This window comes from Carcharhinus amblyrhynchos, chromosome 27, assembly GCF_965287045.1.
Source record: "Carcharhinus amblyrhynchos chromosome 27, sCarAmb.v2.hapA, whole genome shotgun sequence".
Taxonomy (NCBI): Eukaryota; Metazoa; Chordata; class Chondrichthyes; order Carcharhiniformes; family Carcharhinidae; genus Carcharhinus; species Carcharhinus amblyrhynchos.
In genome coordinates, this window is record NC_137350.1 from 14,285,879 (window position 1) to 14,357,967 (window position 72,089).

The window sequence follows — 72,089 nt, forward strand, 5'->3', positions numbered from 1 at the left end:
GTCAGTCCACGCTTCCATTGCCATTCACTGGGAAAAGTTTGTTGTCACTTGGTTCAAACAGAATGCCCTCAGGCTCTATATTCTTTCCGTTTCCGTAAACATTTAATAAAGGCACACGTGTTTAAAATTCAAAGAGCATAAATCACATATATGTGGCTTGATAAATAATTTAGCAGAAATCTTTCAACTATTCCATCAAAAATAAATCCTCCTATAAGAACTGCCCTGAACACAATTCCATGAATGTAAGTGCACCACTGGCGCTGCCAATTTTATATGAGAACTGCATTGAGGCCATTCTAGTACAAAGCAGATTGCATTAAATCTCCTCATGTAAAAGTAAAATCTCCCCATATAAAACTGGAGAGGGCGTATGCAGTGTCCGAGGGTACTGTTAAGGCCCTCCATGGCCACTGAGCACCGCAGGGACTAGGGTACATTCTTGACCCTTTTAATCACATTTTGATTTGATCTTTTAAGTTCCCTTTCCACTTTATCCTTTGTTTCAGGCTCCTTTTGGGAGCTGCCCGTTTTAATTTGTCCCCCAGTTAATTTGAGTTAGTTTATGTGATTGGCCAAAAAGACTGATAATGATCACCTGCCCAATCAGGGAATCTTATCTGGATATATATTGAGGAGTGCTGGGGCTACTTTTAAAAAAAGTGGTGCCGTTAGCTAGCACAAAGGTTTATTGTGTTGGTGCCTGGATCTCATCAAAGCGCCACACCAATACAAACAGTGAGGTGGCATTAAATGTCATTGGCATCCAGCCCCAGCTTCTGTTGCCTGGATATAAATGATGGGCGGATTCCAATGTATTAAAGTTAAGTTCCAAAACTAAGATTGATATTGCTTCAGTGAGAAAGACCATTTCACTCTCATTCAGAAATACCAAATATCATATTCTCAAACTCATCTTACAATCCAGCACCCCCCACCACTCCACCCAAAGCCCATTTTACAGCTCAGCCTTCAACACCATCGGCACGGTAGCACAGTGGTTAGCACTGCTGCTTCACAGCTCCAGGGACCTGGGTTCGATACCTGGCTGTGGGTCACTGTCTGTGTGGAGTTTGCACATTCTCCTCATGTCTGTGTGGGTCCCCTCTGGGTGCTCTGGTTTCCTCCCACAGTCCAAAGACGTATGGGTTAGGTTGATTGGCTATGCTAAAATTGCCCCTTAGTGTCCTGAGATGTGCAGGTTAGAGGGATTAGTGGGTAAAATATGTAGGGATATAGGGGTAGGTCCTGGATGGGATTGTGGTTGGTGCAGACTCGATGGGCCGAATGGCCCCTTTCTGTACTGTGGGGTTTCTATGATGATTCCTATGAGACTCAGTTCCAAACTTTGTGGCCTGGGGCTCAGCTCTTCCCTCTGCAACTGGTTCCTAGACTTCCTAACCCATTGACCGCAGTCGGTAAAGATAAGCAACAATACCTCCTCCACGATCATCTTCAACACTGGTGCATGCAAGACTGTGTCCTCAGCCCCTTCCAATGCTCCTTATACACCTTTGACTCTATGGCCCAATTCCCCTCCAACTCAATTTTCAAGATTGCTGATGACATCATTAGAGTGGGTCGGATCTTAAACAATGATGAGGCACAGTCCAGGAAGCACACAGAGAATCTGTTGAACTGTTGCAGCGACAATAATCTCTCCTTCAATGTCAACAAATCAAAGGACATAGTCATCGACTTCAGGAAGCCTAGTGGGGGGCATGCCTCTGTCTACATCAATATGGACTAAGTAGAAATGGCCATGTGCTTCAAGGTTTTAGGTGTCCAGGTCAACAACAATATAGGACCCTTTACAGGACCCTTACCCTTGTCAGACCCCACTTGAAGTACTGTGCGCAGTTCTGATCACCTCACTTCAGGAAGGATGTGGAAGCTATTGAGAGGGTGCAGAGGAGATTTACAAGGATGTTGCCTAGATTGGGAGGCATGCCTTATAAGATAGGTTGAGGGAGCTAGGTCTCTTCTTCCTGGAGAGACGAAGGTTGAGAGGCGACCTGATAGAGGTTTATAAAATGTTGAGAGGAATAGATAGGGTGGATTCTCGGAGGCTATTTCCCAGGGCTGAAATGGTCGCTACGAGAGGACACAGGTTTAAGGTGCTGGGAAGCAAGTACAGAGGATATGTTAGGGGAAAGTTTTTCACTCAGAGGGTGGTGAGTGAGTGGAATCGGCTGCCGTCGGTGGTGGTAGATGCGAACTCGCTGGGGTTTTTTAAAAGACTTCTGGATGAGTATATGGGATCTAATGGTATTGGCAGTTACAGATAGTTCTATGGCCTGGTAGGTATAGATGTGATCGACGCAACTTGTGGGCCAAAGGGCCTGTTTGTGCTGTAGTGTTCTATGTTCTATGTTCTAACAACCTATCCTGGTCCCTCCATGTGGAAGCTATTGTTAAGATAGCCCATTAATGCTTTACTTTCTCAGGAGACAAAGGAAATTCAGCATATCTGCTACAATTCTCATCAACTTTTACAAATCCACTTGACAAAGCACTCTTTCTGGTTGTATCACAGCTTGGTATGGCTCCTGCTCTGTTCAAGACCATAAGGAATGACAAGAGTCGTGAATGAAGCCCAATCCATCACTCAAACCAACCTCCCAGCCACTGACGTTGTCTACACTTCTCACTACCTCGACAGAGCAGCCAGCATAATCAAGGAACCCATGCACCCCGGACATACTCTCTTCCACTTCTTCCAGCAGGATAAGGATATAAAAGTCTGAGATCACAAACCAATCAACTCAAGAACACTTTCTTCCCTGCTGCTGTCAGACTTTTGAATGGTCCTACCTTGCATTAAGTTGATCTTTCTCCACACCCTAGCTATGACTGTAACACTACATTCTGCACTCTTTCCTTTGTCTGTACAGCGTTCAAGAAGCAATATTTTTCATTGTATACGAATACATGTTACAATAATAAATCAAATCAAATCAAATCTGTCTTTGGATGGATCCTTGTGTGAAGAAGAATCTCAGTTTTGAAGTTGCCTTTCCCTTGTTATGGTGTCAGCCATAGCCCAGATTGTAGCACTATTGGAAGGTTATGAATTCAAGTCCCACGCCAGGGCTTGAGCACAAAAATCTTGATTGGCATTCCAACGCAGTGCTGAGAAAGTGCTGCATTATTGGAGGTGCTGCCTTTCAGATGAAATGTAAAACCAAGGCCCTGGCAGGTGGATGTAAAGTTCCTGTTGTGAGCAGGGCTGTTATGTCCAGTGTCCCCATTCATTTTTATCCCTCAAACAACATCACACTATCTGGTCAATGTACATAGCTGTTCGTGGGATCTAACTGTGTGCAGCGTGACTCCCATGTTCCTAGATTAACACAATCACTTCACTTTAGAAATACTCCATTGTTTGTAATCATCTGGGATGTACGGTGATTGTGAGATGCAAGCCTATCTTTGGAATTATATCCTGTGGTCCTATTCTTGGTGGTTAGCTTGAAGCAGTGTTTTGGGTCCACTTTTTCTGTTTACGTTCTTATACACCTCTATTAAATCTCCTCATAGGTGTTTCTCTCATGGAGGATGAAGCTCAAGTTCTTCAGTTTTTACTGAATATTGTAGCCTTGTTACGAGAGATCAGCCCTATGACACTTCTCTGAAACGTCTCTCCTGTGCACCAGTGATCAGAATGGGACACTGTATTCAACTGTGAGAACTTCAATCTTTGTTATGACTTTTGCAATAAAGCAGCTCATGTTGTTTCATATCTGAGAGGGAAGGACTAAGCAGTAGTGGGTTTAGCTCATATAGATTCTAATTCCAAGTTCTTTTATTTGTTTTTGGGATGTGGGTGCTGCTGGCTAGACCAGCATTTACTGTTCATCCTTCATTGCCATAAAGAAGGTGGCGGTGAGTTGCATTCTTGAACTTTGCAGTCCTTGTGGTGTAAGTACACCCACTGTGTTGTTAGGAAGGGAGTTCCATCATTTTGACCCAGCAACAGTGAAGGAATAGCAATATATCTCCAAGTCAGGTGGTTTGAGGCTTGGAGGGGAACTTGATGTTTCCTTGTATCTGCTGGCCTTGTCCTTCTAGGTTGTACAGGTCACAGGTTTGGAAGGTGTTTTCACAGGAACGTTGGTGAGTTGATGCAGTGCATCTTGTAGATGGTGCAAACTGCTGCCACTATATGTCGGTGGTGGAGGGAATGAATGTTTATTGTGGTGGATGGGGTGCCAGTCAAGTGGATGCTTTGTCCTGGATGGTGTTAAACTTCTTGAGTGTTGTTGGAGCTACACTCATCCAGGGAAGTGGAAAATGTTCCATCACATTCCTGACTAGTGCCTTGTAGATGGTAGATTGGCTTTGGAGAGTCAGGAGGTAAGTTAGTCTCAGCGGTTTTCCCAGGCAATGACCTGCTGTAGTCACAATTTTTATATAGCTAGCCCAATTCAGTTTTTGGTTAACAGTAACTTCCATAGAATCATAGAAGCCTACAGTGCAGAAAGAGGCCCTTTGGCCCATCGAGTCTGCACTGAACACAATCCCACACAGGCCCTACACCCATATCCCTACATATTATACCCACTAATCCCTCTAACCTACGCATCCCTGGACACTAAGGGGCAATTTCTTAGCATGGCCAATCAACCTAACCCGTACATCTTTGGACTGTGGGAGGAAACTGAAGCACCTGGAGGAAACCCACACAGACACGAGGAGAATGTGCAAACTCCACGCAGACAGTGACCCAGGCCAAGAATCGAACCCAGGACCCTGGAGCTGTGAAGGAACAGTGCTAAATGCTGTGCTACCGTGCCACCCCTACCGTGCCGTTCCAGGGTGTTAATAGTGAGGAATTCAGCAATGGTGATGCCATTGAATGTCAAGGGGGTATATTTAGATTTGCTCTTGTTGGAGTCGGTTATTGCCTGGCACTTCTGTGGTGTGATTGTTACTTGCAACTTATCATCCCAAGCCGAATGTTGTCCTGATCTTCCTGCACATGTGCACGCACTACTTCAGTATTTGAAGAGTTGCGGATAGTGTTGAACATTGTTCAATCATCCACGAATATCCTCAGTCTGACCTTATGATGGAGGGAGGATCATCGATGTAGCAGCTGTATGTTTGGGCCTAGGACACTACCCCAAGGGACTCCTGCAGCAATCTCCAGGACCGAGATGATTAACATTAAAAAAAAATTATCTTTTATTTGTGCTAGGCATGACTAACCCATGGAGAGTTCTTCCCCTGACTTCAGCTTTGCTGGGGCTGCTTGATGCCACACTCAATCACATTAGTGTCAAGGGCAGTCACTCTTGCCTCACGTCTGGAGCTCTGCACTTGTGTCACGTTTGGACCAAGGTTGTAATGAGGTTAGGAGCTGAATGGCCCCAGCAGAACCCAACTGAGCATCAGCGGGTAGGTTATTGCTGAGTAATTGCCGTTTGATAGCATTATTAACATTTTCCAACGGGTTGCTGATAATTGAGAGTAGGCTGATAAGTTAATAATTGGTCGGGTTTTTGTGGGTAGGACGTAGTTGAACAATTTTCCACGGTGCCAGGTATATGCCAACATTTAAAAACTTTAGACTGAATTTTACACACTCCCTTGCTGCTGCAAGTGAGGATGGAGAATTTGGTGCTCAGCCAAATCTTCATTCACAACAGTGGAAGCCAAGGATCCCACTGGCATGAATGGCTGGAAGATTCTGCCCTTAATCAATCAGTCAACCTAGGAGTAGCAGGGATCCCAAATTTTGCTCAGTATTTTACCCCCCCCACTCTTGGTATCACAGAACTTGCCAACAGAGCGCTAACTTTCCTGTAAATAGAAGAGATAAAAAACATAGCCTGCTCTGCTATTCATTAAGATCATGGCTGATCATCCAACTCTATAGCCTAATCCTGCTTTCTCCCCATAATCTTTGATCCCGTTTATACCAAGCTGTCGCTTGAATACATTCAATGTTTTGACATCAACTACTTCCTGTGGTAATGAATTCCACAGGCTCACCACTCTTTGGGTGAAAAAATGTCTCCTCACCTCCCTCCTAAATGGTCTCTCTGGATCCTCAGACTGTGACCCCTGGTTCTGGAATCTCCCACCATTGGGGACATCCTCCCTGCATCTACCCTGCCTAGTCCTGTTAGAATTTTATAAGTCTCTATGAGATTCCCCCCCCCTCATTCATCTGAACTTCAGCAAAAATAATCCTAACCTGTTCAATCTTTCCTCATACATCAGTCCCGCCATCCCCAGAATCAGCCTGGTAAACCTTCACTGCACTCCCTCCAGAGCAAGAACATCCTTCCTGGGAAAAGGAGACCAAAACTGTACACAATACTCTAGGTGTGGCCTCACCAAGGCCCTGTATAATCGCAACAACACATCCCTGCTTCTGTTCTCAGAACCTCTCCCAATGAAGGCCAACATGCCATTTACCTTCTTCACCGCCTGCTGCATCTGCATGCTTACCTTCAGTGACTGGTGCACAAGGACACCCAGGTCTTGCTGCACACTCCCCTCTCCCAATTTATAGCCTTTCAGGTAGTAATCTGCCTTCTTGTTTTTGCTTCCAAAGAGAATAATCTCACACTTATCCAAATTATATTCCATTTGCCATTGATTAGCCCACTCACCTGTCCAGATCATTCTGAAGGATTTCTGCATCCTCGTCACAGTTCACCCTCCCACCCAACTTGGTATCATCTTAGCATCATGAACAGTTCTAATTAGTCAGCAAAGGCACTTTGTATTAAGTATACTCCTGTCTTCCATTTCACGTAGGAAAGCTCCAGCACAGCACATTGTAGTCATTCTGCTATTTTTAATAATTTCTTGCTCTGCAACTTACAAGTGGATAATATGTTCCATGGTATGGACTTATTTGTTTAGATTTTTACCTCAGCTTTTCCCCTTCGATGTAGTCCACCCCCTCACATCAGTCTTACACCTCTGCTACTAAAGCAAGAAGAGTGGGTGAGCGGAATTACAAACTCCTCCACGGCCTTGTTGCTCTGTGAAGCAGTCAGCTTTATGCTTATCTTAAGCACCTGATCTCAGGTACATGCCAGTTAAAACTGCTATCATTGTTTCTCACTGTGTGACTGGGAAGTCCCCACCAGTGTAACTTGCAGCCACTTGGCTGCAACTGGCAAGAGAAGGGAAATCTCACCTTGAGCCCACAATCCAAATTGTGGAGGACATGGAAAAGATGTTGTGATATGGTCGTGGAAACTCTTCCAATGTAACAATTTAAACCCATTAAGTTAATGTCAGAGTTGCACTATAATACCGCCTAGGTTCATCATGACTGATACCCAACAGAAATGTACATATGTTTAATAAATGTGACACATGAGTGGATAATCAAGAACGCAAAATATTTACAGATAAGGAAGGTCTCTTCACTAATCTTAAGTCACTGATGAGAAGCACACTTCAGTGCTCCATTGCAAGATCAAGTTGTTCCTTAAATGATTTCAAGGCACTTTTGTTGCAGAAAGAAAAGCTAAAATTACTCCAATATTTCCTCACACTCAGCTGCCTTATGGCAAAAATCAATAAAAGTAAAGTTAATTCATTAGTCACAAGTAGGCGTACATTAACACTGCAATGAAGTTACTGTGAAAATTCCCTAGTCATCACACTCTGGCACCTGTTCGGGTACACTGAGGGAGAATTTAGCATGGCCAATGCACATAACCAGCGCACCTTTTGGATTGTGGGAGGAAACCAGAGCACCCAGACGAAACCTACGCTGACACAGGGAGAATGTGTAAACTCCACACAAACAGCGACCCAAGCTGGGAACCAAACCTGGGTTCCTAGCATTGTAAAACAGTAGTGCTAACCGCTGTACCACTGTTCCACCCCATATTGTGGCTCTTCTAGTACTGGTTCCAGTGTTTGAAACTCTTCCTTAAGTCTCTGTGACCATAACGAACACGGTAGCGAAGGTGTGGTCTGACCAGAGTACTGTACCATTTGATTACCACTTCCTCTCTACTGTTTCGTTGGCATTGTTGATTGCTGTGCTGTACTACAGAATTTAGTCAGGTCTAACAATGAATCTACTAAAACTCATGTGTCCCATTCAACCTTAGCTTCACCCTTCAGGGAGTGGTGCGCTGTTTATTTTCTCTTCCTATTTGCAGTTACGCTGTTGCACTCATATAAATTTTCACCTGCCTTAGTTCTGCCCATATTTATTCAGTGCATTCTGTGATTTCTGAGTTGCCTCCTTTGGTTTGACTATCTTTCTACGTTGGTGTCATGAGCAAAACCTCCCTTTTTTTCAGATTTCTGAGTCCAGATCATTTAGTAAATGAGAATCAATCGGGTTCCCAACACTGAGACCCGGGCGTTGGACAGAATGATGGTGGGGGTAGTAGCACATTTCTTATTGACAGAATCAATAATGAATGCACGCTGGCACAATGGTTAGCACTGCTGTCTCACAGCACCAGGGTCCTGGGTTCAATTCCCAGCTTAGGTCACTGTCTAGTGGAGTTTGCTCGTTCTCCCTGTGTCTACATGGGTTTCCGCTGGGTGCTTCAGTTTCCTCCTGCAGTCCAAAGATGTGCAGGTTAGGGTGATTGGCCATGGTCAGGGGGATTAGCAGGGTATATATGAGGGTTTATGGGAATAGGACCTGGGTGGGATTGTGGTCGGCACAGACTTGATGGGCCGAATGGCCCCTTTCTGCACTGTAGATTCTATGATTATTTTCTATCTTTCAGTCAATTTCTTTGCCATTACAAGATGGACATGAAATCCAAAATTCAAATTGATTGCTTCAATTCACTTGTGAACACAGATCTTGGTCCACCTTAGGTGGGTGCGTCAAGTTCTTGTGCATCCCTCAGCATGAAGTCTTAGACTTCAGAACGAGCCAGTCTATAAAAAATGTATCGATAAATATCATCTTTTTGGATCTGGTATTCTTGTGAATATGTCTTGTTGAATGCACGATGAAAAACTTTGACAGCATGTTCCTTTTTTCAATAATATTCTTTTTGCAGTGGAAGTTATTGTTGTCACAAGTGTGGGGAGTTACCATTGGACTGGAGCTCTTCACACATTTTACACACAGCTTCCATGTCACGTTCTCCCAAGTACGGTGGAACAGTGATTTGGTGCAATGTGGAATTCCCACTAATGAAATTGTCTCTCCCCATTTTACCAGAACATTATTCCAGACCAAACCAGACATTCTCATGAAGTTTTAGAGCAGTGATGGGCAATCTAGGCTGGTGAATGGGCCGCATGAGTGGCTCTCCTTTATCTCAGGGGCCGCAAGATTGAAATCAGGCTTGTTCACTAACCATGACCTCACAAATATCATTAACTATATTTAATACAAATCAAATATTTCAAAGAACAAAGAACAACACAGCACGGGAAACAGGCCCTTCGGCCCAACGAGCCCGCGCCACCATTTTGACATTGTGAGTCTCCTCTTCCATTTATGACCCTTGTCTACGCTTATGGCACTCCACATTGGAAACCAGATTGAGGGGAGGCTAATTTAGGGACACCAGTCAGCCTGATTGGTGTTACACCAATCAGCCTAAGAGCACATCTTTGGGGTGTGGGAGGAAACCGGAGCACCCGGAGAAAACCCACGCAAGCATGGGGAGAATGCGCAAACTCCCACAGACACTGGCCCAAATCCATGTATCTGCACAGCAAACAGTGATAGTCACTGAGCTGTCGTGTTGCCCAGCAGCTGGTCCAGTTTAAGCATACACTAACGATGTGAAGCACTAGGCTACTCTCGAAACATCCAAGATCTCATCTAGTATTGTAGAAAATGCTAAGTCAGTTACATCTTAATAGAACTGTCATCAACTTAAAGTGGTAAAAACAAAAGAAATATTTGAACAGAGCTCATACTCAATGTTATGAACAATCAACATGCACCTCATTGCACGTTGCCCTTGTTTTATGTGTGTATCATTTCAGTTCCCGTCACCATTTTAGAATAACTCTGTAGCACAGATAGTTCTTCAAGTGTAACTTCGCAACAATTGGTAAAAAGGCTAAAATAAACTTGCAATTGCATTCTGATCCGCTCACTCGACTTACTTTGCCCTAGCAATTCCAACCCCCCTCCCCCATCTCCTCCCTCTCACAGCCCATACACTGGAAACCACCTTGAGATTATGATTGGGGTTAATACATTGGTGAGTCACACACAGAGGAAGCAATGTCCAATCTGTCCTGATCTCAGCTGGAGCAGCAAAGCCAGCACGACAGCCGTAGTTATGGGGGATTTCAATCTACGTATAGATTGGTCGACCCATGTTGGACGCGGTGGGCTCGAGGAGGAGTTCTTGGAATGCTGCCGGGATAGTTTCCTCGAACGGTGTGTGTTGGAGCCGACGAGGGAGCGAGCTATCTTGGATCTGGTGCTATGTAATGAGGCGGGTAGAATTAGGGACCTTGCGGTGAAGGATCCTCTTGGAGAGAGTGATCATTGTATGGTGGAGTTTCTGGTGCAGGTGGAGGAGGAGAAAGTGGGTTCCCGGACGCGCGTCCTTTGTTTGAACAGAGGGGAGTACGGTAGGATGAGAGAAGAATTGGCGAATGTGGACTGGGGGAGCGCATTGGAAGGTAGGTCTGCTGAGGAGCAGTGGAGGATCTTTAAGGAGATCTTTCTTGGTGCTCAGCAGAAATTTATTCCGATGGTCAAAAAGGACAGTAGGAGGAGAGGTAATAAACCGTGGATAACGAAGGAGGTGAAGGAAAGTGTTAAATTAAAAGCGGAGGCGTTTAGAGTAGCAAAGAGTAGTGGGCGAGAAGAGGATTGGGAGAGGTTTAAATGTCAACAAAGATTGACAAAGAAGATGATAAAGAAGGGTAGGAGAAACTATGAAGCTGGGCTTGCGCTTAAAATAAAAAAGGATAGCAAGAGTTTTTATAGATATATAAAAAGGAAGAGGCTGGCTAGGGTGAACGTTGGTCCCTTAGACGATGAGAAGGGGGACTTAGTGGTAGGGGATGGAGATATGGCTGAGGTCCTGAATAACTTTTTTGTTTCTGTCTTCACGGAGGAGGACGTGAATAATTTGCCGGGTGTTAGAGATGGAAAGGTGGTAGGACTGGAGGGTCTTAATGACATTACTGTTACTAGAGAGGAGGTGCTCGACAGACTGGAGGGACTGATTGTGGATAAGTCGCCAGGACCGGATGGAATGCATCCGAGGGTTCTGAAAGAAATGGCGGAGGTGATAGTGGATGCCTTGGTGGTTATTTTCCAGACATCGCTGGATTCCGGGGAAGTGCCGGAAGATTGGAAAGCGGCTAATGTTACGCCGTTGTTTAAGAAGGGTGCCAGGCAAAAGGCAGGGAATTATAGGCCGGTTAGTTTAACATCTGTTGTAGGTAAAATGTTAGAATCCGTCATCAAGGAGGAAATAGCGAGGCACCTTGAGAGGAATTGCTTGATAGAGCAGACGCAGCATGGTTTCGTTAAAGGGAAGTCGTGTCTGACAAATTTACTGGAGTTCTATGAGGATGTGTCTAGGGCGGTGGATAGAGGAGAGCCGGTGGATGTGGTCTTTCTGGATTTTCAGAAGGCGTTTGACAAGGTACCTCACAGGAGGTTATTGCAGAAGGTCAGGGGACAGGGAGTTGGGGGTAGGGTGTTAGCGTGGATAGAGGATTGGTTGTCAAATAGGAGGCAGAGAGTGGGGGTCAATGGGTGCTATTCGGATTGGCGGATGGTGACTAGTGGAGTGCCTCAGGGGTCGGTGCTGGGGCCTCAGCTATTTACCATTTATATAGATGATCTGGAGGAGGGAACCGAGTGTAGGGTGTCGAAATTTGCTGATGACACCAAGATTGGAGGAAAGGCAAATTGTGCGGAGGGTGTGGAGAGTCTACAGAAGGATCTAGATAGGCTGGGCGAATGGGCCAGGAAATGGCAAATGGAATTTAATGTTGGCAAGTGCGAGGTGGTCCACTTTGGTAGGAATAATGGTAGGAAGGATTATCACTTACGTGGCGAAAAACTGCAGCAGGCGACGGTGCAGAGGGACCTCGGGGTCCTTGTGCATGAGTCGCAAAAACCCAGCTTGCAGGTGCAGCAGGTGGTCAGGAAGGCAAATGGGATGCTGGCCTTCATAGCGAGGGGGATTGAATATAAAAGTAGGGAGGTCTTGCTGCGGCTGTATAGGGCATTGGTGAGGCCGCAGCTGGAGTACTGTGTGCAGTTTTGGGCGCCCTACTTACGCAAGGATATTTTGGCCTTGGAGGGAGTGCAGAGGAGGTTTACTAGGTTGATGCCGGAGTTGAGGGGGTTGAGCTATGAGGAGAGGCTGAATAAACTAGGCTTGTACTCGTTAGAGTTTAGAAGAATGAGGGGAGATCTCATTGAGATGTATAAGATGATGAATGGGATGGATAGGATAGAGGTGGAGAGACTCTTCCCGCTCAGAAAGGATAATAGGACTAGGGGGCACAGCCTCAAGATAAAGGGGGGGTGGTTTAGAATGGAGTTGAGGAGGAACTTCTTCACTCAAAGGGTGGTGAATCTCTGGAATTCTCTGCCCGTTGAAGTGGTGGAGGCTGCCTCGCTAAATATTTTTAAGACGCGGGTTGATGGGTTTTTGATAAGAGAGGGGATTAAGGGTTATGGGGAGAGGGCGGGAATGTGGAACTGAGCCACGACAGATCAGCCATGATCTTATTGAATGGCGGGGCAGGCTCGAAGGGTTAGATGGCCTACTCCTGCTCCTATTTCTTATGTTCTTATGAGTAACACTGACCGAGGGTACCATTTCTTATCACTATCCAGTGACCTGTGCAGGAAGTGAACACACGTGGGAGTGAAATTAAGGACAGAATTTGGTCTTGGCGGTGGAAAGAAAGATTTGCATTTAGTCAGAGTGTTTCCTGGCCTCGTACAATCTTCAGGCCATCTCATGAGGAACAAAGACTAGTCACTTGCATGAGGGATACAGGAAGGGGTCTAACCAAATCAGTGGAACCCACGGGACTGGAGTCATTTTTGTTAGTTGAAGGAAGGGGAAGAAACTGGAGGAGGCAGGAAGAGGAAAGTAACTGTATATTGACTAGTTTTTCAGTTGTTTTGCCATCTGTGAGGAAGGGCGGGTAACACCAGCTGCGGCTGGTTGAATGACTGATACACTATCAGGGCAGCATGGTGCTTCCCAGACAGCTGATCCAATTGTTCTTTGGCTAAGCACAGATGGAGTAGGAACAGAGAGAGGAAGAGCAACAGGGGAGAGAAGAAACACAAGGAGGTAATTAGGGGTCTAAGTGGCACGGGTTAGAACGAGCAAAGCAAATTTAAGCAGCAACATCAAAGCTAATGTCTGCAGGACTTAGCAAAAAGGAAACAATGGAACAAGCAGGAAAAGGTGCTGTTCACTGCTCACCATGTCCGAATGGACCATTGATAAAAAGGCTGAAAAATCATATTGTGTGATAAATTATATTTTACTGCAGGGTGAGAAAATACATTTGCTCAAATTCAAAATATCTAATTTATCTTAGAATGGTTTTTACAAATAGGGTCGGTGGTGGTGAAATGATTTGGGGCTGCGGGCATCACATCAGAGTTGCAAGGCCAATTGTGAAAATGTCTGTCTTTCTGCTTAGTTTAGTCACAGAGGTTTATCAGTTTATAACCATTTTATTTCTTTCTCCCTAATCATTTCAATCCTTTTGCCTTGTCCTCTACCCTCCCCCCCCCCCCCCCCCCACCCCCTTGGAATGTGCCAGTCTGCAAACATTAAGATGCCTGCGTTGATCTTTTTGGAGCTGGGTTTGTTGCAGTCATCAGTGTGAGTGAGGAGTTACTGCTGGACTGGAGCTCTTTGCACATTTGACACACAGCTTCCACGTCATATTCCTCCAAGAAAGGAAGAACAGTGACTTGATGCAGTGTGGAATTCTCACTGCAGGTTTGTGAATGGGGTTTACGCACTCACAAACTTACCCCTCACCGTTTCACAAGAACCATTTCTCACACCAGACATTCTTGTGTGCTTTTGGAGTAAGTTTATAAATTCCGTAGCCCAGGTTAATGTTCCAGTGTGGCTTCACAACAATTGGAGCAGAGCTAAAATAACCTAATATCCTTTTTATTCCTGTACAGGCTGAGAGAGAACGTTCACACCATTTAGTCCAGGTTGATTTTAAATCTAGTATTTCATTATTTCCTTATGCCTCCAATTTTATACTGAAACTGAAGCACTTTTTCCCCCAAAATATACACTATTTATAAAGGCCTTTATGTCTCCAATTTTACACCAATAACTCTGTCTTGCAAATCAGATTCCATCACATCACTTCTCACACCCACTCAGTTATCGGTGACTCTCATAGAGTCATAGAATCCTTACAGTGCAAATGGAGGCCATTCTGCCCATTGAGTCTGTACCGACTCTCCAACAGATCATCCCACCCAGGCCCTATCCCTATAACCCCACATATTTACCCCATTAATCTCCCTAATCTACACATCTTGAGACAGTAAGGGGCATTGTAGCATGGCCAATGCACCTTACCTGCACATCTTTGGAGTGTGAAATACAGATTAAATAGCTGAGGGGGTGAGCAGTGGGACTATTGTGCCTTACTTCTGGATACAGAGCAGAAAACGATTTACTAACCTAACCAGGTCAGGAAAAGTGAGCAGGTTTGCTGAATAAACTACACCCTGCGGTTTATGACACCACCCCCACCCTTTAACTCTGCTTTGCAAATCAGACTCCATCACATCGCTCCTCACACCTACTCAGTTATCAGTGACTCCAGACCTTCAATATCATTTTATCATCTTCCCCGTTTATCCATTTACTCACCCAATCCTCAGGCACGTATACACCCCCACAACTAATGCACTGCATCCACCAATCACTCACTAATGTGTTTCTTTTTTTCAAGCCTTGCCTCAGCTTGAAGAGCGTGCAAAAGGTGATGGAGGGAAAAGGGACTGGAGGTGGCTGCCACAAATAGCTCACTAATGCAGAGGAGGAGATTTTGGAGATAAGAAACACATCTATATCTCTCTCAATAAGAAACAAAGACATGGGAACTGGTGACAGTGTTACAAATACCTCTGATACACACATGCTGACTGTATTTCACCAATGACTGCACTACGAGAAGCCTGAGTATGAAGATTGGCCATGCCTAATTGCCCCTTAGTGCTGGGGGGGGCGCTTAGCAGGGTAAATATGTGGGGATAGGGCCTGGATGGGATTGTTGTGGGTACAGATTCAATGGATCAAATGGCCTCCTTCTGCATTATAGGATTCTTTGATTCTATGAAACAGTAGCAAGTGAAGGTTCAAGCAATTAGAATTCACGGTGGGGAAGCAAGTGTGTGTGTGTCAAGACAGTATGTTGTTAAGTTCCCATTTTTTCTGACACCACATAAAATATATTGATTAGAACCACTTTCATGCCTTGGTCATTATTGTATGATGAGTACCAATTTAGCCTTTCATTTGTTTCACAGTGATTGTCAGTACAGGGGAAGATGGTGGTGTAGTGATAATATCACTAGGCTAGTAATCTAAAGGCCCAGGTTATTCTCTGGGGACATGGTTTCAAATCTCACCACAGCAGCTGAACATAGAACAATACAGCGCAGTACAGGCCCTTCGTTCCTTGATGTTGTGCCGACCTGTGAAACCAATCTAAAGCCCATATCATTATCATCCATATGTTTATCCAATGACCATCTTAATGTTGGCGAGTCCACAACTGTTGCAGGCAGGGCATTCCACACCCTTACTACTCTCTGAGTAAAGAACCTATCTCTGACATCTGTCCTATATCTATCACCCTGCAATTTAAAGCTATGTCCCCGCGTGCTAGCCATCACCATCTGAGGAAAAAGGCTCTCACTGTCCATCCTATCTAATCCTCTGATCATCTTGTATGCTTCTATTAAGTCACCTCTTAACCTTCTTCTCTCTAACAAAAACAGCCTCAAGTTCCTCATAAGACCTTCCCACCATACCATGCAACATCCTGGTAAATCTCCTCTGTACCCTTTCCAATGCTTCCACATCATTCCTATAATGCGGCGACCAGAACTCCAAGCAATACTCCAAGTGCGGCTGCACCAGAGTTTTGTACAGCTGCAACATGAGCTCATGGGTCCAAAACTCAATCCCTCTACCAATAAAAGCTAACACACTGTACACCTTCTTAGCAACCCTATCATCCTGGGTGCCAACTTTCAGGGATATATGCACATGGACACTAAGATCTCTCTGCTCATCCACACTATGAAGTATCTTACTATTTGCCCAGTACTCTGTATTCATGTTACTCCTTCCAAAGTGAATCACCTCACACTTTTCCGCATTAAACTCCATTTGCTACCTCTCAGCCCAGCTCTGCACCTTATCTATGCCCCTCTGTCACCTGCAACATCCTTCCACACTTCCCACAACTCCGCTGACTTTACTGTCATCCGCAAATTTACTAACCCATCCTTCTACGCCCTCATCCAGGTCAATTATAAAAATGACAAACCGCAGTGGCCCTAAAACAGATCCTTGCAGTACACCACTAGTAACTAAACTCCAGGATGGACATTTCCCATCAATCACCACCCTCTGTCTTCTTACAGCTAGGCAATTTCTGATCCAAACAGTTAAATCATGCTCAATCCCATGCCGCCATATTTTCTGCAATAGCCTACCGTGGGGAACCTTATCAAATGCTTTACTGAAGTCCACATACACCACATCAACTGCTTTACCCTCACCTACCTCTTTAGTCACCTCCTGAAATAAGGTTTGTGAGGCACAACCTACCTTTCACAAAACCATGTTTACTATCCCTAATCAAATTATTCCTTTCTAGATGATTATAAATCCAAAACTTTGCCCACAACAGAAGTAAGGCTCACTGGTCTATAATTACCAGGGTTGTCTCCACTCCCGTTCTTGAACAAGGGGACAACATTTGCTATCCTCCAGTCTTCTGACACTATTCCTGTAGACAAGACGACGTAAAGATCAAAGCCAAAGGCTCTGCAATCTCCTCCCTATCTTCCCAGAGAATCCTAGGATAAATCCCATCCGGCCCAGGGGATGTATCTATTTTCAGACTTTCAAGAATTGCTAACACCTCCTCCTTATGAACCTCAATCCTGTCTAGTCTAATAGCCTGTATCTCAGTATTCTCCTCAACAACATTGTCTTTTTCCTGTGTGAATGCTGATGAAAAACATTCATTTAGCGTCTGTCCTATCTCTTCGGACTCCACGCACAACCTCCCACTACTGTCCTTGACTGGCCCTAATTTTACCCTAGTTGTTCTTTTATTCCTGACATACCTATAGAAAGCTTCAGGGTTTTCCTTGATCCTACCTGCCAAAGACTTCTCATGTCCCCTCCTGGCTCTTCTTGGCTCTCTTTTTAGGTCCTTCCTGGCTAACGTGCAACTCTCAAGTGCCCTGACTGAGCCTTCATGTCTCATCTTTACATAAGTCTCTTTCTTCCTCTTCACAAGAGATTCAGCTTCTTTAGTAAACCATGGTTCCCTCACTCGACCACTTCCTCCCTGCCTGACGGGTACATACTTATCAAGGACACACAATAGCTGTTCCTTGAACAAGCTCCATATTTCAATTGAGCCCATCCCCTGCAGTTTCCTTCCACATCCTATGAATCCTAAATCTCACCTAATCACATCATAATTTCCTTTCCCCCAGCTATAGCTCTCGCCCTGTAGTATATACCTATCCCTTCCTGTCGCTAAAGTAAACGTAACCAAATTATGATCACTATCACCAAAGTGCTCACCTACCTCCAAATCTAACACCTGGCCTGGTTCATTACCCAGTACCAAATCCAATATGGCCTCGCCTCTTGTTGGCCTATCTACATACTGTGTCAAGAAACGCTCCTACACACATTGGACAAAAACTGACCCATCTAAAGTACTCAAACTAAAGCGTTTCCAGTCAATATTTGTAAAGTTAAAGTCCCCCATAACAACTACCCTGTTACTTTCGCTGTTATCCAGAATCATCTTTGCAATCCTTTCCTCTACATCTCTGTAACTTTTCAGAGGCCTATAGAAATCTTCCAACAAGGGACTCTCCTTTCCTGTTTCTAACCTCAGCCCATACTACCTCAGTAGACGAGTCCACATCAAATGTTTTTTCTGCCACCATAATATTGTCCTTTACTAACAATGCCACATCTCCCCCTCTTTTACCATTTCCCTGATTTTACTGAAACATCTAAACCCTGGAACCTGCAACAACCATTCCTGTCCCTGCTCTATTCATGTCTCCGAAATGGCCACAACATTGAAGTCCCAGGCACCAACCCATGCTGCAAGTTCACCCACCTTATTCCGGATGCTCCTGGCATCGAAGTAGACACACTTCAAACCACCTTCCTGCCTGCCGGTACACTCCTGCGACCTTGAAACCTTATTCATGATCTCACTACTCTCAACCTCCTGTGTACTGGAACTACAATTCAGGTTCTCATCCCCCTGCTGAATTAGTTTAAACCCTCCCGAAGAGCATTAGCAATTTTCCCCTCAGGATATTGGTACCCCTCTGGTTCAGGTATAGACCATCCCGTTTGTAGAGGTCCCAACTATCCCAGAATGATCCCCAGTTATCCAGGTATCTGAATTCCTCCCTCCTGCACCATCCCTGTAGCCACGTGTTCATCTGCTCTCTCTCCCTATTCCTCGCCTTGCTAGCACGTGGCACGGGTGACAAACCAGAGATAACAATTCTGTTTGTTCTAGCTCTAAGCTTCCAACCTAATTTCCTGAATTTCTGCTTTACATCCCCATCCCTTTTCCTACCTATGTCTTTGGTGCCTATGTGGACCACGACTTGGAGCTGGTCCCTCTCCCCCTTAAGACACAATCCGAGACATCTTAGACCCTGGCACCTGGGAGGTAACACTCAACGGTATGGAATTCAAATTCATAAATAAACCTGGAAATGAAAATTTACTTTCATGAATAGGTGGCGGCCATGAAGCCATCATTAACTGTCAGAAAAACCCATCTGGTTCACTAATGTCCTTTAGGGCAGGAAATCTGCCCATCCTTACCTGGTCTGGCCTACACTCCAGACCCATCGCAATGTGGTTGACTCTTAAATGCTTCATCTGAAATGACTGAACAAGCCAATCATTTCAAGGGCAATTAAGAATGGGCAACAAATGTTGGCCTTGCCAGTAATGCCCACATCCCATGAAAGAAATTAAAAATACATGAATGGGGAATGAGTAATTGAAAGAATGTTGAGTGTGAAGGCGGATGTGCGATGGGGATTATTGCTGCTGAGGGGAGTGATCGATGGATTTAATTTGCAATGTTTCCCTGTGTGAATTACTGTGAGCTGAACGTTTGCACTACTGGGCCATCCAGAAATTCTTCTGGGCAGCAAGTATACAGCTGCTCTGGTGAAGGGTGTCCCATCTTTATCCACTGTGTACTCCTCATCCCAAAACCAGCGATGTCCCTCTCTATGCTGTGCAATGGTAGGCAGGACACAGAGCACCACAACACCACCAGCCCTACCTTGGCATCGGAAATGTATAGTCAACATTTTGAGTGGCTGCACTTCAAAATGTACCTCATTGGTTGGAAAACAATTTGGGCTATTCTTTGGTCGTGAACGGTGCTATGTAAGCGCAAGTCTTTCTTTCATTTTTAATCTTCTGAACTGCACCTCGAATTCCCCTTCCATTTCATTGGTCACTTTCCTGTGTTGGAGATGTTACACTGAAAGGCAAATCAAATTCATTTGTAAAATACCTTATCCGTTCTCCTAACGGGACACTAATTGCTGGATAACCCTCTGACCACCTGCACTAAGTAAGGTGTCAACTTTGGCAAGTAGGTTACTTGAAAGCATCTAAATGTGCCCCTGCCAAACCCCCTGGAAGATGTTGGTAAAATATTGCTCTGACAAAAGGTCATCCTGACTTGAAATGTTGGCTCTATTCTCTCTCCACAGATGCTATCAGACTTGCTGAGATTCTGGAAGGTATTGAGCTGGAGCTGAATCTAAAATGAAATTATTTTAAATCGGCACCCGTCCCCAATCTGCTTGTTACTTGCGGTTAAAACTCCCCCCACTGGCTTAAACTGGGAATATTAGTTCTCAGTGGAGTTTCCATGCAACTCCACAACATGTAGTCATAGAAACAGAGGCAGATTTGGAATGAAGCACATCATGCCTAGGCACTGACCAATGTAGGGACCCCGTACTGACGGGTGCACCGGGCATCCAATCAGAGCCTGATCACTCTGCATTTGCTGGTAGGCTCAAAAAATACTAATGAGCCTATCAGCAGGTAATGTGGAGCGAAATCAGATTCTGATTGGTGAGTCCAAAAGGGCACTGCTCCAAACTGTACAAATGGTTAACTTGAAGTGCGAAGAACAAAGAGGCGACTGGGTGGGAAGAGTGAGACAGAGGCTGCTCAGGTTTTATTGTTGTTGTGAAAGGCACGCAGGTTTACGACTTGACCCAGGGCTTGGGGCGGCCAGCAACAACGAGGCGCCCAAAGTCACCATGAGGTGAGGTCAGCTGCGAAAGGGGAACAGGTTCGCGATTCATTGCAAGACAGGCCGGCGACAGTGAGGCATGAGGTGTGACACCCTGAATCAAACCCCAGTCATGAGGGGACAAAAAGTCTTCAAGGTAAGAGGCTGCCTTGAAGACCCCAAGCAAGTGAGATTGTGAAAATAGAATCATAGGATCCCTACAGTACAGAAGGAAGCCATTCAGCCCATCAAGTCTGCATCTACCCTCTGATAGAGCATCTTACCCAGACTCTATTCCTGTAACTCCATGTATTTACCCCACTAATCCCCATTCACGTCTTGGGACAATAAGGGGCAAGTTAGCATGGCCAATCAACCTACACTGCACATTTTTAGAGTGCGGGAGGAAACCGGAGCACCCGGAGGAAGCCTGGGCAGACAGGGGGCAAACATACAAACTCTACGCAGTCACCCAAGGCCAAACTTGAACCCAGGTCCCTGGTGCTGTGAGGCAGTAGCGCTAACCACTGTGCCACCCCAATGAGTGTGAGGGATGAGGAGATGGGGGTGGGGGTGGTGGACAGTGAAGAGCTGCTTGGCCCCAGAAATGAAGGTGAGAACGGGGCCCTATGAACTGTAAATCCACCTCTGCTTAGCAGAAACAACTCCCAAATAATTGGAAGAGGAAAACACATTTTTGAAGAACATTCAGCCAATCAAAATTTTAACCATTAATTCCTTCTCTCTCCTGCATTCTACCTTCAGCCATTTCCTGGTTATTTTTTACATAGGTTAAATATCGATTGGGTGTGAATTCTTCTCATGACTTCCCATCTTAATCCTAGTTTCCTATTTTGTATTTGAATTTGCATTCATATTTGAATATCAGCTCATCTTTAAAAGTTCTGTCGGAATCGACTTTGCAGTTGGTCTCAGAGATGATGACTAGCAAAGGACTGCAGGACTTTGATCCGATACATGACTGCCTGGTGACATGCTGCTCCTACAGGTTAACATGCCATTAGTCATGTGTGTTAGAATGTAACCGGTGACAACTTTGTAATGGATGTAATGTGACCAATGAGAACAAGATGTAAGGGTCAGCTGACCCTGTAAACCATGGAACCAATGACAGAGTGATGTGATAGTCAGCTGACTGGCTGATTCACTATAAATAAGGAACTATGTAGAATTGTGTGTAGCTTGGAGTGGCCTAGGGTGAGGCCTCAAGTTTGGAGTAATGATGTTTCTTTATCAAGCCCTTTCTTTGATTTATAAGTTGGAGTAAGCTTTGTTGTATTTTCATTTTGAAGAGTTCCTTCTGAAGAAACGATATGTTGTAGGCAGATTTTGAACAGATCCAACAACTGGATTTCCATGCGGTTCTGTGGGCCAATAGCAGCAGCAGAATTGAATTCAACCACAATCTGTAATCTCATGGGCCAGCCTACCCCTCCACTCTATCATTACTGCCTAGCCAAGGAATCAACCCTGGTTGAATGAAGAGTAAGAAGTCTCACAACGCCAGGTTAAAGTCCAAAGGTTTATTTGGTAGCACAAGCTTTCAGAGTGCGCTCCTTCTTCAGGCGAGTGAAGAGTTGTGTTCACAAACAAGGCATACATAGACACAAACTCAATTCACAAGATAATGGTTTGAATGCGAGTCTTTCAGGTAATCAAGATTTAAAGGTAGAGACAATGTGAGTGGAGAGACGGTTCAGCAGGTTAACATGTATCCAGCCAGGACGCAATGACAGTGGACGAATGAACACCACTCGACAATCACCAGGCAGGAGTGTTCTCTTCCTGTTAGGGAACGCTCCAGCAGTCACGGACATTCAGCCTCTGATCTTTGGGTAAGCCTTCTCTAACGTGGCCTTTACAAGACACGACAACGCAGAATCGCTGAGCAGAAACTGATAGCCAAGTTTCGTATGCATGAGAACGGCCTCAACTGGGATCTTGGGTTCATGTCACACTATCTGTAACCCCATGACTTGCCTGGGCTTGCAAAATCTTACTAACTGTCCTGGCTGGAGACAACACACATCTCTTTAATCTGTGCTTAATCCTCTTGCCACTCACATTGTCTGTACCTTTAAGATTTGATTACCTGTAAAGACTCGCATTCCAACCATTATCTTGTAAATTGAGTTTGTGTGTGTATATGACCTGTTTGTGAACACAAGTCCTCACTCACCTGATGAAGGAGCCTGAGACTCCGAAAGCTCGTGCTACCAAATAAACCTGTTGGACTTTAACGTGGTGTTGTGAGACTTCTTGCTGTGTTCACCCCAGTCCAACACCGGCATCTCCACATCATGAATGCAGAGTGCAGGACAACATGCCAGGAATAGCATCAAGCATATCTAAAACAGAGATGTTAACCTGATGAAGCTGCAGCACAGGACTGCTTGAATACAAAACAGCAGAAGCAGTGTGCAATAGAGAGCAAAGCAATCCCACAACCAAAGGATCAGAACTGAGCTCTGCAGTCTTGCCACATCCAGTCTTAAATGCTGGTGGACGATTAAACTAACTGGAGGAGGAGGCTTCACAAATGTCTCCATCCTCAATGATGGAGGAGCCCAGCACATCAGTGCAAAAAAGGCTAAAACATTTGCATTTGAATGTAGCACAATCCATCATGCAAATCAGCCTGCCATCTAGTGTCTACACTTCCTGTTGTCTCGGCAAAGCAGCCAGCATGATTAAAGACCCATGCATCCCGGACATTCTCTCTTCCACCTTCTGTTGGGAAAAAGATACAAAAGTCTGAGGTCATGTACCAACCAACTCAAGAACAACTTCTTCCCTGCTGCTGTCAGACTTTTTTGAATGGACCTACCTTGCTTTAAGCTAATCTTTCTCTGCATCCTAGCTATGTCTGTAACACTACATTCTCCACTCTCTTGTTTCCTTCTCTATGAACGGTATGCTTTGTCTGTATAGCACGCAAGAAACAATACTTCTCACTGTATACATGTAACAATAATAAATCAAATCAAACATTCTTCAGCCAGACCTACGAAATGGATGATCCATCTTAGCCTATTCCTGTTGTCCCCAGCACATTAATTCCCTCCATGTGATAGCAAAAAACAATTGAACACACTGGACACTGCAAAGGCTATTTACTCTAACAATATTCTGGCAATCGTCATTTGTGCCCCGGAACTAGCTGGGACCCTAATCAAGCTCTTCCAGTACAGTTACAACAGTGGCCTTTCCCTGACAATGTAGAAAATTGCCCAGGTATGTGTCATGCACAAAAAAAACAAAGCAAATCTAACCTGGCCAACTCCCATCCCATCAGTTTCCTCTCAATCATCAACGAAGTGTGTAAGGTGTTGTTGACTGCTATTAAGTAGCACTTACTCAGCAATACATTGCTCACTCTCACACAGTTCGGGTTCTGCCAGAGCCACTCAGCTCCTGATCTCATTACAGACTTTGTCTAAATATGGACAAAAGAGCTGAACTCCAGAGGTGAGATGAGAGTTACTGCCCTTGACAGCAAGGCAGCATTTGATCAAATGTGACGTCAAGGGGACTGAGCAAATTTAGAATCAATGGAAATCGGGAGGAAAACTTGCCATGGGTTGGAGCCAAAGTTGGCACAAAGGAAGGTGGTTGTGGTTGTTGGAAGTCAATCATTTCAGTCCCAGGACGCAACTGCAGGCATTCCTCAGGGTAGTGTCCTCAGCCCAAACATCTTCAGCTGCTTTATCAATGGCTCTCCCCCACCATAATGTCAGATTTGTGGGTGTTTGCTGATGATTGCATAATGTTCAGCACCCTTTACAACTCCTCAGAAACTGAAGCATGTCCATATGAAACAAAACCTGGGCAACATTCAGGCTTTGGCTGATAGGTAACAAAGTTATATTCAAGCCACACAAGGTCCAGGCAATTATCTTCAATGAGTGAGAACTCAACCATCTCCCAGTGACAATCAACAGCGTTGCCATCACTGAGACTCGACTATCAACATCCTAGGGCTTACTGTTAACAAGAAACTTAACAGGGCTACCTACATAAATAATTTGGCTACAAGAGCAGTTCAGAGGCTGGGAATTCTGGCGTGAATAATTCATCTCTTGACTCCCCAAAGCCTGTCCACTATCTAAAAATGCACAAGGCATGACCATGATGGAATACTCTCCACTTGCCTGGATGGGAGCAGCTCCAACAATACAAGAAGCTTGAAAACATCCAGAACAAAACAGCTTGGTAGTTGGACACGCCATCCACTACTTTCAGCATTCACTCCACCAATTCACAGTAATGACAGTGTACCAGCTACAAGATGTATTGCAGCAGATCGCCAAGCCTCCTTTAACAGCACCTTCCAAATATGTTACTTCTGCCACCTAGAGATACAGAGTAAAGTTTCTTTATTAGTCATAAGTGGGCTTACATTAACACTGCAGTGAAGTTACTGTGAAAATCCCCTAGTCACCACACTTTGGCATCTGTTCAGATACACTGAAGGAGAACTTATCATTCCAAACCAGCACATCTTTCGGACTGTGGGAGGAAACTGGAGGAAACCCACACAGACATGGGGAGAATGTGCAGACTCCAAGCTGGGAATCAAACCCGGGTCCCTGGCGCTATAAGGCAGCAATGCTAACCACTGGGCCACTAAGGGCAGCAGATGCATGGAAACACCACCACCTGCAAGTTCCCCTCCGAACTATACATCATTCTGACTTGAAAATATATTGCTGTTCCTTCGCTGTCGTTGAATCAAAATCCTGGAGCTCCCTCCCCAACAGCACTAGGGTGTAGCTACACCTCAGGGAGTGCAGCAGTTCAAGAATGTAGTTCACCACCACCTTCTCAAGGGTAATGAGGTTTGGGGCATAAAGTTTTGGTCGAGCCAGTGAAGCCCACATCCCATGGGAGATTAGAATAAAGCTTCACTGGATTGAAACATCCTTTTTAGATGTGTCTGATGTTGCTTCTGGCATGTTTCCTTGCTGTCCTCATTGAAGCAGAGTTGATCCCCTGCCTTCATGACAATGGTAGAATGAGAGATATGCCAAACCACCAGGTTCCAGTTTGTTGTTGCATACAGTGCTGTTGCTACTGATGGCCCACAGTGTTAACATTGCAAATGCTGATTATTGAGTGCATGCTCCAGTTGTGGTTAAGAGCAGCTGATGCTAACTGGGGAATGGTTAGGGCACGTTTACATATATATATATACATGATGCGTTCTTTTTATGGGTGGCGCAGTGGCACAATGATTAGCATTGCTGCCTCACAGCACCAGGGACCTGGGTTCAATTTCAGCCTCAGGTAGCTATCTGTGTGGAGTTTGCACATTTTCTCCATGTCTGCATGGGTTTCCCCAGGTGCTCCGCTTTCCTCTCACAGTCCAAAGATGTGCAGGTTAGGTTGATTGGCTGTAAGTGTTCCAAGATGTGAAAATTAGAGGGATTAGCAGAGTAAACATGTGAGCTTGTGGGGAATGGGACATGGCGGTGGGCCTGGATGGGACGCTCTGTCGGAGAGTTAGTGCAGACTTGATGGGCTGAATAGCCTCCTTCTGCACAGTAGGGATTCTATGGTTATAAAAGAACCGGCACCCAGTGTGGTGGAAGGCAAGAGTGGAGGAGGACCTCCCCATAGGACTGCTGCTGGACCTGATTAAGGTGACCACTAACAAGTCCAGGCAACAGGCGGTCAAAGGCGTCACCTGCTCTGACTGTCTGCCCCCCTATCACGGCTACATTCACAGCTGGGTGGCCTTGGAGAGGGAGCAAGGGTGTCCACGGTCATGCTTCAGGCCCTCCGTGACCAGTGGGCACTGCGGAGTTTGGGCAATGTCGGGAATGATATTTTGGTTGAATTAGTTAAATTTCCATTTGGTGTTCTATTTTAGTTACATTGCCCCACCAGAGCCTGTCACCTCTGTCATTTTTGTTTGATTTATTCATTTTATTTAAAGAGTATTCAAGAACCAGTTTCCACCTCAAGAGGAGGGAACTGTGTGGAAAGGAAGAGGAGTCTATACCTATGCTTCTTTGAGTTTTGTGAATAAGCCAATGTTGAAGACAGACGGGTTCCAACTTCTTCCTTCGCCAGACTGACGTTCACCGAATTTACACACAATGAAAGAGATAGTCATCAACTTCAGGAAGCATAATGGAGGGCATGCTCCTGTCTACATCAATGGGGACGAAGTAGAAGTGGTTGAGGGTTTCAAGTTTTCAGGTGTCCAGAACGCCAACAACCTGTCCTGGTCCCTCAGCGATATTGTCATTAGGCTAGAATCCAGAGAGCCAGGGTAATGCTCTGGGGACCCGGGTTCAAATCCCACCATGGCAGATGGTGAAATCTGAATTCAATAAAAACCTGTAATTAATGCTCTCTGAAGTGGAGGGCAATTAGGGATGGGCAGTAAATGCTGGGCTGAGCCAGCAATGCCCACATCCCGTAAAATGAATTAAAAAGCCTCTAATTTCCCATGCAGACAAAGCATCACTCCTCACCTTGCCCTCGCCCTCCCCTCACTAGTGCCCCTGCTTCAGGCCTGCTGTTACTTAAAGTGATTCTTGATGTGACCTACTGGAGGCAGGAACTCTCCTGAAAACTAGAATTTCCACCTCCAGTACGCAGCAGCAAAAATAGTTTCTAATCAAGCTGCGCTGGGATAGGTGAGTCCGTCCTCTGTGAAAGTGGGCATGTGGACCAGGCCTCAGCTGTTGGCATGAAGGTTAACATCCCAGTTCCCAACGACAAAGTTGATTCAGACAGAACTTTTCACGGTGATGTACTATTCAAATATAAATGCAAATTCAAATACAAATTAGGACTCTGGGAATAAAGTGGGAAGTCACATGAAAAATTCTCACCCACTGGATAGTCAGACTGTGCAAAAAGTAACCAGGAAACATCTGGAGGGGATCAAGATAGAATGCTGGAGAGAGCAGGCACTGAGGTTAAAAAGCTGGTTGGATGTGGTCATGTTCTGTCAAAAGAGGGCAGGCTTTTGGATTTAGTGTGTTTTCCATTTCCATGAATGGCGGTGGATAATTAAACAACTAACTGGAGGAGGAGGCTCCACAAATATCCCCATTCTCAATGATCATCAATACAAAAGACAAGCAACTGTTGTCACCAGAGGTACTGGGTGAATCATGCACCTTGACCTCCCCCTGTCCCCAGCGTCAGAGATGTCAGCCTTCAGCCAATTCTGTTCACATCACAGGATATCAGGAAACAGCTGAAGGCACTACACCCTGCAAAGGTTACGGGCCCTGACAACAGCCTGGCTATGGTACTAAGACTTGTGCTCCAGAATTAGCTGCACTCCTAGCCAAGCTATTCCAGTACAGCTAAAACACTGGCAGCTACCTGGAAAAATGGAAAATTACCCAATAATATGCAGCAGCAGTTGATGCTTGTCTTGGTGTACGTCCCTGGGAACAGCCTGTACATTCAGAGTCCTGCGTCACAGAGCTGCTCGGAATGAACCATGACAAACACCACTGCATCTCTCTCTGGACCTTCTTTGCAAAGGCACATTCCCCAAGGAGGTGTGTGACCATCTCTTCCCGTCCCCTCAGCCACTTTGAGGGGAGCATGCAGTGGTGCAGAGATATCAGATGCATGTGAAGGATCTGATGGGGAGTGCCCCTCTCACCACCAGCCAAGCTAGGTCTTGGTGCCTGTTTGAAAGGTCAGGTGTTCTGCCAAATATCTCTGACAGTCGGCTCAGGGAACCATCCGACAGGATCCACCATCTGCTTTTCCATCAGGGCCTCAAGGACATTTCAGGCCATTGCTTGATTGCCTTTCCAGTTGAGAGGATATTGAGTGTCCATACTCTGTAGCAATGTGGTAGATTGAAAATCTATAGACTACCACATGGTTAAGGTCACAAAATGTCAGTCTGTTGATGAGTTAGATGAATGCATTTTAACACCAGATCAAAAAGAAACATTTTAAAAGAATGTTTGGCTTTGGTATCATGTTAATGAAGTGATTTGCAACTTTGAGAGATGAGTCCTTAAGATTTGCGAAATATGCACATGTCTATCTTCTGTCTTGTGGCCAGGTGCTGCCCTCTTTACCCTGATGAAAAAACTTAAACTTCCTTTCACTAGCTTTCAGCGTTTGCTTGTGCAGGAAGTGGCTACACAGAATTGGAAAATTCTGCGTAGGTACTAAGCTTGAGTTACGATAAGAGCTCTTTATTGGTTTCAACACTTACAAACCGCAGCATTTGAGTGGAAAAGCAAAGTGATACCCAAATACAAACCATATTATAGATCACAAAGCAAAATTAAAAGCATCAGAATATCACCCAGACTTTCACAGACCCAGCATTTTACTGTTAGTGGTTGTCAATATGGGATAGACAAACCTTGAAGGGACCGATGGAAAACAAAGTTTATGAGGGGGCAATGATAACACGCAAGTAACAACCTACGCAATATGGGCTGGCAAAGAGATTCACTAGTCTTCCCTTCACAAGCGGGTTTTGGAACTGCTTCAGAATATCTGATTAAACAAAGAGCGAAATCAGATGACTTTGTGGAAAAATGCATCCTGCTCAGTTGGAGAGCAAATAGCCACAGTCTGATCCTTAGTCCATGTTGAGTTAGTGATTCTGGTAAGGGGACATCTCTGTAGGGAGCTATCAGTACCCCTGGGCTAGGGAAAGATACTAACTCTCCTCTTGATTGCAGGAATAATGGTATGTTATGTGCGTGAATTGATAGTAATTACAAATCGAGCTCAGCTTTATCTGTCTCTTGACACTTGAGCCTTCATTTTCCAGTTGGCATTATTTTAATGCCAGCATTAACACTATCGAGGGAGAAGAGTGGATGAGGAAATAGATTTGCTCCAACATCATCAATCTATAATAACATAAAGCGCACAGAAACTCAAACTCTGGGAGTCATATTGCATTGGCAGATCTTTAGTGAAGCTGTGTAAATTCAGACCCCATTGCAAATTGCACTTACAATGCAAACATAATGGCAGGGATGAGCTATTGGTCCCTGCAAAGACATTTCAATTTGTCATGCCACCCAATCGCCCAGCACCTCACCTTCCGATTGGGCACTTTACAACCTTCTGGACTTAACGTTGAGTTCAACAACATCAAAGCGTGAACTTGCCCCTCCACCTTCACCCCATCTTCATTTCTTTTATTTCATTTCAACTCATTCATCCATTTTATCATCCTTTTTTCTCAATCCCACCCCACCCCGTCCCCCCCAGTTAAAAGTTATGGGCTTTAAAAAGAGTCATTCTGTCTCTCCAGGATAAGGTTGAATGCTATGCTGGAACTCAAGGTTTCTCGGTGACTGTCAATAATGTCCAATGAGAATTTCTGAGCTAACTTGGGGTCAATCTGATTTAAAGGGTTAAGTGGACGATTTGCAGGTATCTGACCCCCATCAAAGAACAAAGAAATTACAGCACAGGAACAGGCCCTTCGGCCCTCCAAGTCTGCATGGAACTGCCCAACTGAACTAAAACCCTTTACCCTTATGGAGACCGTATCCCTCTATTCCCATCCTATTCCTGTATTTGTCAAGACATCCCTTAAAGATCACATTGTACCTGCACTTCATACACGAGGTGGCACAATAGTTAGCACTGCTGCCTCACAGTGCTAGGGACTCGGGTTCGATTCCTGGGTAGGGTCACTGTCTATGTAGAGTTTGCACATTCTTCCCATGTCTGCGTGGGTTTCCTTCAGGTGCTCCGGTTTCCTCCCACAGTTCAAAGGTGTGCAGGTTGGGTGGATTGGCCTATGCTAAATTGCCTATTAGTGTCCAAAGTTGTGTAAGTTAGATGGATTAGCCATAGTAAATGTGTGAGATTATAGGGATAGGGTGGAAGTGATGCTCTTTTGGAGAGTTGGTGTGGACTGAACAGGCCGGATGGTCCCTTTCTGCACTCAAGATTCTATGGCTCTATGATCATGTTGCATCTCATTTTCCAGTCCCCTTACAGATCTGTGTCACTGACATCTTCATCCAGTTAGAGTTTTTGGGCCCATTGTAGTCTGTTCATGTCAGATATAATGCCCTAGATTTTGTGGTCTGCTGCGAAGCAATGGCATTTGCCATTGATCTTGAAGAATGCCACTCACAAAGATCTAGTGATCATTGCAGCACAGATTTATTGTTCCCGATGTGAGTTTAAACGTGTGAAGTTAAGGAAATCAGGTTGCAAATTCCAGCGACATTGATGTGATCTAGCTGGGTAAGCACCTAATCACACTGAAGAATTCTCACAGACAACAAACCAGAAAATAAAATACATTGATTACCCTTTATGTTTCATAAATTTTACTGAGCGCAAAACGAATATTGGGATTGTATGTATAGGAGCAAGGGAGAAACTTGATATTTCATAAACAACCTTTAAAAAGCAATTGTTACATTGCAGAAGTAACACTCATGCCACACAAGTGTCAGGCAATGATCATCTCCAACAAGAGAAAATCTAACCATCTCCCCATTGCATTCAAAGGTGTTACCATCACTGAATCCCCCACTGTCAACATCCTGGAAGCTACCATTGACCAGAAACTGAACTAGACCACCTATAAACATTCTGTGGCTAAAAGTGCAGATGTTAGTAATCCTGCGGTGAGTAACTCATCTCTTGACTCCCCAAAGCACGAGATACAAGTCAGCAATATGATGGAATACTCTCCAATTGCCTGGATGAGTGCAGTTCTAAGAACACTCAAGAAGCTCAAAACCACTCAGGACAAAGCAGCTCACTTGATTGGAACTCATTCCACAAATACTCACTCCCTCCATCAAAGCACAGTGGCAGCGGTATGTACCATCTACAAGATGCACTGCAAGACAACACCTTCCAAACCCATGGCTGCTAGACAAGAAGGACAAGAGCAGCAGATACGAGGGAACACCACCTGGATGTTCCCCTCCAAGTCACTCACTACCTTGACTTGGAAATATATCGCTATTCTTTCACTGTCACTGGGACAAAATCCTGAAGCTCCCTCCCTAACAGCACTGTGGATGCACCCACTCCACAGGAACTGCAGCAGTTGAAGAAAGTAGCTCATCACCACCATCTCAAGGGCAATTAGGGATGGGTAATAAATGCTGGCCAGCCAGTGATGCCCTTGAATTAACTTTTAAAAATTGAACAATCATTAATGGAAAAAATTGGCAACACACAAGTACAAAACTAGTTTTCTAGGGCCAGAAAGATTATTCAGCAGTAGTTATAATTTTGCACAGCGCTAAAGCCCAGATAATATGCACACAATTCCCACAAACAGCAATGAAACAACTGACTCGATAGTCAGTTGATGTTTTATAATAGAATATAAATTCCAAAAATAGAATGAACTAACACTGAGCAATTAATTAGAGTTCACTTAGTACAAAATTATATAAATAGCATTCAAAATGACAACAAAGCGAGGTCAGTTTACACTATCCAATAGACCGATAGCTGCGACTATTCTTTACATTTTCAAATCATAGGCCGGAATTCTCCCACCCTGCCCACCACAGAAATTGTAGTGGGGGTCGGGGTCATGCAGAGGTCAGAAGTTCATTGACCTCAGGTGGGATTCTCCAGTTTTGGGGTGTGTGGTCGGAGAATCCCACCGGTAACCTTTTTCCTTTGACAACAATGATTGGCAATGGTTGACATTCGTCATTCCCTGCTCTGCTACATCAGTCTTTATTTCTCTCATTACCGTCTCCTTTTGCATTGCTTCATGATCCCTTCTGTCAATTAATGCACCCGATCACAAGATCTTTCCTTTTGTCACTTCCTCCCACCCCCTGCGTTTGTTTAAAACATGCTACATCTTGAACTTTTTCCAGTTCTGATTATTTCCAGCCTTTTCCGTTTGGCCACATGATCTGTTTCGGTGACATTTTGTAAATAACATCTATTTGCTCTTCCAACAGTTTAGCATCCACCTGAGGAGGCAGTTGTATAACATCTCATCCAGAAGTTGGTGCCTCCAACACTGCAGCACTCTGAGTCCTGAATGGAAGTGTCATCCAATCTATGGAAATGAGACTTGCTTCTCTAACCTTCTGACCGAGAATCCTAACAGTGAGCTAAGGCTAATGTTTACCTTTATAAAATGTATATATCGTACACACGCAAACATAAGATATTTTAAAACTGAAGTATTTCGGAACCATAATGAGACATATAAGTAAACCCATTTGAACAATTAAAATATTCTTGTCCCTGGACTGATAATGTACTTGGGCCCACAATTCAATGACAATATAGTGTTATCAGTCAAGATGGGTGGCAAATGAGCACAGTACTTCACTTGAGACTTACAGAATTACCCCCACAATTTGTTCACTCTACTCCCATTAAAAATATCTTTGCTCTCTGCTTCTGATTTAGAGTTCATGAATTTTCAGGTGATGTCAAAAATACCCAAATATCAATTGGTATCCTCTGTGAATACAAAGTCCAAAACGACAGGAGTAAACACTGGGACACATTTCTTGATGTCCCAGCACTGTACAAATATTTTGGAGTCATCCTTCAGAGAGGGCTGCACTGTTGATATTTTTGCTTCCAAGCTGATGGGAGGTGTGTTGGTGTCAGCTGGCTGGTGTTACAGTCACCCCAGGGTCAATTCAGTCTGGTCAACACCCATTTTGGAGTGAAACGACCCATTTCAGAAAAACCAGTGCGGCCACTGATTTGAATCAAAACCTGGGACACTTTGGTCACCTGGCCAGTGCCAACACCAAGCCAGAGGTCAAAGGTAAAAGGATGGGCTAAAAGTTGTCACCAATCCTGACAGCCCGTATGAAATATGGTTCAACTGCTTCATATTTAAACAAAGAACAAAAAACAGCACAGGAACAGGCCCTTCAGCTCTCCAAGCCTGTGCTGGTCACATTGTCCTATCTAGACCTGTAATCCCTCTATTCCCCCGTCTGTTCATATGTCTATCCAAAAGTCTTAAATATCACTAACGTGTTTGCTTCAATCACCTCAGTTGACAGTGCGTTCCAGGCCTCCACCACCCTCTGTATAAAAAGACTTCCCTCGCACATCTCTACTGAACCTTTCCCCCCTTACGCTGAACTTGTGTCCCCTTGTAATTGTCATTTCTGCCCTGGGAAAAAAGCTTCCAACTATTCACCCTATTTGTACCCCTGCTAATTTTATAAACTTTTATCAGGTTGCCCCTCAGTCTGTCCTTCCAGGGAGAAAAATCCCAGTTTATTCAATCTCTCCTCATAGCTAATACCGTCCATACCAGGCAACATCATGGTAAACCTTTTCTGTACTCTCTCCAAAACATCCACATCTTTCTGGTAGCGTGGCGACCAGAATTGGACACAGTATTCCAAATGTGGCCTAACCAACGTTTCATATAACTAACATAATTTGGCAACTTTTATACTCGATGCCTGTCTGATGAAGACAAGCATGCCATATGCCTTCTTCACCACCGGAACAGATTTGCAGTTATTCTCCACTACCTCTGTCTAATCTATGATTGCTTCTGTTTGAGCTATATTGAGGTACATCTGTATCTGAGTGGGTCCTGTTGAAGCATTTCAATAGACAGGAGTTACCTTCCAGCAGACAAATCGGTATTTGATGGCGTTGGGCTTCATCCTCTGGATAGATGGGTACAGTAACAAAGAGTTACCACAAAAGATCCAGGAGCATTTGATAGCAGCAGCAGCAGCAATAGTCAGACTGAGGTGAGTCACGAACCAAAGTAGAGCAAACCATTGTGTGCTTCAAAAAAAAACTCTTAGAATTGTTAAAATACTGCAGAAGATCATCCACTATTTGGTAATGAAATGAGGACTGTAATTTTCTGGTTGGAATATAAAGATTGATTTACTGCAGTGGAACTAAAAGCAAAGAGTCAAGAATTGAGGAAGATCACATGGATAGAAATTTCTTAAAAGGTATTTTAGGAATCCCAATTGTCTGACCTTCATCTACACGTGTGATTTTTCCTTTGTTGTTATTGGTCCTTAATTTGAAATTTTCAAGCCATTTCTTTCAGCAGTACGATTGGAGCAATTACCTTAAAAGAACCTTAAAAGAATAGGCCCTAATAAATGTCTCAACTCAGAATCTCCAACACATGGGATGAACTGACTTTCACTCTGCTTATTTTCAACTCAAGTCTGAAGTCAAAGCTAAGTTGGTGGGGTGAGGGAAATGACTCTGAGAAAACCCTTCTTCGGGCAGAACAGGGAGTATTCAAATCATTCGAGTGCCGCAGTGTCAGTTCTGGTAGTTTTCGGCTAACCTTTGGTGCCACTGTGTGGTTAGGCTAAAGTACTGCATCAAATAGTCCTGACATAATTCAGTAAAAACTCCCAGAATTAGTAACAACAATCACATTTTGATTTAATGTTTTAAGTTTCCTTTTGACTTTGTTTTTTTGTTTGGGCTGTCCCCTTCCTTCTGGGGAGCTGCCCCTTTTAATCTGTCCCTAAGTTAATTTGAGTTAGTTTATTTGGTTGGTGTCAGAAAGAGAACCCAGAATTAGTTAACATTCCCCATGCCTGGCTTTTCTAAAGAAATTGCTAATATTCTTCTCGAAGCAATTTCAGCACACTTTTGGAGTGGGGGTGGGGTACTTTACCTTTTCATGCTGTCAGTGATCAGTTTGAGACTCTATATTTAGACACATTTTGCATTCCTACAAGACCCCTTCACAATCAGAGGAAGCAGGGCAGTGACTTATCTTCCCTTATCGCTATCTGGGGCAAACATCATCCGATTATATGAAATATTGACTAATTTTAAATCCAACTGAGCACATTTTATGGAACTCTTAACATAGCGAAAGGAGTATAAGGGTAGGGATCTTTTGCTACAATTGTATAAGGCATTGGTGAGACCATACCTGGAATATTGTGTGCAGATTTGATGTCCTTCTCTGATGTTCTTGCTATAGAGGGACTGCAGCGAAGGTTTACCAGGCTGATCCCTGGGATGGCAAGTCTGTCATAATGAGGAGAGACTAAGTCAATTAGGATTATATTCACTGGGAGTTCAGAAGTGTAAGAGGGGATCTCAGAAATTTGTAAAATTCTAACAGGGTTAGACAAGATAGATTGTTCTGGATTTCCCCATCACTGTTCCCAGTGGTGGGGAAATCCAGAACTAGGGATCATAATTTGAGGATAAAGAACTGAGGCAAGGAGAAATTTTTTTCACCCAGAGGGTGGTGAATGTGAGGAATTCACTACCACAACATTGTGTGATTTCAAGAAATTAGATATAGTTCTTGGGGCAAAAGGAACTAAGGGATATAAGGGGAAGGGGGGGATCAGAATATTGGATTTGATGATCAGCCATGATCAAAATGAATGGTGGAGCAGGCTTGAAGGGCCGAATGGCCTACTTCTTCCTCTAGCTTCTGTTAGCATGTTGCACTGATCTCCTAACTTATAAAATTCTAACAGGATTAGACAGAGTAGATTCACAAATAATGCTCCTGGTGGTGGTGAGTGGGGGGGTGGGGGAGAATCCAGAACTGGGTGCAGGGAGGCATAGCTTCAGAATAAAGGGGTAAAGCTTTTAGGACTGAGGTGAGAAGAAATTTCTTTACCCACAGGATGGTGAGTGTCAAATTCACTACCACAGAATGTAGTTGAGGCCAAAACATTGTCTGATTTCAAATAATAATTTAGATATAGCTTTAGAGGCAAAAGGGATCAAGAGTGTGGGGGTGGGGGGGGTGCGGAATCAGGATATTGGATTCAATGATCAAAATGAATGGCCAAGTAGGTTCGAAGGGCTGAATGGCCCACTCCTGCTGCTAGTTTCTATAAGCAGTTAATAAAGCATACCAGATCCTGGGCTTTATAAACAGGGTCACAGAGTACAAAAAGCAATGGAGGTATGATAAAACCTTTACAAAACACTGGTTCAGCCTCAAGTGGACACCATACTTTAGTAAAGATGTGAAGGCATTAGAGAGGTTGCAGTAAAGATTGATTCCAGGATGCTTCAGTTATGTGGAAACATTGGAGCAGAGCAGATAGGGAGAAAGTGTTCATGTTGGCAGAAGGATAGAAAACCAAAGGGCACCAAGAGAAGGGGATTGGTAAAAGAAACAACGGTAACATAAGGGAATTTTTTTTGTGTAGCAAGTGGTTAGAGCCTTGACACATCGAATGTGTGACAAAGGCAAACTCAATTTTATCTTTCAAAGGGCAATTGGACAATTTTGAAGAAAAAATTTTCAAGGCAGAGTTGTACACGCAGAGAGCGGACACAGACATGAGGAGGCGAATGGCTTCATTCTGTGCCATAAAACTTCTATTAAGATATACAAGTAAAACTCAATTGTATTAGCTATCACTGAATAAGAGCACAGATCTTGCAGAGCACCAAACAAGGAATTCTTGGAATAATACTGATCTTCTGCAGGTGTGAGTGTGCGTGCGCGCGCAGACGATATATTTTGATGCTCCAGTACATGCACAACCTGATCCCACTGGACAATAACCTGAGTACAGTTGAAGCTTTCAGAATCTGGACAATGTTATTTCAAACCAGCTACTGGGAAGCACAAGACGACATCAAGGATGTTGTCTGGTTCGCTACTGGTGGAGAATAAGGCTGTGCCTGCTCGACAAACACCCATGGCCTCTCCAGCCTTCCCCGTAAAGAAAGCAGAATTAAACAAATCTGTGTCATTACTCACTGCACATTTTATAACATCACAAAATGCGATCATGCATATAGGGAATAGAATCATACATTGCAGATCATTCGGCCCATCGAATCCCACCCAGCCCTAGCACATACATTTACCCTAGCTAGTCCCCCTGACACTAAGGGGCAATTTATCATGGCCAATCCACCGAACCCACATATCACTGGAGTGTGGGAGGAAACTGGAGCATCAGGAGGAAACCCACACAGACATGGGGAGAACGTGCAAACTCCGCATAGACAGTACCCCAGCCAGGGATCGAACCTGGGCCCCTGGCGCTGACAGGCAACAATGCTAACCACTGCGACATCCCAAGGCACAAAAGTAAGTTTATATTAAATGACAGTAGCACAATTTATGTCAGTGGCGTCAGTGCATTTATTTTGAGTTTAAAAAGAAATCAACTTTCTTGTGCATCCATTACAAGCCATTAAACACACCTTTACACGCTGGCTACGCAAATACAGAATAGACACAGAAACATGAGGAGGTTCTGGAGCATCCTGCTGTTTTGTATTGAAGGAGCAGTCATTACAGTACTGTCACACTTGCACTGATTTTAATCCCAGATCTCCAGCATTACACTGTGTTTTAATCACAAAGTGCATGTCTTTTTACTGCATACTGCAAATTATATTTTGCAAATTCAGCCATCTGTTCCACATTTTGTTGGAATGCAGAAGCTTTTCGGTAATTTTTAAAAAAAATAAGAATTCAATATTTGGCTGTTTGTGAGCCATATATCCTATCAACAGATTTTTTTTGAAAATCAGAGAATTACCTTAGCAGAGACAGTATAAACCACATTAGTCATAACTGGCTTAAAAAGCCAGCTGCAGCACACAGGAAAGACAATGCAAAGGAAATCAAATGTCGAACCATTTATTGATTGACTTTTCTTAACGTCATTCTTTCTAATCCTTGTCTGACAATGCGATTTGCAGTATCAAAGGTTGTATTGCGAGAATGGACATGTGTATATATAAAAATGTTTTAGCCAATTCGGACAGACCACACATTCTGACAAAGTTCTTAGTTAATGTGTGGGTAACTGGAGTAGTGTCGACTGACCAGATGGTAAATAGGTTACATTGCGGGATCTTGAGAGCTGGAAGGCAATGTCTTCTGCTGCTTCCAGTTTTCTCAGTTCAATCAAACCATCCCCAACTTTTGCTAGAGAGTTAGCGATCAGCTCTGCAGCTTTGGAGTCTCCTTCAGCAGAAATGATTGCTGCTTTTTTCTGTTGCTCAGCCTATTGAAGAAAACACAAATATTGCAAGTAACTATACAGAATTTGTAGTCCGAACAGGCAATTGGATCAACTGGTCCATGCACATACATATGCTTCGCAGGTGCTTCTTCCTGCTCTCTCCATCTTACTACTGGTATATCCTTCTCTTTTCTTCCATATGTTCTAGCTTCCTCACAATTTACCCATTAATTTCAACCAGTCCGTGCATTAGATAATTTCACATTCAAACCACCAAGTAACTTTCTCTTGAATTGTTTTATTAATCTATCAAAAAAAGCCCAGCAAAAAGGTCACTTTATTTAAAGCTTAACTTTCTAACAACTTTTCTTATTTTAATAAGTAACCTGCATTTAGATTTCTCCATTAACCATCAGTGGAATTCACTATTTTAGCTATACTGTTTAATGTACCCCATTGAATAAAGATTTTCCAGAAGGCTCACTGGATGGTTCGGCAGGGGGAGTGGGGGGGTACGCGATACTGAAATTTTAATCCAAGGTGGCACTCGGTTCAATCTCTTGTTGTACTGAGCTGCACAAAGGCTAAGGAGGAGAGTTTTAGTCTAATTCATATCAGAAGCAAAGCAACAAGAGGGCAAGGGTGCACGAATTGTGAATGTGAATACAGTGAGCACAGTGAACTTGCACCCATCTCCTGGTGTTAATACTCACCAAAGCCCACCTAGGACCACACTGCAGCATAAGTTACTGCTTTTAGCAAAGAGGGGTTAAGATTGAGAAAGCAAGAAAAAAAAGATCAAGGCTGGAATTTTGCCGGCACGAGAACGGCATTTTCCACTGACCTTGGACAAGATCGTACAAACCTTGGGCTGACGTGCTGGTAAAATTCCGCCCAAAGAGTCTGAAACACCGCTGTGTTTGTAGTTGTAAAGAATTTCAGGTTATATTCACTGTGCATTTGTGTAAAATAAATTTTAAATTTTCAAAACAATTCCAAATCCAAAATAACAATCCAGTTGGACATTGGCTTTTAGAAGTAAGCTGCACTCGTACTCATTCAATAGATTGGAGTGTTATGAATTACATCTTTCCATTGAGCAATGGCAAAGCCAAAGAGGTTTGTTCTGCTCCTCAAAAAACAATTTGAGCTTAGCCCTCGATTCACCTTCTGGTCACATGCTGAAACTTGAACCAGATGATGTCTTGACTGACCTCCAGCTTAGCTAGATCACTGATCCAATTTTGCCTCTTTCCATCTCCTGCACTATCATAAACTTCAGGCTAACTACCGCAATCAAACAGTTTCTCCAGTGATCCACTGTACAGTTTGAATCCTATAATAATTCTCAATCACTACCTTTAAAGGCCTCTACTGATTTATTGTGAGCAGCTACATCGGTTTAAAAAATTCATTTACAAACTCCTTTGTGGTTTTTTTTGTTCTATCTCATGCATCTTTGACTCAATTCTAAGGCAGCACAGTGGTTAGCACAATTGCCGCACAGCATTAGGGACCTGGGTTCAAATCCAGCCTTGGGCGACTGTCTGTGTTAACTCATATATTCTCTTTGTGTCTGCATGGGTTTCCTCCCACAGTCCAGAGATGGTGTAGGTTAGATAGATTGGCCGTGGTAAATTGCCCCCTGGTGCTCTAGGGTGTGTAGGTTAGTGGGATTAGTAAAATAAATGCATGGGTTATGGGATTAGGGTTTGAGTAAAATGCTCTGTCAGAGAGTGGGTGCAGACTTGATGGGCCAAATGGCCTCCTTCACTACTTAGGGATTCTATAAGGCCCTCCTCCCTCTTACCAGTGGCAGCAGAGGCTTAAGCAAAGAGAGTGCTGCAACATGGAATGTGCCCATTCCTCTCTCACATCTATAATATAGCTAGTCCTTAGTGAAGCTTTACAGAGGGCTCCTGAATTCCTTCATGCTTCCTTCAATCCCATATACAATAACATACCAAGCACCTTCCATAAAGATGACTTAAAATATGCCAGGGGATTTCCAGTCTGATCTTTTGCTCCTGCCTTTTGGAAGAGATTTGAAATATTCTCTCTTCTCTTTATTTATTGTCACAAATAGACTTATATTTACACTGCAATTAAGTTATCAGAGAAAGCTCCCAAACATTTGTCCAGGTGGCTATTTTAAAGACATTACCATGATATTATTTGAAGAGCAGAGTTATCTGAGTTCTCTATGAGTCATTCCTCAACCAGAATGGGTTAACTGACCTTTCAGTGTAATTGTTGTTTAAGACAATGCTTTGCAAAGAGTAACTCCTGAATTTATCTATTAACAGCCACTACACATCACAAGTTCTCAGGACCAGAAAAAAGTTCCATACAAAATGTAGGCTTGCTTATTCTTTTAAATTTCTTACAATTAAAGTACCTTATGCCTGGGATATAAAGCTTATCTTAGGAAGAAAGGTTGAACAGTTTGGGTCGACATCACTGGAGTTTAGAAGAATGAGAGATGATCTAACTGAAAGAGGGGATGTGTTAGGGTGTACACTGGGAGGATGATTCTGGTCTCCTTATGGGAGACCAGAATTAGTGGAAGCAGCTTAATAATAAGTCTTTTGCTTTTAGGGTGAGGAATAGGAGAAACTTTTTCTCTCAGAGGAGTGACAGTCTGGAATTCTATTCCCCAGAAAAACAGTGGAGGCTGGGTAGGTCACTGAGTTAGACAGATTTCAGCTCGAGAAGGGAGTTGGGGGTTATGGGGGTGGGGTTGGAAAAGTGGAGTTGAGACCGCACTCATATCAGCAATGATCTTACTGAATGATGAAGCAGCCTCGAAGGGTCACTTTGTCCAAGTCCTATGTTCCTAATTTAAATGAGAGCAACTCATTTTCTACCTAATGTAAATAATAAACATTCACTGCTTTAAATGCAATAAACAGAGATGACTGATTGTCTAGGCAAAAATCTATAACTGGGATATAGTGAATTAGTGTAAAAAATTCTCCAACTGATCTGAGGGGGTGATTGCACGTGTCATGGGCTGATTGAGGCATGTCTGCAAGTTGTTCACAATCATATGGTGTTGACTTTCAAAGAATCAGTGTGTTTAGAAGTCCAAGTTGGCTTATACTGAAAACTCAACAGCCATTTTGCATTGCCCATACCTCTCCTTGTGACTCCTATTGCTCATTGCTAAAGTCTAAGAGTTTAGAAAAACGTAGGTCACAAATTGACTTCGGTAAATTCCTTGCCTGGCATTGAAGTATATAACTTAGGTGTGAAGTTGCCGATGTTGGACTAGGGTAGGCACAGCAAGTAGTCTCACAACACCAGGTTAAAGTCTAACAGGTTTATTTGGTAGCACGAGCTTACATACTTGAGGTATATAACTTAATGTGGGGAGTACATACCTTTTCTACAACGAATCTGGCTCGCTCAGCTTCCTGTTGTGCAACCTGCTTGAGCTCGACAGCTTCCGTGAACTCTTTGCCAAAGGTTAAATGAGTCTAAGAAAAAGATACATTTCAGGATGAGCGATATTAAGTGAATAACGCAAAGCACGTCCAGCTACTCAAATTTACACCAATGGGCTGGGACATTAGAATTTCACATTTAAAATCCACAGTTGCTGTAGTTCAAGAGCTTGATCGATAAGCAGGGAAGCAGGATTTGTTTTCTCCACACTGCAACGTCAAATCGATAAATTCTTGCAGGTCTTGCAAGTTCACGGCCTCAACTGGTAACTCAATGCTCATTTTGTTAAGTTCACTGGAGCAGAGTTTCAGAACAGCCTGGAGATTCCCAACAAAACCCAACTTGCTCCCAGAAAGCAAAGTCTTTGACAAAGTCCCACATGGGAGGTTTATTAAATCACGTGCATTAGCCTTCTTTAGAGTGATCTGACATAATTGGCTTAGTGGTAAGAGACGGGGGAGGTGACAGATGGCTGCTTTAATGACTGGGGACCAGTGGCGAACCACAGGGATCTGCTGGGCCCCCTATTGTTTGTCATTTATATAAATGACATAGATGACAACGTGGGGGGGGGGGGGGGGGGGGTGTTGGATCAGTAAGTTTGCTGATGACAAAGGTTGGCTGGGTGGTTAACAGTGAGGCTGACTATCCTGGGTTACAGGAAGATGTAGACAAAATGGTCAAATGGGCTTTGACCATTTGGATAAGTGGCAGATGGAATTTAACCCTGAAAAGTATGAGGTGATGCACTTTGGAAGGAATAATTTGATAAAGAAGTGTACTTTGAGAGGTCTGACACTGGGAAGATCCAAAGAACAAAGGGGCCTTGGTCTGTTTGCCCACAGATCCCTGAAGGCAGAAAGACAGGTTAATAGGGTGGTGAAAAAGGCTCATGGCACACTTGCCTTTATCAGCTGGAGTATAGATTACACAACTAGAGGTCACGAGGAGTTGTATAGAACTTTGGTGAGGTCAGCTGGAGTAGTGCGTGCAGTTCTGGTCGCCATGTAATAGGAAGGACGTGAATGCACTGAGGGGGTGCAGAGGAGATTCACTAGGATGCTGCCTGGGATGGAAGTTCTGAAGAGAGGTTGGATAAGCTTAGGCTATTTTCGTTTCAGAATACTGAGGGGAAATCCAATTGAGGTGTTCAAGATTATGAGGGGCACGAACAAGGAGAGAGGGAACAACTGTTCCCTTAAGAACATAAGAAATAGGAGCAGGAGTAGGCCATCTAGCCCTTCGAGCCTGCCCCGCCATTCAATAAGATCATGGCTGATCTGTCGCTGCTCAGTTCCACCTTCCCGCTTTCTCCCCATAACCCTTAATCCCCTCTCTTATCAAAAACCCATCAACCCGCATCTTAAAAATATTTAGCGAGGCAGCCTCCACCACTTCAACGGGCAGAGAATTCCAGAGATTCACCACCCTTTGAGTGAAGAAGTTCCTCCTCAACTCCGTTCTAAACCGCCCCCCTTTTATCTTGAGGCTGTGCCCCCTAGTCCTACTGTCTTTTTTGAGCGGGAAGAGTCTCTCCACCTCTATCCTGTCCATCCCATTCATCATCTTATACGTCTCAATGAGATCTCCCCTCATTCTTCTAAACTCTAACGAGTACAAGCCCAGTTTATTCAGCCTCTCCTCATAGCTCAACCCCCTCAACTCCGGTATCAGCCTAGTAAACCTCCTCTGCACTCCCTCCAAGGCCAAGATATCTTTGCGCAGGTGCGGCGCCCAAAACTGCACACAGTACTCCAGCTGCGGCCTCACCAATGCCCTATACAGCTGCAGCAAGACCTCCCTACAGTCAGTTACGAGAGGGCACCAATTGAAAGTGAGGAGTGGGAGGTTTTTTTTTTGCAGCGGGGGGGGAGGGGGGGGGGGGGGGGACTTGAGGAAAAATTTTTTTACTCAGAGTGGTGACAGTCTGGAATGCACTGTCTGGGAAGGTGGTGGAGGCTGGATGCCTCACATCCTTTAAGAAGTGCCTGGATGAGTACTTGGCATGCCATAACATTCAAGGCTATGGGCCAAGTGCTGGCAAGTGGGATTAGATGGGCAGCTCAGGGCATTTCATGTGTTGGTGTGGACTCGATGGGCAGAAAGGCGTCTTCTGTACCGTGGTAATCTGTGATTTGCACTCTTTTGGCAGATAGGATCCCTGCACTTGAAAGGCTTGAGGGAAAAGGAAAAACAAAGGGAAAACACTGGAAATAAACCACTTTCCAACTCTCAAACAATCAGATCCTGCAGTTAGTAAATGCACAATCAGTACACTATAGAGGACCAAACCTTCCAGCTTGCACACCTTAGCTCTCAATGAGAAAAATTACAATACTTAAATCAGAATCCACATAGCATTCCAATTAACCAAATTCAACTTCCAACAGATCTCACAGACAAGTCATTGTTCACAATCATATTGTGTTGACTTTCAGAGAATCAGTGTTTAAAAGTGTGATTGCTATTCATATCCTTACATTGATGGTGGATGATTCATCCAATGTATCCTTATTTTAATTATTCATTCATGGAATATGGGCATCGCTGGGTGGCCAGCATTTATTGTCCATCCCTAGTTGCCCAAGGGTAGCTGAGGGTCAACCACATTGCTGTGGCTCTACAGTCACATGTAGGCTAACCAGGTAAGGATTTGCTTGCTCAAGCAAAAGAGCATCAAGCCACAATAGAATGGTCTCCTCCTGCAATGTTAACCTCAACTGTTTTACAACACTAGTGCAGTATTGCTGCAGCCAGTGTCTTTCAGAAGACATTAATGAAGCTGTTTGAGTGTTCAGATGGAAGTAAAAGATCTACTGGCACGAGAGTTCTTCCAGTATCATAAGCACCACTTCTTCAGTTAACGCCACTAAAACTTGATTAACTGGTCATTTAAATTTAATTTAATGTTTGAGAGATCCTACAGCGCATAAATTTACTGTAGCATTTGCCCAATAGGCAAATGTGAGGGCAAATCACAATTTGTTTTTATATGGTCAATAAACTCAGCTTTTTGGTGATTCAGAACTTGAGCTTGCTTAAAAAAAAACATGTTGAAGCTTTCTGCCTTGCATTAATCAGCATAATTCAATCGGAAAATCCATTTAAGATGGTCAGTTCAGCTTGTGACGAGGTGCATTTACCTGTATTAGAAGTTACATATATTAATATACAGAACACTGTTCTTTGCAGACAGAAAGAACACATACGCACATTGTCACTTATTTTGTTTAGCTGAAACAGGTGCAATCATTTGCTGCTTCACTCCCCAGGGATGTGTCTTGACCAGGGTCAAGCTACTGGGTTTAAATTTCAAACAATGCTTGGCAGTTACATCAGTCACCATCAACTGGTGCATTCTCCATGACAACATTTCTACCAGACTCCACTTTCCAACCAATCAGCATTCTCTTCCCACACAGTATAATTTGTTGTTTTTTTCTTTATATTGCTATTCTTGTGAAAAGCTTTGACATGGCTATTTTGACAGCAACTTTGTAGAAAATTATGTCAAAAATATTGATTTTTCTACTTGAACTATAAGAGAACAGCAGTAAAGCAGCCGAAGGAAGTAGCCCTAAATATAAAAAGGCAGGGAAGAAAGAAAATATAAATTTGAATATCATTACCAGTGACACATCATCCAGGATGAGTCCGAAGGTAGAAGCTCTCTCAGTCAGATCCTCGCTAACCTGTCTGGACACCAGCTCTCTCTGAGTGATCAGTTCACCAGCATCAAATCGGGCCTGGAAAGTTTTCAATTTTTAATTAATTTGATAATTCAATTTTTTCAATACAAGAAAAAGAGTCAAATGGAATCACCATAATTTATAATTCAAGTTATCACTCCAGTGTTTATGACAATGTGAAATTCACTGACGTTGAATACTGGTTATCCACTTCACATCTGTAACATTCCAGACATCAACAACGCAAGAGGCTGACCTTAAGATAAATTATAATAATTCAATTTTGAACTATTGAAATTCAAAGTCACTACGTGGAAACATGCATATCCAAGGCACACAGATGTAAAACTCGTTTAGATGATCAAGAATCATTTCGACACTTCAAGGAACTGCCCACATGTAGATATTAAGTATGACTATAGTGCAATGAATAACACAGTCTTGTGTTTTGCAGTAAGGTGAGCTATCAAATACTTACTTCATTGCTGGGGTTTGTGCATCTTAAAAAAAACTATTTACAATTATAAAAATTTAAAGAAAAATACTTAAGGGCAGATGTTAATGTTCCAGGTGACAACACTGAATAAAATAAAACTCCAGACCTGGGCGGTGTACAATAATGAAACTGTGTTTGATCCATCCCACTTCAATATGCTGCAAATGGATGAGTCTTAAAATTCATCCACTCTTGTTCATCCACTTGAAAAAGCCAAAGAACCTCCCAAACAGAATTGAAGAGATATGGGTGACACAGCGGTTAGCACTGCCACCTTGCAGTGTCAGGTACCTGGATTCAATTCCGGCCTCAGGTCACTGTCTGTGTGGAGTTTGTACGTTCGCCCTGTGTCTGCGTGGATTCCTTCCAGGTGTTCCGTTTCCTCCCACAGTCCAAAGATGTGCCAGTTAGGTTGATTGGCCGTGCTAAATTGCCCCTTAGTGTCAGCGTAATTAGCAGGGCGATTGTGTGGGATTACTATCGATGCAGGCTCGATGGGCCAAATGGCCTCCTTCTGTACTGTTGGGATTCTATTCTACAGCATGGAAACAGGCCCTTCGGCCTAACATGTCCATGCCGCCCAGGCTTCTGAAACTGAGCTAGTGCCATTTGCCTGCGTCTGGCCCATATCCCTCTACATATTTCCTATCCACTTACATGCCCAAATGTATTTTAAATGTTGTAATTGTGCCTGCCTCTACCACTTTTTCTGAGCTCATTCCAGAAACGCACCACCCCGTGTGGAAAAAGTTGCCCCTCAAGTCCCCAAAGTTGCTCCCTCAGGGTTGTGTATGTTTGAAAATCTTTTCCCTCTCACCTTAAACCCTCGCTTTCCAGTTTTGGACTTGTCTACCCTGGGGAAAGACCTTGGCTATTCACCTTTTCTATGATGACCCTCATGATTTTATAAAGCTTAATAAGGTCCCACCTCGCCCTCCTATACTTCAGGAAAAAAAATCCCAGCCTATCCAGCCTTTCCTTATAATTCAACCCTTCCAGCATGGTAACATCCTTGTAAATCTTTTTTCCACCCTTTCCAATTGAACAACATCCTTCCAATAGCACAGCAACCAGAACTGTAAACAGTACTCCAAATGTGGCCCTACCAATCTCTTGTACAGTTGTAATATAATGTTCAACTCTTGTACTGAAGGCAAGTGTGCCAAATGCCTTCTTCACCACCCTGTCAACCTATGATGTCACTTTCAAGGAACAATGTATCTGCAGCCCTAGGTTTTTCTATTCAACAACACTCCCCATTAACTGTGCAAGTCCTGCCCTGGTTTGTCTTAGCAAAATGCAACACCTCATTTATTGCACAAGTGCATTGCAAGTGAACTTTTTTGAATGCAACATCTATTTTGGGAACAGAATTGCTTGAATTCCCAAGTTATAAAATGATGCATAAATTCTCCTTGGGATGTTACAGCCAGAAATATTAACCACGCGTCCATTCCTTCTCTGCAGAACTGAATCCAAAGTTTTACCCTAACTGCTTCTGTATTAATTTGAGAGGTCCATAGCAAACTTGGCAACTAGTTGTACGAACACAAAAAATGACAAGCTTCGGCGTCGTGTATGTTTGAATAAGTTCACCCCTCTCTTCTAAACTCCAAGGAATACATACGCAGACTATTTAGTCTCTCTTGATAGCAGAGCCCTCTCATCCCAGGAATTAGTCTGGGCAAGCTCCTTTGGACTATCTCCAACGTTACTATAGGTGTGCAAGATATGTGGTAGAAAAGCTGCTGCAATGCAGGGAGTGTTGGCTCACTTGGTTAATGGTGGAAAATTCACATCATACACTGATTAGTCTGGAGAGCATACACCAATGTAGTAAAGGTTTTAACCGTGTTTAGTCCTAGTATTTAGCCCTATCCCTTTCCCACAAGACTAGATGACACTTACAACAACAGACTTCAGGATTTCTGTGGTGATGGATGGCAGTACTCTCTCATCATAATCTTCACCAATGGTGGTATAAATCCTAGGGAGCTGATCTGTCACTGGCCTGAAGAGGATACGCAGCGTAATGTTTACATTCTGTAAATCTGGAAAATGAAACAATAATGAAGTCAAGTATCTCAGATTCTTAAAAGGAATTAGCTTAAGAAGCTTTTCTGAGTATATAGCATTTACATATTTCATAATTTTTAGACACCATGGCCAGCATCCACCATCAACAGTTCAAATGGGGAGCTAGAATTACCCTTTATGGTTAAGGAAATTATACTGAATTGTAAAATCAACAGGTTTGACCATTTACTGCTATTTAAAATTGCATATTTTCAGAGAATATCACTTCAATTAGATAACTTTGAGGGATCAGTAGACTGTCTTTATTACGACTGAATCACTTATTTTTTTCCCCTTACCTTTACTGCCTGTGATAACAGGAACATTACGTGGCCGTGATCGGCAGTCAAAGATAATTGGTCTCTGTACCCATGGAATAAGGAAATGGGTGCCTTCTCCACTAACTTTATTTTGAACACCACGAAATCGATCAAATATCACTGCTCTGTGTCCAGCATCAACTAGGAAAATAAAGTTAGATGTCAACAAATCAGCATTATATATGGATAGAAGGCTAACTTGTAGAGACATTTTACGGAACTGACTGAGGCAATTAAATGCTTCTTAAACAGTAAGTTTATGCATGATACAATGGAAAGCAAGTGACCACCTGAGACTGCCTTGAAAGTAACTTTCCAGTCTCAGCCAAGGGCAATTCCCTTCATCAATCTTGCTGGAGGCCAATATTTTAGTTTTTTTTGTTCATGTGTTGTGAGCTTTTCCTGCAGGTTAGCATTAATTGTCCATCCTTAGATGTCACCTGAGCTACATTCCTCAAACATTGCAGTGTTGCTAAGGTAGGTAAGGAGTCCCAGAAGTTAGACCCTAAGAGAGTGGAAGAACTGCATTATGATTCTAAGTCACGATTGTGTTTGATTGGAGGAGGGCTTGCAGGCGGCAGTGTTCCAATGAATCCAATGCCCTTGTCCTTCTAGGTACCAGAAGTTACAAATTTGGAAGGTGTGGATAAAGGAGCTTTGGCAAATTGCTGCAGTGTATCTTATAGATGGCATGCACTGCAACTATGGTACACCAGGAATGGAGGGGGTGAATGTTTATGGTGCCAATCAAGCAGGCGGTTTTGGTCTGAATGGTGTTAAGCTTGAGAGTTTTTGGAGTTGCACACACTCAGACAAGTGGGCAGTATTCCATTGCATACCCAACACGGATGGTGGAAAAGGCTTTGGGGATTCAAAATACCCACCCTCTAACCTCCTCTTACAGCCACAATATTTAACTTCTGGTCCAGAAATTAATATGGAAATTGTGGACAGAGTCAACTAAGTTTCAACATTGCAGATGATAAAATATTAAGACTGCCATCATCATGCTGGTTAGACATTGGAAAACCTTGGAAAGCATGTGTAGTTTCCTTTCAGCATTAGAACACAGAACAGAACAGCACAGTAAAGGCCCTTCGGCCTTCGAGGTTGCGCCGAGCTATGTCCAAACCCAAGGTCAAGCTATCTCACTCCCTATCATTCTGGTGTGCTCTCTGTGCCGATCCAATAACCACTTGAAAGTTCCTAACGTGTCCGACTCCACTATCATAGCAAGCTGTGCATTCCACCCCCCAGCCGCTCTGAGTGAAGAATCCACTTCAGACATCCCTCCTGTATCTCCCACCACGAACCTTATAGTTATGCCCCCTAGTAACAGCTATATCCACCCGGGGAAATAGTCTCTGCACATCCACTGTATTTATCCCCCTCATCATCTTATAAACCTCTAAGTCGCCTCTCATTCTCCTCCGCTTAAAGAGAAAAGCCCCAGCTCCTTCAACTTTTCCTCATTAGACCTACCCTCCAAGCCAGGCAGCATCCTGGTAAATCTCCTCTGTACTCTCTCCAATGCTTCCACATCTTTCTTATAGTGAGGTGACCAGAATTGCACACAATATTCCAAATGTGATCTCATCAAGGTCCTGTATAGTTGTAGCATAATCCCACGGCTCTTCAACTCAAACCCCCGTTAATAAACATTAACACACTATAAGCCTTCTTCATGGTTCTATCCGCTTAAGTGGCAACCTTCAGAGATCTGTGGATACAAACCCCAAGATCTCTGTTCCTCCACGTTCCTCAGAACCCTGCCGTTGACCCTGTAATCTGCATTCAAGTTTGTCCTACCAAAATGAATCACCTCGCACTTACCAGGGATAAACTCTATCTGCCACTTTTCTGCCCAGCTCTGCATTCTATCAATGTCTCTTTGTAGCCTACAAGAGCCCTCCACCTCATCCACTACTCCACCAATCACGGTGTGATCAGTAAATTTACTAACCCACCCTTCAGCTCCCTCTTCCAAGTCATTGATTAAAATCACAAATAGCAGAGGACCCGATGGAGTTTAACTGGAGTTTACTTTGTTGCCTCAGCCAAGGTATTAATGGGATATTCAAAGTATCTTCTTTCGTAAAGACAGACATTCATCACTTTCCCTAACAACTAGGTTACACAACTCGCACCTAACATTACAATAATATCATTACTGTATTAAAATGGATAGAGGCATGAACTACATTTAAAGAGGGCCAACTTGAGAGAACAGAAAGCTACCTTACGCTCCCAGAGTACCACATGATGGGAACCATAAGATGCCCTTCGAGTTTGCTCGAATCGATTCAATACGATCATGGCTGAACCGACATTTCTCATGTCTACTTTCCTGCCCTTTCACCGTAACCCTTGATTTCCTTACAGATCAAAAACCTATCTAGCCTTAAATATACCCAAGGATTCTGCACCCACAGCTCTCTGTGGCAAAAGAGTTCTAAAGACACACAACCCCAGAGAAGAAATTCCTCCTCATCACAATCTTAAATTGGCATCTCTTTATCCTGAGACTATATCCTCTGGTTCTACTCTCCCATGAAGAGAAACATCTTCTGAGCATTTACCTGTCAAGCTCCTTGAGAATCCTATGTTTCAATGAGATTACTTCTCATTCTTCCAGTCCCAACCTGTTTAACATTTCCTTATAAGACAATCCCTCCACATGGGGATCATCCTAGTGAACCTTCTCTGAACTGCCTCAAATGAGATTTTATCTTTCCTTAAATAAGGAGACCAAAACTGCTCAGTGTTCAGGATGTGGTCTCACCAGTACCTTGTACAGTTGCAGCAAAATCTCCCTACTCTTACACTTCAACACCCTAGAAATAAAGGCCAACATTCCATTAGCCTTCCTGATTACCTGCTGCACCTGTGAACTAGCTTTCTATGTTTCGTGCACAAGCATGCCGAAGTCTCTTTGTATTGCGGATTTCTGCCGTTTTCTCCAAATAAGTACTTTTTTTGCTCTCTCTTCCAAAATGAACTTCACATTCTCCCCCATTATACTCCATTTTGCCAACATTTTGCCCACTGACTAAATCTATCAGTAGAATCATCGAAACCCTACAGTGCAGAAATAGGCCATTTGGCCCATCAAGTCTGCACTGACCACAATCCCACCCAGGCCTTACCCTCACATCCCTGAATAATTTACCCAATAATCCCTCTAACTTACGCATCTCAGGGCTTTTAAGGGGCAATTTTTAACATGGCCAATCAACCTACCTGCACATCTTTGGACTATGGGAGGAAACTGGAGAACCTGGAGGAAACCCATGCAGACACGAGAAGAACGTGCAAACTGCACACAGACAGTGACCCAAGCCGGGAATCGAAGCCAGGTCCCTGTAGCTGTGAAACAGCAGTGCTAACCACTGTAATTCTTCGCAAACTGTTCGAATCCCTCTTGCAACTTACTTTTCTACCTATTTTTGTGTCATCTGCAAATTAAGCTATAGTATATTTGCTTTCTTCCCCTAATTCATTCATATGTATTGTACAAAGCTGTGGTCCTAACCATGATCCCTGTGGAACACCACTGGTTACAGTTCACCAACCTGTTAAAGAATCATTTTTCCCATAAAACCATGGAATCCCTACAGAGCAGGAGGAGGCCACTTTTCTCATCGAGTCTGCACCAGCTCTCCAAAACAGCAACCAGGTCCTTTTTCTTGTCCTATCCCATAACCCCGAGCATGTACCATGACTTAATCCACTGAACCTACACATCTTTCAACATTAAGAGACAATTTTAGATAGCCAATCCACTAACCTGCACATCTTTGGACTGTAGGAGGAAACTGGAAAAAACCAATACAGGAATGGGGAGAACATACAAACATCACAGTCACTGGAAGGCCTGAACTGAACTCGGATACCTGGTGATGTGAAGCAGCAATGCTAATCACTGTGCCACAGCGCTGCTCCTACTCACTGTTTCCTGTCCATTTGCTAATTCTCTATCCATGCCAATACACTACCTCTAACACAATGGGCTCTTTGACTTAACCTTTTGAGGTATCTTGTTGAATGCCTTCTGGAAGTCAAAATGCAATACATCTACTGGTTCTCCTCCAACAAGCTGGGACTTCCGCAAAAAAATGAATAAATTAGTTAGACATGATTCCCCTTTCACAAAGTCATGCTGACTCCACTTGGATGTGCTATCACTTCTTTATCAATTGAATCCAACATTTTCCTAACAATAGATGTTTGGCTAATCGGCCTAGTTATCAGATTTTGCCTCCCTCCCTTTCCGAATAGTGGAGTCACATTGGCAATTTTCCAATCCTCCAGTATCCAAGGATTTTTAGAAAATTACAATCAATGCACCTACTATCTCTGTAGCTACTTTTTTTAGGATTCTAAAATCAAGCAATCAGGGCCAGGCGACTTATCTGCCTTTAGCCCCATTAATTTGTCTAATACTACTCCTCTACTGATGGTGACAGGACTTAATTGCTGCACCATTCTTCAGTAAGAATGAAATGTTTGAAGTATCTTCTCTCTTAAAGACTGATGCAAAACATCTGTTTAACTCCTCTGCCATATCCTTGTTCCCCATATCTACCTCCCAAAAGTCATTTTCTAAGTGGTCTATTCCCACTTTGATCTCTCTCTTCCTGCTTATATATTTAAAGGAGATCATGTCAGCTTTATATTCCTCACTAGTTTGCTCTCAGTTTATTTTCTCTCTATTATCTTTTTAGGTCTTTGTGGAATTCTGAATTTACCCCAGTCTTTGGGGCTATCACTGACTTTTGCCTCCTTCTTTCAACTTAATACTCTTAACTTCCTTGGTTAGTCATGGTTGGTTTATTCCTCACTTAGAATCTTTCTTCCTTAGTGGGATATATTTTTGCTGAGAGTCATGTTTGCTTACTGTCATTCCTGCTTAACTATCCGTCCGTCCCCTGTAGCTAATTCTATTCTCATCCCATTGTAATTACTTTTATTGAAGTTAAACACAGTTGTTTCAGACCCAAGTTTCTTACACTCAAACTCAAATATTAAATTCTATAATGTTATGATCACTACTTCTAAGGAGACCTTTTACTCTAAGGTCATTTATTATACTTGACTTGTTAACCAATTACCAGATCCAATATAGCCTATTGTGTGTTTGGGGCCATTAAAGATTGCTCTATGAAACTATCTTTAATGCACTCCACGAATTTGTCGTTGTAACTGCTCTTTCCAACTTGATTACCCGATAAACATGAAGATTAAAAAAAAAATCGTGGGCAGCTTTAAACATACTCCTTGCATATTTGCAATTCCGGAAGCAGAAAAATGTACCTAGTATACATTCTGCCCGATTTTCCATTTTTCTAAATAAACGGGCAGAAAAAACTCCAGTTGAGTGACCTCTCCCTCCAGGTCCTGTGCACGCACCCCATGAAAAGCACAAAACAGGAGACTGCTTGAAGAATTGCCAGACTGAAAGCAGTCTTAGGGTCAAGAAGTCATTACAAAGAAATAAGTACTCTCAACACGTGAAAGTAACTTCACTGGAAAGCAAAGCCTCCAAATTTCTCACAACCATATGGATTTTATGCAAATAACCCCTCCATGCCATAACTATATGTCGCTGAGAAGGCAAGAAGCTGGCTAGCTCAGTTCAATTGGCTTCTAGGAAATGCAGTGGCGGGGAAGTCGACAAAATTTGCACCTTGATTATGAAAAAGCTCCACCATGTTGCACGACTGCACCTCTATAAATGGAACAAGTACTACTGAAAATACACCAGCAACAAGTTTAGCTACAGTTCAAGGGTTGGTCATTAACCAATCTTTATGTTTACACTCGGAGAAAGCTGACCTTTTCAGTCAGGGACTGAGTCAACAGCAGCTTATTCATCATGCGAACATAAGGACAGCATTAGCTGAAAGAGCCATGTGCACTGCAGCAGCTTTGGCATAAGAATACCTAATAATGGACAAGTGCAAGACAGTTTTGCATCAAGAAGCACAGCTTAAGTCGATCCTATGAAAAATTGCTGGTAAACTGGACAAAGAACACAAGCTACATTTTACAATAATTTTTCTTGCGAATTAAATTATGCCATAATGTAACCTTGAATTCACCCATATGTATCCAGTTCACTGGAGATACTGGAATTAATCTGATGTTTATGTGCTTAATGGGGAGGAAAAACTAGGGAGAGCAATTTGTTGTTCAAAGATATCAACTCTCTTTTTATATTCCTTCCAAAGTTTTAGAGTTTTGGATTCAAGTCTCATTCCAGGATTGGAGCACAAAATTCTAGGCTCTGAGTAGTTGTCTTTCGGATGACCTCTCTGATGGATGCAAAAGATTCCATGACGCTACTTCCAAGAAAAGGGGAGTTACCCCCACTCTTCTATTCAACTCAGTGGATCACTCCCAGGAAGACAGCAGAAGAACTTAGAGGTGGCCTTAAAGCATCTCTGAAACAAAATCATTCCTTCATCTCCTGACAGTCTCTGGGCTTGTGGCTGATCAAAATGGAGAAAGGCCACATTCAGAAAGACACTCAACACATTTGTCAGGAGCAAATGGAAGCAACAAAGAAAGCACTCAAACCTCCAAACACCTAAACTGCCCAACCTTCCAAGCACTACCACACGCAGGGCAGGTAGAGTCTGCAGATTGCACACGGAATGCATCAGCCATCTCAAAACCCATCGAGTCAGAGTGGAAGACATTATCAGTCCCAAAGTAAATTGGTCAGAGAGGGGCTTTCCTTGGGGAGAAAGGCTGCCATGTCAAAGGGGCGAGAATAGGGGATGCAGTATGACACACAGCAGAAAGTAAGCGTGCTGTCGTTCTGCTTAGCTTTTCAAAACAAAGGAGGCTTGAGGTTAGGTAAATAAGAACCAACTGTTTTTGGTGGCAGAAAGGTCGATAACCAGACAGAGATTTAAAGTACTCAAGAAAACAAATCAGAGGGTAGTAAATTCGTCAACCCAGCATTTGTGGACATGGAACTGAAATATTGAAGCATAAGTGCTGCCATCTGCAGCGAATCCCAATTTAAGTATAACTAAAGGTCTTGATGATCAATCTTAGTTTGAGATATATATTTCAATGATTAGTCATTTATGCATTTCTGAAAATAAGAGTTGAAAAAGCATTTTCTGTTCCTGCCAGAGTCAAGGTTTAGGTTTTTGACGGAAGATAATGAATGCAATAAAAAATGAAGAGTGTGTGTTTTTAAGAAAATTGAGAATCAGAAAACTGTTCCCCAATAGTTGTGGAATGGATCAAAGGCATTTGGTAGCACTTGTTAAAATGTGGGTGAGGTTATTAAATCCCCTATTCTAGGATGGAGTAGAGTGAGGATTTATTCCCCCCACAAGATGTGGTGATTGCCTCTGAGGTGCCTTTTAATTTCTCCAAATTTTCATGCTCCTTTCTTTACTGTTTTTCCCTTGGTCATTCTTGCAACACCATACTCTGAGTCACAGTAAAATAGCATTTATATTAGTAAAGATATTGCAGATGCTGGAAATCTGAAACAGGAAATGCTGCAAATACACAACAGGTCAGAGAAAAGAAGCCATGAACTTTGATATCACTGCAAGGAGGTGACCAACAGCATCATGTATATCAGGCCAGCAGCATTTGGAAATGAGGGCATGTTTGGTTTTGTTATTTTATGATGCATTGTTCTGATGTTTTGTCATTCGAATAAAGATTGATGTTCATTTGTCTTCAGCACGATTGTCTGATCTTTAACACAATTTCCACCCTCAGATCCAGCCAAATATTTTGCCTATCCCAGCACAAATGCAAGCTGCCGCTCTGTGTCATTCCTGTGACATCAATAACAGGAGTATTCTGGTGAAGTTCAGAGAGTTGCCCAATGTAAATATTCCCAACAGCACTGTAGTTTCCCCAAGGTCAAACAACCTTCCCCATTCTCGAAACAGCTTTGTGAAATATAAAATAAGCTTGGGAAATCAAATGAAAGAATTTAATACAGGAAATAGCACAGTGGAAAGGACAAAAATAATGAATGGCCTCAAGATAACTGCAGCTAAAATTGAAAGCGTCTCAAACTCAATTCTCAACAGTCCCAAACAATACAGGGCAACATTCAAGAAGCCATCACAATGCTGAACGTCTGGTCTATCTCAGTGATAACATATCTTCTTGAGGTAGAGCTCCATTTGACTTCAAGCCCTACTCTACAATAATTGAATCTTTCAGGTTAAGTTAATGCCCAGACTAGCTGGTTAGATGGAATGTAAAGACACCGCACCATTATTTTGATTAAAACTCAGAGCACATGGTGTATTAATCTATAATTATCCCTCAGCTGCCACAATAAATGGGCATTCTCCTCATTCTGTCTAGGTTGGCTGTCATATTTAACTTTAGAACTGTGCAGTGACTGATGATACTGAGACTAAGAAGCACACAGCATAAACACAAGTTATGTTCTTTTGTGGATTAACTCTCCTCTCTACAGCACAGGAAAAGGCCCTTCAGTCCATCATGTCTGCGCCAATAACAACCTAACTAGTCTAATCCCAATTCCCAACACTTAGCCCAAACTGATTCAAGAGGCAGGTGGATGAACAGTTGGTGGTCATGACAGAAACATATAGGTCTTCTGCACCACATGAAGGATGTTTCCAACAGTACCTCTGCTCATTCTTGGCACCGGACATCAGGATCAACACTCTAACCATGGGGCGATCACATATTCCGTCACTGAAAACACCTCCATATGTGTGGTATGAGGCTACCATTCTGCCAACTCATACTGACAATATACCACATTCTTCCATTATCAGTTTGCCAGAAAACCAATTCTGGTTCAATATGGAGTGCATTAAGCTATGCTGGAAGCAACCTCAGGCATGCAGCAAATGAGGTGCCAACATGAAGCTGCAGTACTGGACCACTTGAATTAGTTTTTAAGGAAACAGATATAACACTTGGGACAAAGGGGATCAAGGATATTGGGCAGGGAAGAGGGGGGTGGGGGAGGAGGCAGGATTAGGTGGGGCAGCATGGTGGCACAGTAGTTAGCACTGCTGTCTCAAAGTGCCAGGGACCCAGGTTCAATTCCCAGCTTGGGTCACTGTCTGTACAGAGTCTGCATGCTCTCCCCATGTCTGTGTGGGTTTTCAATAGGTGTTCTAGTTTCCCATCTCAATCCAAACAATATGGTTAGGTACACTGGCCATGCTAAGCTCTTCCTCAAACAGATGACATGGTGTGGCAACTACAGTATTTTCACAGTAACATCACTGCAGTGTTATTGTAAGCCTACGTGTGACAGATGAAAACACTGTCACTATGCCAGAGGACCAATCCTGCTTTCCTGTAGAAGGCATTACATTATGCTGGAAGCAACATCAGGTGTAGCAGCAAATGAAATGCTAACCTGCTGTAGTTTTAAAGAGAAGTTAGACATAGCTCCTGGGGTGAAGGGATCAAAGGATATAGGGGAAGGCAGAATCAGGCTATTGAGTTGGATGATCAGCCATGATCATAAAGAATGGCAGAGCATGCTCAAAGGGCTGAATGGCCTACTCTTGTTTTTAATATGCCGAGGGGAGCACTTTGGGGATACCACAACCACCAGATTAGGGCAAAACTGTATCCAATGGTGGAGCTGCCAGCATTAGACTGGGGTGGGCATAGTAAGAAGTCTCACAAGCCCCAGGTTAAAGCCCAACAGGTTTATTTGGAATCATGAGCTCCTTCATCAAACAAACCTGTTGGACTTTGACCTGGGTTTGTGAGTTTTTTTTTCTGCGCCCACCCCAGTCCAAGCCGGCATCTCCATACCACGTTCAATGGTGGTGGGCAATTTTCACTGTAATTTCATTGCAGTGTTAATAATAATCCTACTTGAATAAATAAACTTAAAAACAACCCAGAGGAGAAGAAGCCTTCGTGACCCCTCAGTGCTGGCCGGGCTGAGCACCTTGACCCCGGGCAGACGGTAAATGCAAAGCCTGGCTGAATCCGCCGCCGCTCACCATTGTAAAGCGCCGAATTGACCACCCCTCCGACGATGGCCAGCCCGAGGCCGAACTTGCCGACGGTTTCCAAGACTTTGGCGGCCATTTCGCTGGGACACAGAGAGCGCTCACCCTCCGCCAGGCCGCACGGTCACCTCCAGAACACCAGTACGCACACTCCGCACCTCCCCGCTCACACTCACCAATAAAACCGCGTCCCATTGGCTGGCAGGAGCGTGATGGTGCATCATGGGAGATGTTGTCCTCTGGCCCGGAAGCGCCTGGAACTACAACCCCCAGTGTCCCTTGCGCCTTTAGACTGATACACGTGGAGTCAGCATGCGTTGCATTGGGGTGTTGGTCCAGTTGCATCACTTCTGTTTCCTATCTCCCATTTACCTTCTGAAAATTACATATCCTTATTCACACCGTAGAATATTGAAATATTTTCATAAAATGCCTTTTGTGCACTGACTTGGCCAGTGAAAGAAAATTTATTAAATGCTGGAAATACCCAGCCCGTCAGGCAAGGCAACAGCTTAGGTGAGAGGAACGTTGCAAGTAGATATCTTAATTTTAAAGTTTGTTTATTAGTGTCACAAGTAGGCGTACATTAATACTGCAATGGAGTTGCTGTGAAAATTCCCTAGTCACTGCACTCTGGAGCCTGTTCGGGTACACTGAGGGAGAATTTAACATGGCAAATGCACCGAACCAGCGTGTCTTTCGGACAGTGGGAGGAAACTGGAGCAAACCCACGCAGACATGGGGAAAATGTGCAGACTCCACACTGATAGTGACCTAAGCCAGGAATTGAATCCAGATTCCTGGCGCTGTGAGGCAGCAGTGCTTGCCTCTGCCGTCAGAACTTTAGGGATGTAACATGTTTTAGGGGTGGCACAGTGGTTAGCACTGCTGTCTCACAGCGACAGGGACCCAGATTCGATACAGCCTTGGGTAACTGGAGTTTGCATGTTCTCCCCACGTGGGCAAGTTTCCTCCAAGCACTCCGGTTCCCTCCCACAATCCAAAGATGTGCAGGTAAGGTGGATTGGCGATGCTAAATTGCCCCTCAGTGTCCAAATATGTGTAGGTTACGGGGATTAGAGGGTGATTATGTGGAGTTATTGGGATAGGGCCTGGGTGGGGTGCTACGTTGGATAGTTGGTGTCGACTTGATCAGCCGAATGGCCTTCTGCACTGTAGGGATTCTATAATTCTAAACAAGTACAAAGGCAGGTATGCGAGAGAGGAAGAGAACAAAATGTCTGGTGGAAGCAGAGCCTGGAAGAGAAATCATTTGTCCTGGTGCTTATCCTGTTTCACAGGCCCTTTTTCCCACCCCACTAAATCTCCCCCCTCAATCATGTACAATATTTCTTTCCCCTTTCAAGATTTACCAATCCATTTGCCAAACAATCACAGAAAACTCTTGGTAAAATCATAATGCCCATTGTTGGCATCTGATTCAGGTGCTCTGCCAGCTAGTCCCAATTGCCCACGTTTGACCCATATCCCTCTAATCCTTTCCCATCCATGTACTTATCCAAATGCTTTTTAAATGTTGCTATTGAACCTCCCTCAACCACCTTCTGTGGCAGCTCATTATATATACGCACCATACTCTGCATGAAGAAGTTATTCCTCAGGTCCCTTTTAAACCTTTCCCCTCTCATCTTAAACCTTTGCCCTCTAGTTTTCAATTCCCCTAACCTGGGAAGAAGACTAAGTGTGTCCATCCTACCTATGCCCCTCATGCTTTTATACACCTCAATTTTTCACTCCTAACGGAACACAGTTAACAAATATTCCATTTTCAGTTATATTGGTACTCTCAGTAATCCATGATAAACCTTCATATGGTGTTCTCACTCTTACTCATTTCAACCTATGATTCTATGATTTTAACCTGCACCTTTCAGATCTCAGAGTGATGGATTAGAGGCATTTGGTGGTGTGGTTGTGTTTCTGCTCTTGCTTCTCAGGATTTGATGAAATATTATTTTTTGAATTTACAACAGAAAGCATGCATACATTGGGTTTGATCTGTGTCATTTTGCAACTCAGGATGAGCAGTAAGATGCTGGCCAGCCAGCGACATCCATGTCCCACAAATGAATAAAAAGTATCCACCTAACATGCATGTTGTTGGAGTGTGGGAAGAAACCGGAGCTACTGGAGGAAAGCCATGCAGTCACAGGGAGAATGTGCAAACTCCTCACGGATGGTTGCCCAAGGCCAGAATTGAATTAAGGTCACTGGCGCATGAGGCAGCAAGTGCTAACCACTCCTGTCAGATACTACCACATTGTGTTGTATGAGTTATGCACATGGACATTTGAAAATGGAAAACTGGCCATTTCCTGGCCCATTCGCCCAGCCTATCTAGATCCTTCTGTAGACTCTCACCACCCTCCGCACAATTTGCCTTTCCACCAATTTTGGTGTCATCAGCAAATTTCGACACCCTACACTCGGTTCCCTCCTCCAGATCATCTATATAAATGGTAAATAGCTGAGGCCCCAGCACCGACCCCTGGGGCACTCCACTAGTCACCATCCGCCAATCCGAATAGCACCCATTGACCCCCACTCTCTGCCTCCTATTTGACAACGAGTCCTCTATCCACGCTAACACCCTACCCCCAACTCCATGCCCCCTGACCTTCTGCAATAACCTCTTGTGAGGTACCTTGTCAAACGCCTTCTGAAAATCCAGAAAGACCACATCCACCGGCTCTCCTCTACCCACCGCCCTAGACACATCCGAGGTGGTCCACTTTGGTAGGAATAATGGTAGGAAGGATTATTACTTACATGGAGAAAAACTGCAGCAGGCAACGGTGCAGAGGGACCTCGGGGACCTTGTGCATGAGTCGCAAAAACCCAGCTTGCAGGTGCAGCAGGTGGTCAGGAAGGCGAATGGGATGCTGGCCTTCATCGTGAGGGGGAGTGAATATAAAAGTAGGGAGGTCTTGCTGCGGCTGTATAGGGCATTGGTGAGGCCGCAGCTGGAGTACTGTGTGCAGTTTTGGGCGCCGTACTTACGCAAGGATATTTTGGCCTTGGAGGGAGTGCAGAGGAGGTTTACTAGGCTGATGCCGGAGTTGAGGGGGTTGAGCTATGAGGAGAGGCTGAATAAATTGGGCTTGTACTCGTTGGAGTTTAAAAGAATGAGGGGAGATCTCATTGAGACATATAAGATGATGAATGGGATGGATAGGATAGAGGTGGAGAGACTCTTCCCGCTCAGAAAGGATAGTAGGACTAGGGGGCACAGCCTCAAGATAAAGGGGGGGCGGTTTAGAACGGAGTTGAGGAGGAACTTCTTCACTCAAAGGGTGGTGAATCTCTGGAATTCTCTGCCCGTTGAAGTGGTGGAGGCTACCTCGCTAAATATTTTTAAGACGCGGGTTGATGGGTTTTTGATAAGAGAGGGGATTAAGGGTTATGGGGAGAGGGCGGGAATGTGGAACTGAGCCACGACAGATCAGCCATGATCTTATTGAATGGCGGGGCAGGCTCGAAGGGCTAGTTGGCCTACTCCTGCTCCTATTTCTTATGTTCTTATGTTAAGAAGCATTTAATCGCACTGTGCTATCCTGATGTCAAACAGTGCAGAGTGCAAGAAAGGTGCTTCCTATCCACCATATTGTAACTAGCATTGAGAAAGTTGACTCCTCTCTCACCTTATAAATATTAATATAAACATAAATATTAACAATTGTGACAAGGTTTAGGAGATTTCATTGAGTTACTTCAATTGAGGAAAATGTAGGGTTAATCCTTACCTAATGCGTGTTATGGTTCAGGTCAGAAACTCCACAGTGTTTTATCAAGTCCACCTGGAAAATAAGTTTTGCACCTTGAATTTGCGTGGGATAAGCATGAGTTGTTTCACCTCAGATATGATTCAAATGACCCCCTAGGGAGCTTTTATCAAACAAAGGTTATTTAAGAATATAGTTAACATGTGTGGAAAAAAATTAGCAGTAACTTTTCTCAATTACTGACAAAAACAAAACAACCGCAATGATGTATAACCCTTAACAAATATACCTAACTTCCAGTCAAAACTTCCTTTAACAAAGCCCTTTTCGCAGGTTTGTCTATTGCACAAATCTTTGCAGTGTGGGAGGAAACCGGAGCTCCTGGTGGAAACACGTGCAGCCACAGCGAGAACATGCAAACTCCACACAGACAGTGACCCAAGGCCAGAACTGAACTCAGATCATTGGTGCTGCAAGGCAGCAGTGCTAACCACTGTGCCACCATGAATTGTCAACACGTACTCAAAAAATGGAGCAGATTCATTTTTAGGCTGTTGAGTTTAAATAGATTGTTAGAATTGTAATGTTCTTTTACAGCCGAGAGCTGTGCTCTTTGTACACACTTTAATGTGGACAAAATAATTCATTAATGCAGTGTTGATGACCTGTAGTACCTTACCAGAACAAGTGAACACAATGGTTGAGCTTGGAAAATATGTTAATGTTTTGAAATTCCTCTTCATTGCCAGAAATATATTCTTATCCGATCTTTGTTTCAGTGGAGTTATTGATCTGCAGGAAGTCAGAGGTGTTGCATTATGGAGCAGGTTAGCCTAGTTTCGAGCTCCCTTTTGCTGGACACTTATTTCACAGAATCATAGCATTTCTACAGGACAGAAGGAGGCAATTCGGCCCATTGAATCTGCACTGACTCTCCAACAGATCTCCCCTCCCAGGCCATATCCCTGTAACTCCATATATTTACCCCGCTAATCCCCCTAACCTGCACATCCTTGGATACTAATGGGCAATCTAGCGTGGCCAATCCCCTAATCTGCATATCTTTGGACTGTGTGAGGAAACTAGAGCACCCAGAGGAAACGCATGCAGACACGGGGAGAATGTGCAGTCTCCACACAGACAGTCACCCAAGACCAGAATTGACCCTGGGTCCCTGGTGGTGTGAGACAGCAGTGTTAACCATTGTGTTACTGATGATCTGAATAGAGGCACCATTCAGAGGTGCTGAGAGGAAGCTGGTTGATTCTCCATAAGGAGAGAGAATGAATCAGAGAGCCACTGACATGGGATTGAACTTGTACAATTCCCAGTAGCTAGCTGTTGGTGGAGCTATGGGAGTGCATCTCTTAAGTTTTTATTTCCACTGAGGAAGATTTGTCTAAAGGGAAGCTTTAGAATGAAGAGACCTGTCGGCCAGGAAAATCAGTTACCTAATTCAAACAGGGAAACTATTGCTTTAATGCACACATAAGCTGGTTTGTTGTTTTAATATTGAAATTTAATGACAACATGTCAATGTTATGCTATTCTCTCTATTAGCTTTCCGCGTAAAATAGAAGATTGCTTGAAATTAAGATTTGGCATTTAAGTGCTTTCCTCCCTCCTTTCATAGAATCATAGAAACCCTACAATGCAGAAAGAGGCTACTTGGCCCATCGAGTCTGCGCTGACCACAATCCCACGTAGGCCCTGCCCCCACATATTTACCCACTAATCCCTCTAACCTACCCCTCTCAGGAAATTAAGGGGCAATTTTAGCATGGCCAATCAACCTCACCCGCGCATCTTTGGACTGTGGGAGGAAACCGGAGCACCTGGAGCAATCCCATGCAAACACGAGGAGAATGTGCAAACTCCACACAGGCAGTGACCCGAGCCGGGAATCGAACACAGGTCCCTGGAGCTGTGAAGCAGCAGTGCGAACCACTGTGCTACCATACTGTCCTCAAGTAATTGGCCAATGCAGCGGCATGCTTCATCGGCACATTGGCTGACCAATGGCATCACAGCCAAGTGCCATTCTTTGACTGTGACGCTAGACATTGTCAGTGGGTCATTCAATGAAGAAAGACATTGCAATTGAAATTAGAGAGTAGTTAACCTTAACAAGAGTGAGGATTTTTTAAGATAATGAATATCCACAGCAAAAATGTTTGGAGAAGTTTGAGGAACTAGAATCCCTACTGTACTGATGGAGGACATTTGGCCCATCGAGTCCGTACTGACCACAATCCCACTCAGGCCCTATTCTCGTAACCTTACATATTTATCCTGCTGATCCCCTGATACTAGGGGCAATTTCATCATGGCTAATCAATCTAAAACGCACACTTTTGGAGCATGGGAGGAAACCGAAGCACCCGGAGGAAACCCCTGCAGACACCAGGAGAATTTGCAAACTCCACAGTGACAGTGAAGGAACAGTGTTCAAGTTAGGATGGTGCGTGCCTTGGAGTGCAAGGTCCAGGTGGTGGTGTTCCCATGTATCTGCTGCCCTTGTCACTTTCGATGGAAGTGGCTGTGGGCTTGGGAGGAGGTGTCAAAGGAGCTTTGATGAGTCAATGGAGTGGATCTTGTAGATGGTAGACTGCTGCCATTGTGCATTGGTGGTGGAAGGAGTGAACCTTTGTGGATGGGGTACTAATCTGACAGACTGCTTTGTCTTGGATGGTGTCAAGCTTATTGAGTGCTGTTGGAGCTGTACTCATCCAGGTAAGTGGAGATTATTCCATCACAAGCTTGGCCTCTGCCTTGTAAATAGCGGATAGGCTTTGGGGAGTCAGGAGGTGTGTTACTGATCACAGGATTCCCAGCATTTAACCTGACCTTGTAGCCATGGTATTTATATGGGTGGTCCAGTTCAGTTTCTGGTCAATCCTTTGAATGTTGATAGAGTATTGGGGGATAACCACAAAATCAGTTACTGGCTATACACCAGATAAACACTCCTAGCGTTGGGGCTAATATATTTACACAAATAGAGGATTAGGGAACAGACAAGAGGCAAAGCATCGGGATAAATGGGACATTTTCAAGTTGGTAGTGTTATGGTCCAGGTCAGAAGCTCCACAGTGTTCAATGGAGCCCGCCTGGATTATATATTTTGCATCTTGAATTTGGCTAGGATAAGCATGAAATTTTTCACTTCAGGTATGCTTCAAATGAGCCACTAGGGAGCTTTTATCAACAAAGTTTATTTAGGAATATAATTAACATGTATAGTAAGAAAATTAGCAAGAACATTTATCAATTACAAATAAGGAACAAAATAACCACTATAATGTATAACTCCCAACAAATATATCTAATGTGTTCCAATCAAAACCAAAACCTTCCAAAGAGAAAACCTTTTAAACAAGTTCAACACAGCAAAGACTAATGCTCATGTGATCCTGGAAATTGAGTCCTTTGGTTGGAGAATTGAAACCTCTCAGTCTTGATGCACTCAGAAGCTTCCCAGAACATCAGAGATTTTAGGCAAACTACTAACAGCAGATTATTTCCTTCAGGAAGGCAAAATCTTGCTTTACGATTGCCAGCAACATTTCCAACTAAAACAGGGAGGGAGAAACTTCTGTTCAGCTTACTATCCCTATTGAAACCCAACTCGAACAGAAAATGAAACTTTAACTCACTGGGGAAAGAACCTGGCTAAAAACACATGCCTATCCTCCTAACAATGCAGGATTATGAAACTAATCTCAGAGTAAACACCAACATCCCCATTTAAACCATTTAAGTAGCAATAAAAGGACTCACCATAGTCAGCCTGGCAACATAATGACATTGTTAAGGCTGTGAGGTGAGAAACATTGACTCTGAGAGAGACAGAGATCATGATTTAAAAAAAATCTCTCATAGGTACACCAACATCACAGTAGGCTGTAACTAGTGGAGTGCAGCAAGCATCAGCACTAAGGCCTCAGAAATTTGCAATCTGTATTACTTAATTAGACAAAGAGACAAGAGGCAATGTATCTAAATTTGGTGATGGTACAAAGCTGGATGGGACAGTAAGCTGTGGACAACTGATTGTTCCCCTGGCTGGGGAATCTAAAAGTACAGGAACACGGGGCAGGGTCTCAGGATAATGGGGTGGGAGTTGGTGGTCATCATATGGGAATGAGATGAGGAGAAATCTTTTCACTGAAAGGATGGAGAATCTTTAGATGTCTCTATGTTGTGGATGGTCTATCATTGAATATATTTAAGAATGGGATAGACAGATTTTTGATCTCTCAGGGGATGAGGAATGTGGGGAGCAGATGGGAAATGGGTATGAAACTGAAGATCAGCCATGATTGTATTAATTGGCAGACCAGTCTCAACATGCCGTATGCCTACTCCTGCTCAATTTTCTATGTTTTATATCTATTCTTATGTTCTTATGAACCAGCCTGAACTTATTCACAAACAACATGCACACATATAGTTCTCAGGAAGGCTAACTGGCTTATCTGTATTCAGTCCCTGACTGAGGTCAATTGTAGCATCTTCAAGGTCTACGGTTTAGATAGTCAGTTTCCAATTTCCAATGCTGCATTAGTCAGCAGAAGCTGCATATTTTAAGACCTTTGATCAGCTTAAAGCACTATTCTTCCTTTGTCTAGGCATGCATTTGACTCTAACTAAACCAACAACTTGTGGATGGCCAGATGCCAGTGGCAAATGACTTTAATGTACTGGGAAAAATAAGATGAGGATCTCATCCACCAGCCACTCTCAATATAGAATCAAACCACAGAAGTGGTAAACAGTAGCATTGACTGTTGCTTCAGAGAAAGAAACAATGAGCTTATGAAAGGACTTGCTACGAGAAGAAGGTCTTGTTCAGGCGAATACAAAAGGAGTCGTGGCATAAGCGTGATGTTAGACACCCCCAGGGGCAGTCTTTCTCTGAAGCCAAATATGAAGACGGCATTTAGAAGTTCTGAAATACCACTTAACCATAAAAATTAACCTGCTGACCCGCCTACAATGCCTTCATAACTGAGTATGTTTCTCTCTTAAAACGATTGTAGTGTTTTGTTACGGTTAACGACTGAGTCATCCTCCATGGCATTTTCTTGCTTTTTTTGTCTGGGTAACAAAAGCAATTTAATGAACAATCCAAGAAAGTTTCAAAAAAAAATCCAGATATTTGAAATATGCTTAGTTTGCGAAATGTGAGGTGCAACTTTGACATGGTTCAGTTTCTAACGTATCTGTCGTTACTGTTTTGTGAAAGAGGGCTTCTTTGCAGTAAAGACATGAGCATTGTTAAATTACAATGGATAGTTACACATCGGAATGACCTCACAGAAAAACCTTTGTTAAATGGTACAATTTCTGGAATAAACAAATTTCCTACACATATAATGCAATATTGAAATACGCAGTAATGAGCTGTCCGAGGGTACACTAACTAGTTATTGATTGTTGCAGTTAACCCAGAGCAATGAATATAAACAGTATTAATAAAGTAGACTTCACGTATAAGACTATTTTCTTCACTGGTTGAAAATATTGAGAGATGTGCTGAAAATCATTACAAATGTTAACGCAAAAGTTGTCTTTATAAATGACCCCTTTCTCACATCTAACATTCAACTTCTCTTGCAATCGTTCTGTTAAATCGTAACTCATCTTACAGTCTCCAACTCCAATCCATTCATTCCCCGAATCTTCCTTCCCAAAAACTACCAATTCATTGATTTATTTTGTTCATTTTCCCATGTTGCTTCTCACTGTGAGCTGCGAATGCTCACCATAATTCCTCAACAAAAAAGCCATTAGTTGTTTTGTACTCTCCAATGGGTGATATAGCAAAGGTTGTTTAAACATTTGTTTTATTCAGTGACAGGAAAACATGGCTTTTAAATATTACTAAAGCAGATTGTTGCAGATGTTGGAAAGCTGAAATAATAACTGGAAATGCTAGAAGCACTGAGCAGGTCATGGACAGCATGTGTGGTAAGAGTGAAACTGAGTTAATAGACTGAATAATACATGAGTGAGCAATGTGTGTGTGTGACAGAGAGAGGTGTGTGTCTATATGTGGGTGTGTGTGTGTGTGTGTGTGTGTGTGTATCTGTGAGCAATGACTGTGTGTGTTTGTGAGAGAGAGGTGAGTGACTGTGTGTGAAATGAGTGTCTGTGTGAAAGATGATTTTGTGTGTTTATGAGATGAGTGTGTGTGACAAAGACAAATGAGTGACTGTGTGTGTGAGAGAAAGATGAATGTGTGTGTGAGAGAGAGACGAGTGTGTGTGACGGAGAGGTATGTGACTTTGTGTGTAAGATGAGTGCATCTGTGTAAGATGAGTGTATTTGTATATGAGATAAGTGTGCGAGAGATGAATGTATATGAGAGAAGTGAGTGACTGCTGTGTGAGTGAGAGAGGAGTGAGTGTGTGTGAGAGGCGAGTGTGTGTGAGAGATGAGTGTGTGCAAGAGAGAGAGATGAGTTTGTTTGAGAGAGAAATGAATGTGTATGTGTATACATGTGCGTTTGTGTGAAAGATCAGTTTTGTGAGAGATGAATGTGTGTGTGTGAGAAAGAAAAGCAGAGGTGATTGTATATTTATCAGGAAGAGGTGTGGATGAGAGAGAGGTGAATGTGTGTGTGTGTGTGTGTGTGTGTGTGTGTGTGTGTGTGTGTGTGTGTGTGTGTGTGTGTGTGTGTGTGTGTGTGTGTGTGTGTGTGTGTGTGTCCAATATGAGAATCCAGCATTCCACTTGTATTCCTATTTGAGCCAGAGGAGAAGCAACATTCCTCCCATGAAAAATGGTAAGACTTAAGTACACTTTTAACGAGATAACTTTTTCAGTATAGTAAACATGTACATATAAGAAATAGAAAATACTTCTATAAATTTGGCTTTTGTATGTTCGTACCTATTGTGCAAAAACAATTTTTTTTGTGATTTAGCCCTTCAACATAAGCACAATGTTTCTCAGGGGTTCAATCAGTGCCATTGGGAGCTCAAAGGGGTTCCATAACTGGAAATATTTGGAAAGCCTGATATAATCCAGTATTACAAGGCTTGCTATGAACTTTCCCAGTCTCAAAGCTCATCTCATTGGCAACATAAATCACATGGGCTTTGTAGCCAGGTAGAAATACTAATGAACTATCCTATAGACGCCCAACTCCATTCTATCTTGGAATAAATAGACAGTTCAAAGCGTAACCATTTACAAAACTTGACATTCCTCACACCTCCGTGAGACTTGGAGACTAACAGCCCACCCAGAGTCATCACTGATGACTTTCCAATTGTCCATGTGTGAACAACTTGCACCTCCTTAGCAAGTCTTGTGGCCCTCTTGACCCCATAAAAATCAGGTTTGATGTTAGGTGGAATTCAGAGCCGCTCACATGATCCACTTCCATTACTCTTGCTTAGCTCAAATTAAAGTGACAGCTCCAGAAAATAACAAACTTAAACTTTTGCATTTGTAACAAGTGTAAGGCTATGGATATGTGCTTACATTATTTTATGAAAGACAGAACAGATAATGTTGACAGAATTGATTTAAACTGTGCTCTTGCCATTTTATTTGTTCTTCACAATGACACCAATAACATTGAAGAAAGATGCAACTTTGAACAATGTACCAGGATATTGGCAGGGTGTGTCCATATTATTAAATAAATGCAGCAATTCTGTGTTACTGAATGGAACCCTTCTAGGATTCATCAGGAGAAATGGAATGATTGGTCATGGGTGTGTTACTAGTGGTACTTTCAAATTTGGGTGAGGAATGGAGGGAAGAGAGGAGAGCAGATGGAGCAAAATCAACTGCTGCAAGAGACAGAGACGGGAGGGTGAACTGCCCTGCTTCCTCCCCTTGGGTACAGAACATCAGTCTTCCTCTGAATCTCTTCCACCAGGAACTCCACTCCCACACCTGAGAAGCTGTGTGCTCTCTCCCTCAGTCCCTGAGCCGATCTGTAAATGCCATTCAACGTATTTCACACACTTGGCGGCACGGTGCAACAGCGGCTGGCTCTGCTGCCTCACAGCGTCAGGGATCCGAGTTTGATTCCCGGCTGTGTCACTGTCTGTGTGGAGTATGCAATTTCTCCTCGTGTCTGCATGGGTTTCCTCCCTGGTGCTCCGGTTTCTTCCCACAGTCCAAAGATGTGTGGCTTAGGTGGATTAGCCTTGCTAAATTGCTCCTTAGTGTCAGGGGCACCATCTAGGGTAAATGCGTGAGGTTATGGGGATAGGGCCTGGGTGGGATCGTGGTCGGTGTAGTCTCTATGGGCTGAATGGCCTCCTTCTGCACTGCAGGGATTCTATGATCCTCTGATTCAGTGGAAGTAGTTGTGAGTAGTTCACATAAACTGCTCTAGGAAATCTGTGTCTGATCAACCCTTTGTCTGATGCAGCTCCTCCAGACAAGTTCAAATGATGGTAATCACAGATTAGGACCAAAGTTGTGTGTTAACATCAGACTTTCAAATAGCTATGTCTCATTAGTGAAGGATCTATGTGCAGGAACAAGGGTCACCGATGGTGACTTCAACAAGAACACATTTGCCAGAGGGGAACCTAAGGCTGGTTCCAGTTCCTAGGAAACAACCTCCCTGGGATCGTCATTCCCCTGACAGATTGATCATGTCAATATAGGATGGTCATATGGCTATGGAACTAAAAAATGGACTATATCATATTGGAAATAGACTGTGGATTCTTCACAAAGTATTTGAAATTATGTGAAAACAACAAATGTGTAATTGTACGTAAATAGGTTAAGTATGCTGTTGCCGTTATGAGTAATTGTTGTTTCGAGGGGACGGTTATGTATGTTGGGGCATAGTCCCTTTAAGGGCATGGCCAGGTGACCTGGGGTGTGTGGTGATCTGCTGGTGACTGTCCTGAAAGGGCAATTGTCGTTTGGAGAATGCAGTGAGTAAGACTGCATTCCCTGATGCCAGGAAGTGGAGTGAGATCTTCAAGATATCCCTTGAGACGAAAGAATTTAACACTATTCAGTCCCTGCTTTCACTCAGTATCTGAAAAACCCTCTCCCTTGAGTGCCATGCCCATCAATGAGAAAATAAGACATTCAGGCACTGGAAGCAGTTCAGAGTAACTCCATGCGGATGATTCTTCATCTCAGAGTCTGAGGCATGACGTGCTGGTTAGGCATGATGTGGAAATGTTGGCGTTGGATTGGGGTAAACGCAGTAAGAAGTCTCAGAACACCAGGTTAAAGTCCAACAAGTTTATTTGATAGTAAACCCACAAGCTTTCAGGGTTTGCCCCTTCGTGGCTCTTTGCCCCTTCTTGGACTTTAACCTGGTGTTCTGAGACTTCTTACTGTGCTGGTTAGATGCATTGGCCACGTTAAATTCTCTCTCAGTGTAGCCAAACAGATGTCAGAGTGTGGTGACTACAGGAGGATTTTCACAGCAACTTCATTGCAGTGTTAATGTAAGCCTACCTGTGACACTAATAAATAAACTTTAAACTTTGAGTAATGATTGAAGAAACTTGGGATTTTCAGATTTAAAGGAATGACATCCTTTAAATTGAAGTATCAACAGCTTGCATTTATATAGCACCTTTAACATAGCAAAATATCCCAAAGATGCTTTACAATAAAAACATTTTGACACCAAGCCACAGAAGGAGGCATGAGGAAAAGTGGACTGGGGTAGGCACAATAAGTAGTCTCACAACATCAAGTTAAAGTCCAACAGGCACTCAGCTGATGAAGGAGCAGCGTTCCGAAAGCTCGTGCTACCAAATAAACTTAAACAGATTGGTAAGTAGTCTCACAACACCAGCTTAAAGTCCGACAAGTTTATTTCGTAGCACGAGCTTTCGGAACGCTGTTCCTTCATCAGCTGAGTGCCTGTTGGACTTT

The 72,089-nt window shown here is 43.4% G+C and overlaps 1 protein-coding gene across 1 annotated transcript; it reads right to left on the bottom strand.

The window, feature by feature from the left end:
• Positions 1-37,576: 37,576 nt before the first annotated feature.
• phb (prohibitin) lies at positions 37,577-58,623 on the bottom strand. Its single transcript, XM_080213555.1, has 6 exons — positions 58,456-58,623; positions 48,440-48,601; positions 47,973-48,115; positions 45,509-45,625; positions 41,816-41,911; positions 37,577-38,474 (listed from the first exon to the last, which is right to left on the bottom strand). Exons 1-6 carry the CDS (start codon positions 58,541-58,543, stop codon positions 38,259-38,261), a joined length of 822 nt encoding a protein of 273 aa, XP_080069681.1. The 5' UTR covers positions 58,544-58,623; the 3' UTR covers positions 37,577-38,258.
• Between the last annotated feature and the right edge of the window lie 13,466 nt (positions 58,624-72,089).

Coding starts and splice junctions, on each gene's coding strand:
- phb (XM_080213555.1), bottom strand. CDS start 58,543: ATGGCCGCCAAAGTCTTGGAAACCGTCGGCAAGTTCGGCCTCGGGCTG. Junction 48,602..58,455: donor CAATTCGGCGCTTTACAATG/GTGAGCGGCGGC, acceptor TTATTTTCCTAG/TTGATGCTGGACACAGAGCA. Junction 41,912..45,508: donor TCCTGGATGATGTGTCACTG/GTAATGATATTC, acceptor TCTTTTTCTTAG/ACTCATTTAACCTTTGGCAA.